Below are 72,089 nucleotides of genomic sequence, written 5' to 3' on the forward strand. Positions count from 1 at the left end.
TTTTAGCTGATTTTTTTACTCCAGATGTAACTCGACCTAAGGTCGAAAATTTAACCCTCTATCTCCATTAGATAAAAAGTTACAAGCGAATTAAATGAAGTTCAAAAATCTGTTCTCTATTCAAGTTTTTAAATATTTTATTTTGCGTTTCCACGGTAACGCTTTTTGAATCCATAGTTTATTTCCGTCTTTCTCATTTTCAATTCTTAAACTTATTTTATTTTGTGTTTCCATGGTTACGCCTTTTAAATCCATCTTTCTCATTATATTTTACTTTCTTAAAAGTATTTTAGTATCTGTCGTCATTGTTTGGAGAGAAAATTTTGCATGATGGTTTTTTTTCTTTCATTTAATCCTGGTAATTGAAGATACTTCACTTGACGCAATGGTTTTTATCAAAATAGACCGAGCAAAGCTGGGCAACGCAGCTAATCTTGTAAAAGCATATCTAACTGCATACCATTTCAAAAATCATCGCCGCATACGAAGGAAATAAACTCTGCTTAGCGCACACGTGAATAAATTGGATAGCTGAGGAAAGACAGCTATCGACGATTGAAGTCAAAATGAGTGAAGAATGTTATCATGCCCTCTCACATTTATTACAGGGTCCCTTTGCTAGATATGCCGCGGTCCCCCTTCCAGTTTTGTGAAGCTTAGAAATATACATATATAAAATAAATCAATCACGGGCCACACTTTATCTGCCTGTGCCCTATTGCTAAAGTACCTGTAGGTTTCTAGATTCTAAACTTTGGGTAGATTGTGCAATGTTTTCAGAATTCATTTTCGAACTTTTTGATAAATGAAAGTAAAAATGACTCATACGTATAATAAACACAAAAATTTATCGTCTTATGTACAATATTGTATACAATAACACCGGCTGTTTTGAACAAAAGTCTCTTGTTTTGCTAGAGATCACTTATCGTCCATGGATTTGTTGTCGTCTAGGTCTGTTGGTGTGTTGCCGTTTTCACCGACAGAACCCCTAGTAATGTCCAAGTTGTCGCCTAGGGCTGCCGATGTGAACTGGCAGTATGAGGTACTTAGGAAAGGGCCGAATGCGTGTCCCGATGGCAAATAGTGTGCGGGCCACAAGCCTTGTCTCTGAGCAATTTTCATTCGAGCTGTTAACTGTTTTTTCCATTTCGTCCTGAAAAACAATTAACCACTAAATCATCAAACACATACAAAAAATACGCACACAGACATATAGTGTAACATGAAATAAAAGCACTCATGAACGAAATAAAAAAGCATTTTGCTGTGTTTTATACATAAAATCAAAAAGAGTAGACTATGTGTATTTTTTTAACTTTATTCTATAAAACCCATAAACCTAATGAATTTTGGTGGAAGTGCTCTCAAAAGGAAGAAAAGTCAAAATTAACGTAGAAAAGGGATTCAATGTCATCCCTTTTGTGCGCATAGGAATGATTCCTAGACATTTTAAAGAGAAAAGCTCAAAGAAAAAACCTGTAACGAAGTTTTAGATGTTAAAAAGAGTTTTTACTGATGAAGATTCTATTTCTATTTGAGTGTGGAAGGTCAGACTGATCGATGTAAAATGTGTGTTGAGATGGTGAAGACAGTATGGTTTCATAAAGAATATTCCAAGCCTTAATTCTATTTTAAAAAGGTATGGTCTATGGTGGTGTGAAAATTCTCAAAAGTGAGCTACAAAATTTACAGATATATGTTAATGCTGTATGTTTTTTTTTTTTTTTTTTTTTGCATGCCAAACTTGCTTTAGCATTACAATTATTTCAAAGTGCTCTGACATTACTAGAGATTAATTGGGATTGAAGTTTTACCTATAAACACGCTTCAAAATTATTTCGAATTCAGAAATAACCATTGTCAGATAAGAAAAATAAAAGTATTGGAACATGGGGCAAAGTGAAATAGCGGGGAAAAGTGAAATGTTGAAATATTTACTCTGTTTTTAACTCTACCAATCTGGTATTATTTTAACTATATGCCATACTATTATAGTACCATATGTAGTCTATTCCAGTCAGGAAAAAAATATCACCGAAGATTAAAGCATTTGGCAATACAGGCAATTTTTAAAAGTTGATACTCACATTGTAATATTTTGTTGTAAGTCAAAAATTATTTTTGTTACTATAAAATGATAAAGTTCTTGCTATTAACATTTTAAATATTAATTGAGACCTCCTAATATCCAATGCAGAATTAATTTAGTTTGTATTAAGCTTATTAGTTTTTCAAATAAATTGTACGGTCAAGTACATGCGGGGCAAAGTGGATGGGGCAAAGTGAAATAGCTTGTTCCATTTACTCACTCAATCATTTCATATAAATAACTTACGTTTTCATTTATTAATCAACTCATTTACATTCCTTCTTTTATTAATTCCCTTATTCATTCATTTATTCACTTATTTTCGTATTCATTCATTCTTTTCCTCGTTCATTTATTTTTCTTCGTATATTAATTGGTGTATTCATTTAATTATTCGTTTATTGTTTCATTATCTTTTCATTTATTCATTCAACCATTTACTTGCTGATTCTTTTGACCAAAAATGTTTTATAATCGAATAGAAAATATTTCATTAGAAAAATATTTTATTTTTCACTTAACCTATTTTTATTTTTCACCTTTTTTCTCCATGAAAAAAAAAAGTTAAAACTTTTCACTTTTTTTTTTTTTTTGAAGATTCAAATTTGTTGCCAAAAATGAAAAATACTGTTTCAACGCAAATTTTATTATAAAATGCGATATTCTTTCCTTATGTATTGTAATTTTCAAAACAAATTTCCGATTTATTCGTTTTCAAAAAACTCAGTCATATCAATCAAAACTCAGTCACTTTACCCCAAATTCCCCTACTTTAAGTTGTTATTCCAACCGCTATAAAAATAACACCAATTTGAAACTTAAATAAAGTTCAGCGGTAGTGAGCATACGTCTGTACCCTATTTCAATCACATGTTGAGCACTATTTAAGTATACACTCTATTAAAAAAAATAAAAAAGAAAAGAAGAGATGCACCGGGAAGGAGATGGTCGATTGCCATAAAAATTGGTAAATACAAAGAACACCATGCAAGGCATGAGAAAGGGAAAAAAAGCGATTTAAGCGAAGTTGAGGAGAAAAAAAGCGATGAACTGAGAAGTAGCTTTCCGATTAAAAGTTGGTGGATGTAAAGACACAGATATTGAAGGGGAAAATAACGATTAATGTTTCACAACAATTGCATTCTTCGTTTCACTTGTCCCTCTTTTTTTAAGCACTTTTATTATACTTGACCTGATTGTCACAGAGAAATTTGAGGCCTAGTTTTGCTTATATCTCAGAAACTAGACCACTTAGAGACTTCGGGATTTCACTAAATGATTTGCTTTATCTAAAGGTACAACTTAGCGCTGAAAAATTAAAGTTCTAAAATAAAATAATATCTTTGGTTAGGATGGAAAACAGCAAATTTCATGTAATTTCCCCATTAAATATTTAAGTATAAAACCCATTGTTACAATTTTTGTTGCCTTGCAACAGTAATGTTAATAGTAATCATAATGAAAAGTTTGAATCAAGGCTTCTCTGAAGCAATGATGAAATGTATTGCTCTGCACTGTTATTGCTCTCGTAGGTTTTTATCCTCACCTACGCCAATGATCGATAACAGGGCTAAGTAAAGAGATACATGAGAAACTTTATCTAACTTATATGTTGTGAAACATAAATTAGTTTGGGAAACCTTTAATATTTAAATGAATTAGTACACAAATAAATAAATCGTAGAGAGGAACATGGATTAGTTTTTTGTGCCAATTGTTTGAAGTTTTAGGCACGCATATAGATTTTACATTTACACTAAAAATAATTAAATAACAGAATTTTTAAAAAAATATTAAGCAATTTTCATAATGCACTCAAAAGGACAAAATAACTTTTCTGTGTCAGAACGAACAATTCAAGTATTCCTGTAGTTTTCAATGATTGCAAGAAAATGACACTACGAACGAAGAAAAGTGCGCCTCAAGTCATTTCAAACCAAACTTTCCCATTAAGAAAAATATGCATGTTTCAACACTCAAATTTATGATTGAAAGCTAGATAATGATAAGGAATTCCCTACATGACATGAGGCGCACTTTTCTTCGTTTGTAGTGTCATTTTCTTGCAACCATTGAAAACTACAGGAATACTTGAATTGTTCTATCTGACCCAGAACAGTTATTTTGTCCTTTTGGGTGAATTATGAAAAGTGCTTAGTATTTTTTAAAAAATTCTTTTACTAAGCATTTTTATTACTTGCCATGTTTGTCACGGAAAAATCTGAGACCTGCTTTTGCTTCTATCTCAGCAACTAGATCACTTAGAGACTTCAGGATTTCACAAAATAATTGCTTAATCTTAAGGTACAACTTAACGCTGAAAAATTAAAATTCTAAAACAAAATTATTATTTCGGTTAGGATGGGAAAGAACAAATTTAAAGTAATTTCGCCATTAAATGGTTAAATATAAAACGCATGGTTACAAATTTTGCTGCCTTACAACAGTAATATTAATAGTAATCATAATGAAAATTTTGAATGTTGGCTTATCTGGAGCAAGCATAAAATGTATTCCCTATCATTGACCTCATCTATGCCACTAATCGGTAACGGGGCTATGTAAAGAGACATATTAGGATCTTTATCACGAGTAACTTGTATGTATGTTTTGAAACATAAATTAGTTTAGGAAAACTTTAATATTTAAATGGTTTCAATTAAAGTAGCAAACAAATAAATCTTAGAGAGGAAAAAGGATTAATTTTTAGTGCCAACTGCTTAAAGTTTTAGACACGTATATGTTTTTTTTTTTTTTCTCTCTCTCTCTCCTTTTTGTACGAAGCAATTATATGAAAAAATAAGGTGAAGTTTCGTGATGGTAACATATTCTATTTATGAAATACATTTACACAAAAAAGAATGAAATGACAGATTTAAAAAAAAATAATAATAAAAATTCCAAGAAAATGAGACCACAATTGAAGAAAAGTGCGGTTCTAGCCATTTCAAACCAATCTTTCCCAATAAGAAAAATATGCATTTTATGATTGAAAGCTAGTAAATACTCAAAGTTATGATTGAAAGCTAAATAATGATAAGAAATTCTCTTCATGACTTGAACCGCACTTTTCTTCGTTTGTGGTGTCATTTTCTTGGAATTTTTGAAAGAACAGGGATTCTTAAATTTTCTTTTCGGACCCAGAAAAGTTATTTTTTCCTTTTGAGTGCATTATGAAAAGTGCTTAGTACTTTTTTTTTTTTAATTCTGTTATTTATTAATAGAAAAAATAATCTCCTTGGCCTTATTCTTTTTATAATTGACAGAATTTTCTAAAGCTTTTCGCTTTTAGGAGTGAGATTAGGAGTCTCTATATCTTCTCTCTCCTTCAGTAGTGGAAGAAGTCTCTATTCTCCATTTTTAGGAGTAAGAAAAATAATCTCTCTAGTTCCTCTCTTTGTAAAATAGCGAGGAAGAATCACCATCTCTTTTACCCTTTAGGAGTGGTGTTATGAGCTTCTACTTCTCATATCAACTTCAGAAGAGGGAGATTTCTCCATTTAGGATTAATGGAAGAAGTCAATTTCAATCTTCTCATTTTAGAATTGAAAGAATTTTCATCAGATTAAGTCTTTATTCCTTAATCACTTTTTAGGATAAAGGGAAGAATTCAATCTCAATCCTCTCATTTTAGAATCGAAAGAATTTCCATCCCTTCTCGCCTTTAAGAGTGAGGTTAAAAACCCTTTTTTCTCGCCGCTCCTTAATTTAGAAGTGGAAAAAGCTCTTTGACTTATGTTAATATTCTAGGAGCTTTTTTCGGAGTTCGTTTGAACCTCTCTACTAATTACAAAGAGTTTATCAAGTATTTTAACTTGCTGGAGTTAAAATTTGGAGAGCACTTTTAGATTTTGAACTGCAATTGTTTTGAAACGACATGATTATTTTCCTAATTCTTTTGAAAGATATTTTTCTTGAATAGAAAATCATACAAATTCATTACCTTCTGTTTTGAAACCACGTTTTTATTTGCACTTCTGTTAAGTTTAGTGCGGCTGACAACTCCATTCGCTTGCTAACACTCAGATATTTATCAACCTGCCAAGAAAAGAAATAAAACAAATGAGTGAAGTTCTTGGTTTTATTTAGATGCCATTTTAAAAGTTTCTTCAAAAAATCCTTCAATCATGCATATTTTGTGTCTCAATATTTTTATTGGAACATTATGATATGGGAAGAAATTTCCTGATTACCCAAACAAAATTATAATATTATGTGAAAATTTTACGACTGCACACTAGTGGATCGATAAAGACAACTAGTCTAGATTTACAGCAATGGGGCGTTTGTACCTTGGGACACTGCTAATTTCTAAGAATCTATTTTTAGCAGCCATGTTTTTGTAATCTCTAATAGTAACCAATATCACTAAATGGTGTCATAGAAAAAATCAGCATCAAATGAGTAAAATTGACAATTTTGTGGGAGAAAGAAAATTTCATGACTCCAAAGTAAATATTTTCTTCATTTTTATTTCATTGTCTGTCTTTGTATTTGTAAATTTAATCAACTGAATTTTATTTTGTTATGAAGGAGAAGTACTTTAAATATTTTGCTTACGAGAAAATAATGATAGTGCATCTAGGTTGACCGTTATTTTGGTTTTTCTGAAAACGCGTGGTGATTGTACCTTGGGACAGCCAAGCATTTTGTACCTTAGAGCACATTCTAAGGTACAACATATGCATGATTCTTAATATTTAAGATATGTTTAGGAACATGGAACAATGTTCTAATCTTATGTAGTCTTTTAAACAAATTTAATGTTAGATAATAATTCATAATTCATTATTCATAATTAATAATTAATTATTCATGATTTAATTCACTACCATGAAAAAAAAATTTTTTTTTTGTTCTCTCGTGTAAAATTGGTTTAACTATATGGGTATTTCCTGAAACATGAAGACTTTCCCATTGTACAACAGCATGTGTCCCAAGGTACTATAGGATGTTGTATCTTGGGACAGCTTGGAACTTTTACTTCAAATGGCTGGCAATATTTTATTTTCAAAATGTCTGAATTTTAAAAAATATATTGCATAAAGGTATGTTGGGGTATTTTAATGGGAATTTTAAATTTTAAATTTGATTCAAATAACTGACGTTAAAAATTAAAATGTAAAAAGTGTCCCAAGGTACAACACTCTCACCTACTGCTGTGGGATAATCAGTAACAGTATCAGCAAAAAATGAGTTTTTGAGATGTTTGAAGAAACGTGCCTACAAACAGCTATGAAACATTGAAGTTAGATTTTAAGCTACTAGTTAAAAAAAGGCTCTATTTTCAGCGGAAATCAACTGAACATGTTTGTACAGTAAAAACGAAGTAAAAAATGAGCAAAATGCAATCATATAAAAATCAAAAATTTGTATTCTGCTCTTATCTTGCCTATGGCAATATAACAAGAAGACTATAGACATACATGAAATACACCGCCAGCTGTCATGTTTCTGGTTATCATTGAGAAAGAGAAATCAGAGTAGTAAAAGGGGACTCGAAGTTGTGAGAGGGCTCGAAGTGGTGAGAGGATTCTTATAAAAAGTGTTGCCAATCAGCACACACAAATAATGTCTTGGAAACGTGGAAAAAAACCAATATGCCATTCCTGAATTAAAGCATAAAAATATTGCAATTGGTATACATACAAAATATTTGCCATTGAGTACAACGTACTTTTGCAATTCTTGCATTTGTCCTTCTTATCGTCGCTTCAAAGCGAACGACGTCAGTAAGACATCTAATGAAACTATAAGACCAAAAACAACAGTAAGATATCCTTCTGTTGTTCTGAGGCGACGTTATATTGAGGAACCCTGCAGTAAAAATCCACTGTACCAATTAACGTTAAAAGTATGATGCTTCAATTTGGTTAAGAATCTAGAAAGTTTGGATTTAAATATTTTACATTAAAAATAGTAAATTCTCAAATTAATTTCGTCCTGTCTTATGGAATGGATTTATTGGGGTCCTCACCTTGAACTCGGCTTCCAGCCTTTCTAACTGCTTGGCACTATATGCTTGCCGAGGTTTCCGTTCCACACCAGGCTTCCTCGGTCTTCTACCAGAAGGTTTAGGGGCTGGAATGAAATGAATATATTTATATATATGTGAAGAGATACACCAGGTCGAGCTCTTCTAAACAATTTTCCGTTTAAAAATATCTGTCTCTGTTTCGCGCAGCTGGAGTATGACATTGGTATATTTTTAGGAATAAATAACCGTTTAAAGTTAAAAACAACCGTCTGACTTAAGACATTGATTCTTGGACAGTTTGCGCATTTAGGCCAGTTAGACAGAACTGTAAAGATGTGAGCTTTTGAAGTTTTCAGTTCTCATTTTAAGATTATTTCAAAAGTTCAATTTTTGAATTTTCATTTCATCTCTCATTTTTGAACAGCTGTAAGTTATGATCACTACAATCATTTTCCATTTGCTGGTTTTTCAATACCTTTGATTCCTTTGAAGTTGTTGTCGAAGACCGATTAACCCAGAGGTCCTCCAACTGGATTCCGTGACAGCCTTGGTGCCTGGTGCCTAAGGAGGAGACGAGGATGCCACGAGGTGTCCATGGCATCGATGTACGGTGTATGTAACAGAGATAGAGTAGCATGGCGTGAGAAAATCCTGATTCTTCAAAGGGTGCCACGAATCGGAAAAGTTTGAGAAACCCTGGATTAACCGATTCTCCCGATAAAACACGCTCCCCATCTACAAGTGCAAAAAACTAACGACTTCCTTTTTTCCTCGCAAAAAATTTTATTCTAGGTGTGTTGATGATGATAGGGGACCGAAATAATTTTGCAAGGTCTAATTCTGAAACCACGACACTAATTTATATACTACTAGCTGACCCAGCCACGCGTTGCTGTGGCGAAGTAGTTGGATTAAAATAATCTTTTACCCATTATTTTGATAGACTCAAATTAACATTTTTGATAGGCCTTAAAACAGTATAGCCGATTTTAAAGCATACGACCAATAATTAAAATTTACGACATGCATTGTGATATGTATTAAACACTCGACAATTAACAATCCGCAAATATTCCTGTCGATTCGGGATTTTTTACCAAAAACAAATGAAAAAAAAAAAGTTTTGGATTTACATTTTTTTTTTTTTTTTGGATGCAGTTTTGGACCTAATGTCTTGACTTTAATTATGCTCGAGATTGTTGAATGTTGTATTCTTTGTTTACGTGACTTCCATGATTTTCTGATTTTATTCAACACTGTAAAAACAATCAAGAAACGTTCTAAAAAATAATGGGCAGCGAATAGGCCTACTTTCTGCCAATAACATATCTGCCAAAAAATAGGAACGTTTTCTACTAAAATTCAGAAACCTTTCTAAAATTATCCTGAAATCTTTCTGAAGAATTCCTAAACCTCTCCGATTCGAAACAATCATTTCACTGAAACCTTAAGGGAGAACCTAAGTTAGTTTAAAAGTAATAGCTTGGCACATTTTTCGACGCACCAAGAAAGTACCAAAATTATTATCGCAACCAAGTCTAAGAAGGACTTGCAAGCATGCACAAAGACTTCTACGTGCTTGTTACTCTTGGAAAGTTACGGAATCCAGGGACTTGCTCCATTAGGAGCTACATCAATCTGGACGGGCAATGACGAAGATATTGAAGTCAATTCATCACTAAAATTCATTACCTTTCCTGAAATTATCCTGGAATCTTTTTGAAGAATTCAGTAATCTTCCTGGCTAAAAGCCAGTCGTAACGCTGCACCTTTAGAAAAACTTAGGTAAGTTGCATACAAAGCTCCAAAAGCATTACTGCAAGCATGGCGAAATGTAAAACAGACATGCAAGCAAGTACCATGAGACTGACTCGCATGCGACTCCTGCAAAGCTACGGAATCCAAAGGCTCATTCACGCTCTCTGGAAGCTTTTAGGCAATGCAAACGGAACGTAATTGATTAGAAGCCGATATACATAATAAATGCGTTCGGTTAATCTTTAAACTGGGCGCTAAAATATTTTTCGCAACAGGGAGAAATTTTCATTTATGACGCTTCTAGCAATTCAGGAAACTTTTTGACGCAGATACTTGACTTACAAATAAAATTGCTGATGACCTGTAAAATCCCAACATGTTCCACGGAAATAATCAGTGACATTTCGGGTTTTTTTACAATGCATGCAAAATAGCGTGGAACATTGCTAAATAATTTTATTTCTGAGAATCGGGCCAAACACATTAAGTTTTAAACAATGTAAAAAAAAATATATTTTTGTGGTTCAAGTGCTTTTCGTAGAAATTATACTCTGTAAAATATACTCGTTGACCGTTTCAAGATGTACTGCTACATGCTGTACAGAAGGGTCTCTTTCGTAAATGGTGAAACTAAAGTATGCCAGATAGCTTCGTTGCTGATTATATATCTACCCATCGCGTTTATTCGTCAATTTTGTCCATATCTCCTACCTCAAAGGCAATCTAATAAGGATATTGTATACCGTATTTGGCAAAGTATTTAGTGGATTTCTCGGATCTGCGAAACTCGACATTTATATGAGCCTCATACGTTTTTAAAAGCAGTGGTGAGTATGGAACGACCCACTGCTTATCAATTTCAACTTGATTTGTAGAATTTGACATTTACATTGAAAAGTGTGGCCACTATTCTCATCGTTTCTACGGCGATACAATTGCCATCGATATCCGTAACATAGTATCATTTGTAAATTTTGATTAACTTAAGAATAAAAAATTTTGAGGAAGAATTAATTTACAGCGCCATCTATTAAGAATGTGTGGAACTAAATAGTTAAAAAACACTATTCATGTGTAATGAACAATTTATTTGCAATTAAAAATTATAAAAACCATCCTATCTTTTAAGTTGAACCAAATTACAGATAGGTATGAAATTTGATAAAAATCGGTTCAGTAGTTTCGAAGTTTACCCCGAACAAACATCGTGACACGAGATTTTTATATATATAGATTGTGAATTCATGCATTTGATTATGATATTCGTATCGAACCAACTAGGCAATTTAAAAAAGTTTCAACTTTCCGAACATGCAACGGTATTTATACGTGAATGGAAAAATAAATATTTTTGTCTCTCAAGTGATCTTTAAAATAAAGTTAAGAAACGTTCAATCTGTCAAAATTAATAAATGTAATACTTCTATGTTCCTTCTCTTCCCCCTTTATTTTTTTTTTAAATTTGAATTCGAATTTTAAAATTTTGGAACACTCTAACTTCTTTTGAACTGTTTTGAATTACTCTACTTGCCAGTGGCCAATGTTGCTTAAAAGAATCTAATAAAGCATACAACATTTTAAAACTACAATACTATTGTAATTCTTTGCAGCCAACTTTATGGGAGGGCGTCATAAGGGGTAAAGGCGTGTCTATCTAAGTAATATCAGGACCGACGAGGGACCATGTCAGCCTAGTTAGAAATTAGGGGCTCAGTCTTTGAGCAAGGAGGGGAAGGGGGACTCGAAACAGGGGTAGAATAAGTTTTAGAATTTTTACAGAGGGGGGACCCAGCAGCAAAACTGGCAAGTGGCCCGCCAGCCACTAATTGACTCTCATCGGCAATCTGTGATATTGAATGTAGAATTTAGAATTAGCACCTGTGTGAAGCAATTTATTTAAAAAAAATATTCTAAAGAAATCTAATTGTGTGCATTTCAGGACAGTCTTATAGTTCTTGAGAATTCAAAGATGAAAAAGCAATTATCACGTTCTTGATTAATTTTTTTCCCTTCGAATTGCAATTGCTTCGCATGATCTATCTTAGATGGCGCCACTAAAGCATAACATTGCATTTCCTGAAATACTAAACTTTTATAAAAGAAGTTGATGAAATAAACCGTATCATTTTCTCAGTGGAATAGGTAAGAAATCAAATTTAATGTTGCTCGCAGTATCGTTGTTACTATTATGTACAAAAAATAAAAAAGAAAGAAAGAAATAATCATCGACATAGGCGGCTCGTATGGGGGGCGCCTGCCCCTTCACTTTTTAGAGTTAAAAATTATTAATCAGAGTTATTAATACAGAGTTAAAAACAAAACAGCTTCAGGGAACACTCCTCCTAACCCCACACACTTTTTTCTGACCCCCCCCCCCCCCCCCCCACTTTTTTTGGTGCACCGGCCACCTATGATCATTGACATGAACTCCGGTCTAGGAAAGATAAGGAGGAGTAGAGGAACACACAAGGACAGCTCCTAAATCATTAATGAATGGTTACCAAAATTCAGAAATTATAAAACGATTTAAAATAAAATTTCAACCTGATTGAAAGTTATCCTGCTGTTACTTAGATCAACTTTGAACCACGTGAAAAATGAGGTGTGAAATAAGTTATTTTATTATATAATTTTGAATCAGGAAAAAAAGTTTTTTAGATATTCAGAACTCCACATTTTTGTTGCTAAACATCCCAAGATTTCTCTCATTTGTTATATTACATAGAATATTACAATACGAGGCGACAGCATTTCAATAACGTCAAATCAGCATTAAAGAGTTGCTTCCAAACAGTAATTTAAAAATGATTGGCGTACATTCTTATTTAGATGTGTTCGGTACTGTCAAATTATTTTGAAAAATAAAATATAGACAACTGATATTTTAACATGCCCAGAAGTGCAGCAAAGAGCTTTCAATAGCAACGAAATACTAAAAAATATGAAGTGGAGCAGTTCACTCGCATGGTTTTGAATTAATCTAAATGACTGTGACCATTTTTGATTTTTATAATTTTTTTATATGTCAAAGTAGGTCATGAGAAGTGAACATTCTGAAATTTTTAGCCTTCCAAAAAATTTTTTTCGCTCGTTAAAAATTCCCAAAGTTTGACGTTTTGCAGCGCTTTTTAGAAAAATTCTAAAAGTCGCGTTTCAGTGCGCTTTAGCTCTTTACAGAAACACCACCCCACGGTTACGTTTATATTTATTGGTTGTACTGTATCTAGTGATGATGACTTCATAGTTATTTTGGTTGGGGGTTATTGCTTTCTTCAGATAAGGGGTCGCAAAGTATGGATTTTATCCGTTTTCGCGCAAGTTGAACCTGCGTTATTTCCCCCAAAAAGCCACCCCCCGAAAAAAAGTAACATATACTGAAAGTTTATACTATGAAGAGAGTAAATGGCACAAAATTTGTTTGAGGTTTATTTTTTTTAAGAGAAAAATACCCTGATATTTTTCAAATTATCAAAAATTGTGCTTTTTTGATCGCAATTAACTCAAAACAGCATCACTTAGAAAAAAAACCTTTTATATATTATGGTACCTGGCTATGTGTAAAACATCATGAAAAAGAAAGAAGCATGGGATCTCTTCTTGTTTTCCAGAAAATAATTTTTTTTGTAGCTCATTTTATGCGTTTTCTCGTACGTAAAACATGTGTCCAGTATGCAGATTAGATCTTCTAAAACTTTAAGGATGTAGTAAGAATGTATATATGTGTGTATAGAGAAAGAAAAAGACTAGTAATACTTTATTTTTCTGATTTTTACAAATTGATGTTATTTTAATTGCAGGTAATTCAGAAAACGATAAATCAATATCATATGCGACTTTTAGAATTTTTCTAAAAAGCGCTGCAAAACGTCAAACTTTGGGAATTTTTAACGAGCGAAAAAATTTTTTTGGAAAGCTAAAAATTTCAGAATGTTTACTTCTTATGGCCTACTTTGAGATATAAAAAAATTAGGAAAATCAAAAATGGTCACTGCCAAAATTTCCGTTTTTTGTCTGAATTTCAAAATAATGGCTCTTAATCTTTAGTGCGAGTATTGCGACGTTGCAAATAGTTTAAATAAATAAGTGCTGCCACACCAGTTGTAGTCATAATATATATCCTCCACATACATTTCAGTTATCTGCTGAAATAAGATAGCCTGTTCATAGATTTAGTCCGGTTTCTTGATAATTGTCATTCCAACAGTAGTTGACTTACCGCTAAGCTAAATAATTTTGCAAGTAAATTTCCATCGTGCTAGCTAATATAAGTTACGTTTCAAAAATAGGCATTTGTTTGAAATTTGGAAAATCTTTAAACGGTGGACAGCAGAAATATGTGCAAGATATACAGCCCATTCCTCGTGCCGACAAATATTTCAATCACGGAGCATCTTAATTAAAGGTCAGTGAAGATATCGAAAAACATTGCATGAACTCTATACTGATGTAACAGCACTGAGTTGCCATTACTCCAGGAATTTCCGTCCCATTTATTTAAAACTTGTGTGTCCATTCTACTTTGACTACCAGACTATTTCTCATTATAACTTAAAATCCGCCACCCCAGCACGCACTTTAAAAGCAACTTTGTCCAAAAGCCCGATATCCGTTTCCTTTAAGTGGTTCAAGTTACACATGCTGTCCACACTCGGCGCGAAAGTTTGCTTGGACAACTTACCTTTCGCTTGTGTCCAACAACATTTAATTTTGGTCTTCGTAAAGTTTCGAAAAATTGGTCACGCAAGACCAACCCACGGCATGCGACATACTATTGCCTGTGTGGTGATGTGTTCAGGCAAATTAGCTAAACCTTCCAAGTGCAGTTCCAACAATTATTCTCATTTGTAAGCGTTATTAAATGCACTTTTTGGCATTTGAATTTGTTATTTTATTACCAGAAGAGGAAAATATTGGGTTTTTGAACAGCTGTGCAGTTAAAACTGCCTTTTAAAGTCATTTTGAGAGTTTTTAAGTAAATTTCATTATTATGCTAAAGCTAACTACGCTTTAATGAAGCTTCGAAGCATGGAAGGAATATTATATTGTTACTGTATGAACTTATTAGCAAAATTGAACTTTGAACGTCGTGAAATTTATTAAAAAGTCAGCTCAATTAAATCGACATTATAAAAATTTTGGTTTTTCAAATCTAAGAATCTTAATGTGTTTAATATGAGTTTTTAAGCAAAGTTCTTCATAAAAACGTTTCTAAAGGTTCAATGACATAAATTCAACACTCGAGAGTGCCAGTTGAATGCAAGAAAAACATCTTTGTCATCACCTTTGTCATTTTCTTGCCCTGTTAAATTAATAGCGTTGGCTGCTGAACACTTCATTTAGAGAAAAGAAAAGCTTCAGTTTCCCTCAACAGTTAGTCCCCCCCCCCCCACTCTCTCAGAAAATAAATCTTTTTATATAAAACAGGTAATGTATAGATGTGTGTATGTATACTCCCTGTACAAATCCAGTTTACGTCGGATTTCGACTAAATTTGACAGGGAGGTACTTGGGCACCTGAGAAGGAACGTAGTGTAGGGGGGGGGGGGAGTAGAACGTTAAAAAGAAACCGAACTGTTCGAATTTTGATTTTTGAACCCGAAAAAGGTATTTTTCTAATTTGAGGGTGAAAAAATGCTCACAAAAGTTAGAATAAAATATCCATGGAAACTCATGATTTTTCTGCATCAGATAAAATTTGTTCCAATGTTCCAAGGTAATTAGAATGTGAGTTATAACTGATTTTAACCAATTTCATGCTAAAATGTTGGTAAGCCTTTAATTAGAAATTCATTGATGATCGATGCTTTTATTAAAACTTGTAGCGTGGAGAAAATCACTGAGAAGAGAGAAAGATCTATTGCCATTTTTTTCTTGAACATGAACAAATAATGATCAGTCTTTTGTTTCGGGCTTTTCTCGGGAAATTTTACAGATTTTTTTTTTTTTTTTGTTCGAGCCTGACTGTTGCACACGTCACTTGACGTAACTTTTATTTTTGAGGTAGACCATGCAAAGCCGGGCAATGTAGCTAGTAACGATATAAGATAAAAATCATCACAATTTTTAAAATTGTGTTGGACTTCAAAAAAGATATTTTCAAGCTATTTTAATGTTTAACGTTAATAATCATATAGTATCATTTTCAAGAAGTGATTTTGTGAGGAAATAGGATGAGGCAGATATAGTCTAACTCTGATAAATTGACTTCCGATCCACTGTGACTTAAGCGATTCCATTTGTTAGAATATGATTGAGGAAATCAGATTTGCGTTGAGATAACGATTATTGGCATTGCGCTTATATGAGAATTTCTCTTCTTTCAACCTAAACATAAATGAGCTCCTTCAAGATCAGGCATATAGTTACCAGAGGCGCACTATAAGAAGTTCTTGTCATTATTTATGAGTTTGCGGTAAAATGCCTAAGAGAAATTTAACGTTTCAACATTTGCTTGAAAGTAAAACTTGAAGCTTGAAGTTAATAATATCTGCGTAAGAAATAAAGTGTGATATAATTTGATCTGTTTAAATTTTGCTAAGAGATTGAAGTTCTGGTGGCAGAACTAAAAGTCATAGAAAATTAATTGTGTGTTCCATAGAACTGAACACACACAAAAAATGATCTCGAAAATATGACAAAATTTAAACTTCTGATAATGCAGTGGTCAGAACTTCAGGATTAATCTCACTGTCAAGACAATTAATAAATAAGACGGAAACATCTAGCAGGACATTTTCGAGAAAGTGATTTAAATTAAATTAACTAGCAAGCACTCCTCAATTGTTTTTAAACGGATGACATTTTACTTCACTCACCTGATAGTGTGAAAAAAGGAGGTCTGCCAAGCCACGTTCCGTAATTGCCGAGCGCAGAAGCTGCCGACGTCACTGCGTAATTGGAAAACGATGATCCGGCATGCTGGCCAACCTCTCCCGGATTCGTGTGGTGCGGTGGTGCTATGGAGCCGGACTCCAACCCCAGTGCTGGTGCTAGGTAACCCAGTGTCAGGGCGTCTGTTCTCGCTGCTGCAGGATACAAGGGGCTGGAGTGGAAGGCCACAGGGGTAGGCCGGACACAGAGGGGAGGCCTTGGAAAGCCGAAAGGTCCACCTTCTTCTTTAAGGCGATTCGCGCGGGCTGCTGCTCTCAAGAGGATGGCTGAAGTTGGCAAGTTGGCGATGTTGTTGCTGGAACGGTTTGTGGTGCCGGTGCTGCCGGATAGGATGTCATCGATGGAAAATTTGTTTGATAAGTGCGAGGGTTGAGGGGAGATGGATTCGAGTTGCTTTTCTGTTGTCATGTCGTCGTCTTGCAGTTTGATGTCCATAGTTGATTCTCTGTTTAAGAAGAAGAAAAAAAAATGCAATGATATTTATTTTCTACAGCACTGTGAGTGTTTTCTGTATTCTATGATTATAAAAAGTGCTTTAATAAAAGTATTACTTAATAAGCTTAAAAATGCGCATAAGATTTTAACAAAGTTAATAACTTTAATGAATTGAATTTGTGTAACAAATGCTTTATGAAATAAAATTTTCCATGTGCCTAATAAACGTCAAAATTTGATTGAAGTAATAAAACCATTTTGCAAACGTTCCCTTTGATTCCTTGCTATTGCAAAAGATAATATACCAGCGGTTCTCACCCTAATGTAATAAACAGTAAAACAAACAATAATTTATTTAACTTTGGTCACGTGTGAATATAAAATCAGAGTCAGCCTTCTCATTTTTTTTTTTTTTGTCGTGAAAGGTGTTTATGTAAACATCAACCTCACCTAGATAGTAAATAAACCCAAAAAAGTATTTATTTCTATGATTCTTGGATTTCATATGTTCAAATAATATTTTTAAAATACAGTTTTGTGAATTTGTATGTGAAAGTATTGAGATTTTTGCTAATTAATTAGTTTCAGCTATCCTAATCAGCTTCAGTTTTCTATTGTACTTCTTGTATAAACCACATATGGGAGATTGGAGTGATCTCTTATCGGTATTTAAAGGGAGCACAGAGCCTGAAAGGTTGAAGACTAATCTAATATACAATGCACAAATGAAACGTTTTCCCATATAGTATTTTCTCTCAGTTTTTCACTTCTTTTTTACAAATTTACAGAAATGGATTGGTTATTTTCTTAATTATGTAATTTACTATTTTTGAATCAAAACTTTATGCTTTAATTTCCTATCTTAAGAAAGATTAAAATAGTTTAAAATTTGAAAAAATCCAATTTTAATTAATGGAAACAAGGAAGGAAAACTACAATCTAGAAAAGGAGTCTCAATTCAAGTTTAGTGCGTGTGTGTAAAAATTGAGTTTCATTTCTTAAAATTTTATAATTAAGTACCTTAGTACTCAAATTTCTCTCACTTCAAAAAAAAATAGTTTTCCATATTTTCTTTGGGCTGTTTACTGATTCAGTTTACGAAATCAATTTTCCTACAAAGTGAGTTCAAGATAAAAGATATTATATTTAAAAATTTGCAACGCTTCAAGAAATAAAAGTGAAATTGAACTCAAAGTCACGGCATAAAAATGTTTTATTTTTTAGTTCCACAAAATATAAAACTATGTCGATATTTTGTGGGATCGTTTAGTGACTATCCTTAGATAAACTTAAATATGGTTGCACACATGTATTCATTCAAACTTTTGATTTTGAAAATCTTTTCAACAGTATTTCTATTGATTCGCTCTATAACAACATCAAAGATATTTTTGATTTATTTTCTTTTGAAACTGAACTTAGCATTAATAGAAGTTTATTTCAAAACCTCTTTAAATTTTGTTTTAGCAATAATATTATTTATTTTCAGAATGCAATTTGCAGACAAACGCATGGCATAGGCATGAGTACAAATTATTCTTGTACAGCAGCAATAGTGTCAGCAACTCTAATTAGCCTGAAATTATTTCGTTATATCGACGACATACTGGTTTTGAATTCTGACTTCCTGATGAACATAAAATAGTTTTTTCTGATTGTTTAAATATAAACCATGCAAATGAAGATCACAAACTTAATGTTTTGGATATTGCTATAAATAACAAAAACAATGATTTAAATCTGGATCTTTATGACAAAAGTTAATGATTTTAATTAAAAAACTTTTTTTGTACCTTACTGGCATAGTATTTCGCATTAAACGTGTTTTCATCAACATCATCATGGGATAACTAAATAGGTTCCATAAGATTTGTAACATTAATAATAGTTTCAACAAACAGATGTCCCGCTTTTTTGCTAATCTATTCTAGAACAACAATGGGGTCGTTTCCAAAAGTTTAAAGTATTTTTTTTTCTGAAAGAGCATGCTTAAAAATATAGGATCAGACCATTTTTTAAATAATTTGTTCAAGTTTAATATTTAAAAAAAAATACTTAAATCGGTGCGCTTTCATTGTGTACGTTTCTGTCGTGTGACATCACAAATGATGAAATGCCATTCACGGAGAAAAATGTTTAATTCGCATCTTTACTCACGTGTATTGGCAACAATATGGTTGATAGCAAGAGTAGAGTGCAATATTTAATTCGCTGCTTCATTATCATAACGAGGAAACGTGATGGAATGATGCGCCAAATTGTATCATTTGTGACGTCATAAAGACCACGCCTTGTTTTCAAAATCGGACATTTCAAAAAAATAATTAAAAAATAACTGTTGGGAAAATGAAAGTATTTTCTGGATCCATGTTATTACTTCCTTTAACAAAAAAGGAAGTATTGTATTCGCGAAAAAATTTTCACTCAAAAATCGCCCTTAATTTCCATTTTGCTCACCCCCAAATGAATGTTGAGTTTTTTTTTCGATTCGACCACATGCGGAAAAGTGCCTAAGAATGTATAGACACGCGAAATATCCATTTTGACCATCACCGAGGTAATTACAACGACTTTTCTCGTGACGTCTGTATGTATGTGCGTATGTGTGTATGTGCGTATGTGCGTATGTGCGTATGTGCGTATGTGCGTATGTATCTCGCATAACTCAAAAATGGTATGTCCTAGAAAAATGAAATTTGGTACATAGACTCGTAGTGGGGTCTAGTTGTGCACCTCCCCTTTTGGTTGCTTTCGGATGTTCCTAAGGGGGTCTTTTGCACCTTTTTGGGGGGAAATCATTGTTAATATCAATGCAAACTTAAGTGGTGTTATAATTTGGTAAACACTTGGTGACGTATCGCCAAGCTTTTGGTCGCCAAGTTTTTTCGCCAACTTGGCGACGATTTTTTTTGTTATAATATTCTAAGATATTATTGGAATTTTTTGTGATGCATGTAAATTAAATATTTGATAATGACTTTAAATGATAGTTTTAAAATATATTGTCACTTTGAATTGTTGTAAAATAATTTCTTGAAATTAAGTAGTTTATTATTATTTTTACTTCCTTTTACAAAAAAGGAAGTATTGTATTCGCGAAAAAATTTTCACTCAAAAATCGCCCTTAATTTCCATTTTGCTCACCCCCAAATGAATGTTGAGTTTTTTTTTCGATTCGACCACATGCGGAAAAGTGCCTAAGAATGTATAGACACGCGAAATATCCATTTTGACCATCACCGAGGTAATTACAACGACTTTTCTCGTGACGTCTGTATGTATGTGCGTATGTGTGTATGTGCGTATGTGCGTATGTGCGTATGTATCTCGCATAACTCAAAAATGGTATGTCCTAGAAAGTTGAAATTTGGTACATAGACTCGTAGTGGGGTCTAGTTGTGCACCTCCCCTTTTGGTTGCTTTCGGATGTTCCTAAGGGGGTCTTTTGCACCTTTTTGGGGGGAAATCATTGTTAATATCAATGCAAACTTAAGTGGTGTTATAATTTGGTAAACACTTGGTGACGTATCGCCAAGCTTTTGGTCGCCAAGTTTTTTCGCCAACTTGGCGACGATTTTTTTTGTTATAATATTCTAAGATATTATTGGAATTTTTTGTGATGCATGTAAATTAAATATTTGATAATGACTTTAAATGATAGTTTTAAAATATATTGTCACTTTGAATTGTTGTAAAATAATTTCTTGAAATTAAGTAGTTTATTATTATTTTTTTTGTTTTGTTTTTACAAGTATTTTATGTGCAATAGATAAATATATTTATCAAAATGAAATTGAGTAAAGAGTACCTAGAATAATTTTTCAAAAAATAAGCAAATTTATGCTATAAGTAAAACCAGCAGTGTCCCTTCGAAGAAAGATAATCCTATTCATTTTTTAAGAAAACAAAATTACTTAAATCAAACGGATGGTCAAAACGATTTTTACTTCCTTTTACAAAAAAGGAAGTATTGTATTTGCGAAAAATTTTTCACTCAAAAATCGGCCTTAATTTCCATTTTTCTCACCCCCGAATTAATGTTGAGTTTTTTTTTCGATCCGATCACACGTGGATATATGCCAAGGAACGTACAGACACCCAAAATATCCATTTTGACGACCCCCGAGTTAATTACAACGAATTTTCTCGTGACGTCCGTATGTACGTATGCATGTGCGTACGTGCGTGTGTGTGTGTGTGTGTGTGTATGCATCTCGCATAACTCAAAAACGGTACGTCCTAGAAAATTGAAATTTAATACGTAGACTCCTAGTGGGGTGTAGTTGTGCACCTTCCCTTTTGGTTGCATTCGGATGTTCCAAAGGGGGTGTTTTGCCCCTTTTTTGGGGGAAATCATTGTTAATTTCGATGTAAACTCAAGTGGTGTTATAATTTGTCGCACACTTGGCGATATATCACCAGTCTTTTGATCGCCAAATTTTATCACCAACTTGGCGACAAATTTGGCAATTTTTTTAAATTTTAAATTTGGTCTCAATTTGGCTAATGTTGGTGATATTTAGAGAGTAAACAATTGAATCACATTGAATTTGCCAATAATGGGGAAATGACATTAAATTGAAGTAAAAGGAAGTCATGTGATGCACACATCAGCTCGTTTTTTTTACTCATTCTGACAATTTCAGTGACTAAAATTAGTACTTTTGACTGAAGGAAACAATTGTCTTTTAAAATTACAATGTTATTTAATATCACAATGGTTTATTTCAGAAGAAGTAGCACAGTTGTCACTCCTAATCACTCGAAAGCACAGTTATGCGAATTCCAAGTGTATAAAGCTTCCAGTTAGGTGTTATGAATTTGAATGATCGTGCACTGGCCTGATCGGTAATGTCACTAATGATATGGAATGACTGCTGTTCTTTTTTTTTTTTTTTTTTGAAACAGTTATACGTTATACATGCTTAAAAATACAGATGAATATGACTTTAAACACGTCATGGGAGCACTGATATTTTTAAATGTACTTTTTACCCTCCTTTTGTTTTGCCGTTATGGGAGGGGGACGTTGCAGAACTGGCAGCTTAATTGTGCTGATAATTTTATGCTTATTTGTGTTTTTACTCCCCTTTACGTTGTAAAGGAAGTATCGCAATCCCAAAAATGTTTTGATTAAATATTAGCCTCAATTTCCATTGTGGTTGCCCGGAAATGAATGTTGAAGTATTTTTTCGTTTTGTATGCACTTATGTATGAGCCTAGGAACGTTTGGACCTCTGAAACATCCATTTTGACGACCCATAAGTTAATTATAACGAGTTTTCTCGTGACATCGGCACGTACGTATGTGCGTGCGCATGTATTTCGCATAACTCTAAAACGGTATACCTTATAAGGTTGAAATTTCGTATGTAGACTCTCGATGGGGTCTAGTTTTGCATTTCTTCCTTTGATTGCATTCAAATGTTCCAAAAAGGGTCTTTTTACACGTTTTTGGTGACAAATCAGCGTAAATATCATTGCCAACTGAAGTGAAATTACAATTCGGCGACCATTTGCCGATATATCGTTAAGGTTTTGGTCGTCTAGTTTTCGTCTCAAACTGTGTAATATATCGCCAAGTTGGAGACAAATTTGGCAAAAAAAAAAAAAGACTTTTCAAGTCTGACTCTATTGGCGGTATTTCGTGAGAAATCCATTGAATCATGTCAAAATGGTCGATATTTGGAAAATGAATCTCTGCAAAACTTCTTTTGCATCGGTCCGCAACAAACAAGTTTAAGTATTTTCTTGCTCACTCTGAAATACGCAAACAAAATCATCCCCTCTATTTATATTAGAACTAGCTGCGTTGCACGGCTTTGCCCGGTCTATTTTGAAAACAAAAGTTGTGTCAAGTGACGTATATTCAACAATCAGGCATAAATAAAAGAAAAAAAAATCATCATGCAAAATTTCCCCTCCAAACAATGACGATAGGTATTCGCAACTCCAGAGCTCGAATACGCTACCTTGCGGTGATTTACAAAACTGACGAAAAAACTAAAACATTGCGTTCCACGTGTTCATTTTGGGCAAAACAAACTGTTATGTGTATTTTTTTTTATTTGCGTAATTCATCATTTGGAATCGTCATCCGCAACAGCGTAACATCAAAAATATGATATAAACTGTGAGTACACATTTTATTTATCTCGTTCTGAGTGAATTTGAAAAAATATCGGTTTTTCAATTCGATGAAAAAAAGCGGACTTAACAACATTGACTGTACACTATAGGGCCATACTGAAAAATTACTGCTTTTCCTAAACCTAATTCCACATAAATGATTTAAATAACCTTGTTACTATGGCATCCAACTGAAATGGACAGTATGCAAATAAATTTTCTTGAAAATATTTATCGCAAAACAGATTGAAAAATCCAGAAAGAACGTTAAGAATTTGAACAATAAAAAATAAAAGCTTGGAATTTTTATCGCTAAAATATCGCGCCAAATTTACTTTATTGCTCTGCAAAGGCTGACATTATCGGTGGAAGAATTTCGCCAAAAATGTGTTTATAGGGTTATGGTTTTAGTATTGTGTGAAAGAATAATGTATCTTGAAAATATTTCGCATATCAGTTAAATCATTTCCGTGACGAATGAATTAAATGCATGATGATTTCTTTTGATATCTAATCATATAGTCATAGAAATAAATTATCTAGTGTTAAATGTTACTCTTAACATTCTGTCACGTATGTGTACTATGTGACAAAAATGCGCAAAGAACAAATATATATTTTAATTTTAATCTACAAGTTTACAATCATTTTCCAAAGTTCAAAAGGTAAAAACCTCCCTAAAACACCGAAAAATTGCCCTAAGTCCGAATTTCAGCTCGAGATCCTACCATTGTTCGTGGGAATACATCTGTGCAATAGCGGCAAACAGCTTATTTTACATTTATATGTATACATTTTGAGAATAAATCATCTGCGTTCGAATAAAGAGCTTTACATTTAAAACTTCCGAATGCTTTTGATATTTTTAAGAAAATTTAATGTATTAAAGTAACAGTTGAGCAAATGTGTAGACGCAAAATTAGTATGTTTGTCTGTTTCCTCGGAATAATCGTAATATTTAAATTGTAACAGGTATGTTCACTCTTTTACGTAAGTGTTTTTATTGGAATTCTAGCTTAAAATGTAAAAACACATGTTAAAATTTTAATGTGTTTTAAACAAAACAATTAATGCTCAAATGAACCCTTTCAGCCCCAGTTTTGTTCCCAACAACATCATTTTTAGGTTATAATACAGCTAAATTTAAGGTAGGGATGAAAGGATGAATAAAATTATGTGATTTTACTTCACTCTATTTAATTTAAAAAACAAATATTTACAAATATATGTCCATTAGCTTTCACTTTAGAAGTATGAAAAATAGTAAATACATGTTATTTTAACTTTATTATAACGTTTTATTGAATTTATATTAAAATTTATGTTGTTTTGTTGGTCTTACGCGCAGAAACTAATTTTTAAAAAAATGTAATTTACATAATTTGTTTAAATAATTGTTTTTGTAACAGAGGACAAAGTTTTCCATTTTTTATACTTATGTAAAAGAGTGAACATACCTGTTACAGTTCAAATATTACTATTAATCCAGGGAAACAGACAAACATACTAATTTTGCGTCTACACATTTACTCAACTGTTATTTAATACATTAAAATTTCTTAAAACATCATAAGCATTCGGAAATTTTAAATGTAAAGCTCTTTATTCGAACGCAGACGATTTATTCGCAAAATGTATACATATAAATGTAAAATAAGCTGTTTGCCGCTATTGCACAGATGATTCCCACGAACAATGGTAGGATCTCGAGCTGAAATTCGGACTTCGGGCAATTTTTCGGTGTTTTAGGGAGGTTCTTACCTTTTGAACTTTGGAAAATGATTGTAAACTTGTAGATTAGAATTAAAATATATATTTGTTCTTGCGCGGGAGATGTGTGAAGACCGTTAAAACCCATTTTTTCAACGGAAAAACCTGAAAAATCATGTTTTAATGACTTATACGGTGGAAAAAAGCATTTCTAAATACCCGGCACTGATCAAAAGTTGTGTTTTATCATCCAATTTCTCGATTTATACTAAGCATTGAGCCACACATCAGGGAAAAAATATGGTCATACTTTTTAGTTTTCAAAATCGCGACTTGGGTCCAGTCTGAGCTCTGCGGGGCTTAGGGGGTTAAGAAATTCAAAAGCGTAGCACCACTACGAAATAGTCGAAAAATTTTGCCGCATTTTGAGCCATAATTAAAGATCCTAGCTCAAAACCCGCGAGTTCGGTGGATTTTTGCCCACTATGCCACATTGTGCGTCGGATTAAACATTATTAGTTAAAATAGGGGTCACGAAAACCGGCCTGATTAACCAAAAACGAACTAGGATGGTTATCGACCTTGTGCCAAAAAGCGAGTTCTTTCTCCTTTCTCCTCAAGAAGAAATAAGACGTTGCGCGAAAAAAGTCTTTTGAAATGTTTCCCAGAAGAGCGAACAGCAAGCCTGGTATCATTCTCTACGTATCCTAAGAGTAAAAGATAGGCAAATTTCGCATGAAAAATATTCCCCTAGATTTTTTAAAGGATCTTAATTCGGATTTTAAAACATTTTTGGCAACTGCATATGTTTAAAAAAATAAATGAGTAAATAAAGTTAAATAAAAAATCGCACTTTTTTTTTTACAGTTTGTGCTAATAACAGACAAAAACAGAAAGAACACTTAAAGAATAATTAATGTACTAATACATTTTTAATGCACATATTTGCTTCAGTACATTTGATACTGATTTGAAACAGAAATGGAATTCTACCCTGGGTTTTATGCTTTTTTCTTTTACAATCAGCATTATTTTAAAACTGCCATTTACAACTGTATTTTTTAGCTAGTTCGTGAATTATTCATAGCAAAATATCTTTTACACCGATGCATTAAGCCCGGAAAACCGTAAAACCATTCAATAAATATGCGAAGTTCGATTCATACAAATTATTCGTATGAAAATGATTAAACAGTTCCATCCAAAAACTTTCGGTAAAAAATTTCTAGTGATCCATTTTGTGACTCCAGAAAACGGGACATTTCGGCGTCCCGCAACTTAGGTGCGGGGACAACAGGGCCTGAAAACGGGGTAAAACGGGACGAATGGTCATTGCGCCATTCCCTTTTTTCACATTGATGACCGTTTTATAACAGCTATTAGCTGCGAGTTCCGAAATATGTGTTATCTTCTGACACGAAGCCTCGGATGGTTTCTGAAATGCTGTTTCCTCTTTCGGATGAGGGTGCTATAGATATCTCAAGTTTTTGGATCTCTATATCTATAGCATGGCTACAGTCCTGACCGACAAACTTTACAGTCGTCGATATGAAGAATTGTTGTTTCACCCTGTCTACAATTAAAATGAAGTCCTTTCCTCAATTCAACACGGTTGTGGAATTTTTAAGAAATGATGCTCTACCCTCTGCGTATAAACACAAATAGGTATTCACTAAAAAGTATCTTCAAGAAATATTTATGCAGAGAGAAATAATTAAAAAAAATTAATTGTATCTTTTGCAAAAACTTTTCTTACCTAAATCAAAGCACGGAAATGCGAAGTTCGCTGCCATATTTTTGGCAATATGGTTTAAATTTGGTCCTCAGCAAAAGCTAAATATATGCAATCAATGTTCACAGTCATTATTTTTCAAATGACTTGCACCTCTCCAAAAATGCAAAATATTACCATTACAAAAAAATAAACACATGTTTTTGCTTTTCACCAAAATTTGTTTTTTTTTTTTTTTCTATTTTATGTCTATTTTGAATAAATCTTCATTCAATACTCCTAACATTTTTCCCAATAGCTGGCAAATACAAGCGTATAAAATACACACATGAAGATCGAAAAAAAAAAAAGCAAATTAAAAAAAAAAAAAAAGCATTTGCCCATAAGTTATCTCGCTTGCCAATATCGTCTTCATGCACCTCCAGAAGAAATGGCTGGGGAAAATGATAGATGCGGAGCATCTATTTGATCGTTGGGAGCCACAGACAAGAGCAGTTGCTAAGATTCCGAAGCAACAGCTTCACCTCTGGAAGCACCCGGTACGTTCTGCTGCTTATGAAATCAAGGTTTGTGAATATTTCGCTAGGTCAGCTCTTGGTAACGCAGAAGCATGAAAAGGGAAAATATTACTGTTAACACCTTGGTTACGGCTTTTGGTTAATTTATCGTCTGCTGTGTTAATGTTTAAAATTCTTCTCAACATCTTTTTTTATTTATCGTCTGCACTTTACATTGTTTTTTGTAATAGCAACAGTTAAAGAAATGTTACGGAACATTTTGGTTTGTAATGGAATTAGGAATGTGGCTTTTTTCTAGCCCTATGTTAACGGAGAATATAATTTATACTGTCAACGTAAATATACAATTTTTTTTTTAAATCTCTTTATAGTAAAGTAGTGGTACCCGCACGGCTTTGCCCGTAATAGAACATTAAAAGGTCTTTTGGTTCGCCTGCATATTTACAAATAATGTATGGTGAATTTTCTCGCCAATTGGCTTGTGCCCATGTTACGGTTCCACGTTATGATAATTTCGTAATTTACTCGTCCATCTTATGATAATTTTGTTCTTAAAATTGGAATAGAAAAAGAACCACATCGAATTTTCGAAAACTCGCTTCGAGGTGCACACCCTCATGCTACAAACTAACGTCGTGCCAAATTTCATGAAAATCGGCCGAACGATCTAGGCGCTATGCGCGTCACAGAGATCCTGACCCTCAGAGATCCGGACGAAGAGACTTTCAGTTTTATTATTAGTAAAGATAAAAGTAAGGTTTCAAAGAAATTCTGGAAGGAAGTCTATGGCGGACGTGCGTCCAGGAGACCCCATAGCACCTACATCCTTGAAATTTTGCACAAAATTACTTCGAGCCCCGGGAGTGTGTACCTGGGGTTTTATTTTTTTTTTTTTAATTCGAATTAGTTTATTTGTAATTTACTTTTTAAGCTCAAATTTCGCGTAAATTGCCTATTATTGCCTTTTAAAGGGGTGAAAAAGTACTTGCACATATTGATATTATAATTCTTTAGAAAGGGTAGAATTTTCCGCGTTCTACGGAATTTGTTTCAATTCTCTAACTTAAATACGGCGGGAGTTATTTGCGTTTTTAGCTCGAACTTTTTTAGGCTTAGCTAAAATTTAGGTACTGCTTTCTTCATTAAATCTATCAGTAAAAAACCAAGAAATTGTCCCACAGTTTTCTTTTTGACAACACTGGAAAGAGCGGCTTTTTTTGCCTCAGATCTAACTCGACCTATGGTAGAAAAACTGAGCTTCTTTCTCTAAAGGAAAAAAAGTTACAAGCCGTAAAGAATCAAGTTCGAATAATCTCATCTTTATTAAAGCTATTTATGTTTTATTTGGCGTCGCCACAGTTACGTCTTTTCGATTCGCATGTTTCTTCTTTCTTATTCACAAACTTTAATGGTTTCGATTTTAACGAAAATCTTAGGCTGAAATAAATACAAGCCCCGAGCTAAAGAGCAAAATATGTTACTAGAGACCACGAATATGAAAACGACTTTTCAAACGTACAAAACTGCTGTTTTTCAATGCTCATGAGCCCCTTGGCCCTTAAGGCTCTGCAAGTCGGTACACGTTATTTTAAAACCCGGGGAAGGGGGTGCTTTTTGTTGCAAAAGGGAGCTCATAATGCGTTTTTAATCCGTTTCTTTTTAATTGACGATTTAAATCTTTGTGAATCAAATAAGTTTGCGACGAAATCTTCGGGGGTTGGTGAGCGTTAACGAGCAGGGGGCAGAGCCCCCTAGTACATTGAAAGAAAAAAAAAAAGATATTAATAAGAATTTTAAACATTGCAGACGATAATAAAATAGCAAATTAATTTAAAAGCACAGCAGACGATAAATTAACACACCTGCTCCAGTATTAATACCGCAGTCCATCTTTGACTCATCCGTGTACACCTAAAACCACTCGCTCAGTGTACATTGTGAAAATAGTCTCTAGAACAAGAGATCACACAATTGCACAGTTAGTAGTAGTCTTGACAACAGGCTGCAAAAACATGTTACTAAATTCTTAGCACAATAATTGTTGTTAATTTTACTGATGTATGGCAAGCAATTATTTTAAGAATAAGATTCATATTTAATCATGGATCAGATGAATCCCTCTACCAATCACAAAGTACACGAAATCCACTTTTACAAGACATCTAACAATAAAAAATTCAGGCAGTGAAAAAGCTACCTGCATTTGTCGCTCGCTATGTCGCACGCAGGTAGCATGCGACACGATCCCGAAGTGACAAAAAGGCGACTGATTGTTGATATGGTGAATTTTGATTACTATCATGCGTTTAGTGACACTCCGAAAGTTAAGACAAATCGATTGACGTAAGAATCATCAAAATTGGCCAAGGCGTTAAGCCTCTACAACGCCACATAGGAACGAACATGCATACATAGACTGATAAACACATCCTCCTTTGCGTCGCGCACACGCAGTCAGGAAAAAAGAATGTACTAAGGCTCCTAATTTTTGGTAGAATATGCAAAACTGCATTTGCGTTGTTCTATTAGTTTTATTTTTTATTGTTGCCATAAAACATGGAAATACTTTAAAAATTTACTATGAAAATTAAACATTTACATCTTTGTAATCATTTGCATTTAGGAAATCGTTAGCACAATGTGTGTGTGTGAGCGTGTGAAAAATGAAACGTTTTTTACCTGTTGACTCAAAACCATCCAAAAACATAAATCTTGTATCTCTTCAACGTTAAGTCGGTTAAATGTGAAGGAAAAATTTACTTCAATTATGTTTTTTTTTATATTATATATATTTTTTTGTGTGTATGTGTGTGTGTAAGTGTGTTAATTAACTTAAAAGAAAAACTTTTTATGAAAATAAGAAAAATTCTTCTCGACAATCATCTATATAAAACATGAAACCTTGTTCAGTTATTTCTGCGGTCTCCATAAAAAAGCACTGCGGCATTGATGTTTCAAAACATCGATGTACAAAATTAAAACATTGATTCCATCGACCAAAAAAAAAAAAACATCTGTTTTGAAACATCGATGCTCTAAAACGTTGGATTTTTTGTTATGTTCATATATTCATACCTATTAAACTGAAACAAATGATTATAAGAGAGGACTGAATTCAGAGCCTAAAATTACGAATTTATAACGAAATTTTTGAACCGGTTCAAGCAAAATAAATAACATTAAAAATAATGAATAATTGATACTTCAAATTAATTAAATCAAAGGAATAAGTAACTCAAGCATGTATTTAAAATACAAAATATTGAAACATCAAATTGACAGGAACAGCGTCACTATATTTTTTAATAAACAAAAGTGAAAACTGAGTTAATTATTGACTAAAGCAAATCATATATATATATATATATATATATATATATATATATATATATATATATATATATATATATATATATATATATATATATATATATATATATATATATATATATATATATATATATATATATATATATATATATATATATATATATATATATATATATATATATATATATATATATATATATATATATATATATATATATATATATATATATATATATATATATATATATATATATATATATATATTTCATTTTTCAAACTAGAAGACACGGAAAAATTAGTCATAAGACTAAATACTTGTTTTGGCATTTTAATCTCCAACATAATTGCAAGTAGTAATTGGAAAACTTACACTTAAATTCAAAATATGTTCAATAGTTGTAAAATATTTGTAGCGATTTGAAATATGGAGGTACTACTAACGATATGAAAATGATCATTAAAAATGACATTTTAAATTTCAGTATTAAGGTCAATGACTCTTTCGGGAGAAACTCATATTGTCTGAAAGCTATTGTAAGCTCGCAAATTGAGAAAAGCTCAATATTCTAATTAACAATGTGCTGGGGAAAAATTTGTTATTTTTCTCCAATACAAATCTAGTTCTATAGGCAACTAACCATAGAAAACTCTCTCTTATGGATGTATCAAACACTTATTAATGAAGTAGTTTCTACAATAACGGAATTTTCAATCAGTTTTCTTACGCTGATTCAATTATAAAACGTCTACATCGAACGTGAAATATCGATGTTAGTAAAGCATTGACCTTAATACGTTGATGGTAAGAACATCGATGTTTCGAAAACTTCGATATCAAAGTCCTTTCCTTAGTTATTTTTATTGCATAAAAGGTGAAACGGTTTGAATTCGCTTCACTTTGATTCAATTAGTCAATCGCTAACTTTTGGAAACGGAGAAATGCACTTCGATTTTTATCAACAGTTTTTTTTTACTTATTATTATTATTATTATTATTATTATTATTATTATTATTATTATTATTATTATTATTATTATTATTATTATTATTATTATTATTATTATTATTATTATCATTATTATTATTATTATTATCATTATTATTATTATTATTATCATTATTATTATTATTATTAATTTTTTATTTATTTATTTCGGTATTATTGGTGTTTTAGTCAAAAAGGATTCGAAATTTTTCCGTAGACATGATGTTTAAAAGTTTTGAGTTTAAAATCTCTGCAGCAGATCTATTTCTTTAAATATTTATTCCAAGGGAATATTTTTCAAAAGTAAACAGTTATTTATTTCAAAAGAAACAAGTTGCTCAGTTTTTCATGCCATCAATATTCTGCCCTCCTGAGCCTAATGGGCGTATCTTAACTTTTTTTGCACTTGCATTTTTTCGTTGCTAAGGAATGTTTGAGAGGTAACCCATCTTTTTCTTTTCCCTAAAGTTCGCATTTCAATTATAAACTGTCAGAAATGACCAGCACAATTTGACGTATCTCAAAAATATTATTATTTCCTAAGCTAAAAAGCAGTATCTTAATTTTTTAGTGTAAAGTTCCTTAGTTAAAGTTTTACGTTAAAAGTGTGTGCGAAATTCAATTTTGTTAATTGTGGATTTGCCGAAAATTACACTCTCTTAAGATACAATCATTAGGCTTAGGACGGCAGTATTATCATCATCACATTTATTTATTTATTTTTACTACTTATTTCTAGTCAAAAGAAATTTGAACCTTTTCCGTATGCATCACGTTCAAAATTTTCAGCAGCACTATTTTTCAATATTTTTCAACTATACTTTTATGAAATAGCAGATTAAAAAGAAACCGATTTCAAAATAACATATTTATTCCAAGAGAACATATTTTCAGAAGGAAGCAATAACTTATATCAAAAGAAATATTTTCACAAAACTTTCAAAGAATAAAATCTAATCTACTGACAGTATTTCTGCTCAGCTAACGGAATACCACTAGGAATTTCTATAAGATGGCTTTAATATATAATGCTTTTGAACTTATTTATCTTAGTTTTGGAAAAATGCCTTATGTCTTTGATTGAAACAATAGTTTAAAGATTAATAGCCAGATATATCTTTCCAACTATTTTAGGCAACAGGTTAAGCTGTTTTTATTTTAATATTACATACGTATCATTTATTATACTCATATTCTTGTCTAATAAACATCTACCAATAAGAGTTCATTCCTACTAAGAGAGTGCAAGAGCCCTATGTCGCAATTGATCAAGATTAGCCTTGAACTTTTATTTTTAAACTTTTTCTTTCGCCCACCGCTTTATAAAAATAAATAGAATTGATGGAACACGAAAAAAATGATTTTTATGGAGTCCGATTTGTAAATTTGTTATTTGAAGCTGCAAATAATTTTGTTAATACATTGAGTTTTCTTTTAAATAGTACTGTGCATTTTCTTTAGTCAATTTCAATAACTCTCTCAGCAATTAAAGATGCAAACGCCCGAAAAGAAACGGCAAAGGGTAAGATTTTTACCTACAATTTCAATTTAAAATACCGATCAATACACTCTATATTACTCAGAATATACTACATGTCTGAAAAGATCTTGATACACTTTAAAAATTCAGAGAAAATCAACAAATTGTCTCATAAATATGCGATTTGCGCCTTAATACTTCACAGGTTCAAGAATTATGTATTATGTATAACAAAGTTTTAAAAAAAATGAAAAAGGAGAAAAAATAAAAAGAGAAAAAAGGAAAAAGTGTAATTATAAGTAATAGCTGTATCGTCACAATAGGAGAAACAAACACCATGTGAGACGTTTAATCATTTTATTAAACAGAAAGCAAAACTTTTTATTACTAGAATTCAATGAGTGCACTGTATATTGCTCGAAACACATCCAACCGATGCGGTACTGAAGTTTACCGTATGTCCCCAAACGGTACACACATTGAACTCTGGTTATGAAAAGCATTGCATTATGTGTAATAAAATAATTAAGCACCTCACATTACGTTTGTTTTACTGTGATGATACAGCCATTAATGTAAGTTACTTACATTGATGGCTGTATCGTCCAAGGCGTCGTTACTTATAATTACGCCTTTTTTTTCTTTCCTTTTTTTTTACCATATCATAAAAAGAACTTGAACCCTTGAAGTATTATGGCACAAACCATATACCATATATTCATAAGGCAATTTATTGCTTATTTAATTAATTTTTAAAATGCGTCAAGGATTTTTCGGACACCCTGTATATTCATACGTAGTTAGTATTTAGATTGATTTTTGACTTGAAAAAGAAAAAATTGGTAACGAAATACAGGACTTAAGTTCCACTGGAGAGCTATACTAAGACAATACAAAGCTTATCATTATATCTATTAAACTTGCCTTTCATTTGGCAGCAAAAATGCTGCCAACGCTTACCTAAATTTGAGTTTTAATTGAAATCGTAAAATTGACAGCGGAAAAGTGGGAAAGTTGATGATATGCAACATAATTGGGAATATCTAAAATGCTGATACGTAGGAACATTGTTCTAAAAAGATTTTAAAAAATAAAGATTCTTTCGGAAAATTTTGAATTGAATTTAAGTTTTAAAAGTTGTATCTTATCTTCTGCAGCTTTTTCTATTTAACGAACCTTTGTATTCACAATTCAAATAAACTATAGGGGGCACTGCAGTCATTGGCTAATGGCTGCTGAAAGAGGTAAAGCAGCTGGCGCACTTCCGAAGGATATGACTTGTCCAATGGGACATTTGCCTTCGTGCAACATTCAATGTTTTACCTCTTGGGTTGATTTTCTAAATTACCGCAAGGTGGCTTATTCGAGTTTCTGAAATGCTAGTTATGTGAAAATAATGTCCATGCCTTCTAATTTTGCAAGAGTGGAATGTTCTTGACAAAGTTTCTTGGTAGGAGAAAAATTAAGATAAAGTCTTTTTTTTTAGTCTTGTTGGATCAGTTCGGAATGCTCCTCCTTTTCCGATTGACAAATTGCATTTAAAAGCCAAGTGGAAACATTAAGTGCATTCGTCAGAATGCAAATAAAAAAAGTAAGATTGATGGCAATGGATTTTTTAAATAGGAATGCTTAGCATTAAAATAATTCATATCAATACTTTAGGCTACACTTTTTTAACCAAATGATGCGAGCAAAACCCCTCCCATATAAAGCTATCAAAATCTTTTGCTACATCAAAATGCTCAATTTCTGATGCACTTCATCCGTAACAGAATGATCAAAATATTTTTAAACCCTTCAGAAATTGCTTATTCACAAACTATTGATACTTGATTTTACGCAAATAAATGGAGAATCAGTTTTTTAAAAAATGATTAATTGGTAGTAACTATTACAATTACATATGGCAGTTATACATATGGCAGTGGGAATGACCATACATGTATTAATCTCTGATTGTAATCTATGTTATTTAATGAAATTATTTGTCAATTTTATAATTATATGCTGTTATGGCTTCTATATCTTAATATAGTGGATTTATAAGTTTCAAATCAGCACAATTAATCTTTTATGTAAAACCAGTTTATTTTTTCCTTGAATTTCAGAAATCGGATAACTTCTTTTTATACATATTTCAAGGAACAGTTTGGTTGTAGTTAGAACTTAAAAAGTATGAAAAGAGAATGCCATCCGAGAGGTGTAATGCAAGTTTACGAATTAATAATAGACTTGTTTTCTCAGTAAATATAGAGTCAAACTCTCGGTATAGCCAAGAAACATTTCGTCCAATGGCTTGATTTATTTAGAAGTTTGTAGTATTTCTAAGCAAAGTTGGTAAATATGATGCATTCCAAGCTTATTGTATAATGTTTTCAATAAAGAGATGCGCTATCGAGAATGATTTGTAAAAAAATGAGTTTTTTTTTTCCTATTTAAACGACTACAGAACGTAGGAAAAAAAACTTATGCTGAAAGCCTTCATTTTATTCTGACAAGATGTTCAGTAAATTTATAAAATAAAGAATCAATGGAAGCTATTAATTTTTGCAATAAATAGCTTAAGTTAATTTATGCACAATTAAGGGCTATGTAATTTTATGGTTACAAGGTTTTTGTCAAATCAACTGTTTTGAAGGATTGAAATACAGAAAGACGAGATTTTAATCAAGTGATGGAATAATCTCTGTGCATTTTGTGCAACCCATTTTGCTTCGCATTAAAAATGCTAGATTGTTCTTGGCTTAGTAATAATGACTGTTTAGGAACAAAACGCTGGAAACAAACGCTTCTTTTTAAAAGTGAACGTTATGAAATAAATTTCGCAACAAGAAAACGTTTTCGCGCACATTTCAGTAGGGTCTACTAACTCTTGGCGGACGTTTTGCGTTTATTAACTTTTCATAAAGTGATATAACTAATGAACCTGATATCAAATGTTTTAAAAATAACTATTTTTCTCCAACAGTTTTGACACAATAGAAAACGATCTTAATTACTTTTAATAATACAAAATGATTATGATACATACAATGAATATGATACTTTTTATATGAAAAAAATGATACGTATTTTTCATATCTATAATTGCTTAAATGTACATTAAAATTTGCATCTATTGATAATAGGTCTCCTTTTACCTTTTGACTGTATTTAAAAAATGCAGCTTTATGGATAACTGCTTAAAATAATCTATGTTTAAAATTCGCTGAAACACGTAAAAAATCTTAAATTAAAAGATGGAAACCACGTTTATAAATTCGGCATCTCTCCAGAAAGTTTCTGGAATTTTTCAACTTCTCAATGTCTTTGTAAGTAGTTTCACCGCAAATGAATAGTTCAGTACCAGGAATATATTGACCAGTATTTATATGAGTAAAGTTTTCAATTCTGAAACTTATCTCGAATCTTTCAGATTTTTCTAAAAATCTTTATCGTAAAAGGAAAATGAATTTAATAAAATTATTTTTTATGAAAAATAATTTTAATGTGGTAAAATGCATTTGTCTATTTTTTCGCTAATGAAATTTTTTATCCACGTAAACATATTTTGTTGCAGCTAACAATTTTTAACGCATCGAAAATGTTAACGCACATGTGAAGTGTGCGGACGTATGATGAAGTATACGTGTGAATCTATAGGTCATGTAGTAATTATCGTAGACTTGTTGCACAAAGTTCATTACAGTCAAACTCGCTTAAAACGAGCCCTGATTTAACGAGAACCCGTTTTTAACGGAGAAATTAGAAATACTTGTTTGGCACAATGATAAGTCAATAAGAGCATAACTCGCTTTTAACGAGCAAACCCTGTTTAAAGCGAGCAATGTTTTTGCGATTCATAAAAATTCTATTCTTTTTCAGCTCAGCTTTTTTTCTTTTTTTCTTTTTTTTTTTTTTTGGTAACATTTCTTTAACATTCCAAAGGCAACGAAAGTTAGTGATAAATTATAAATTCTGAGAACAAGCGATGACAGCAGTTTTTTTTAGTTCCTTTTACAAAAAATTAAGTATTGTATTCGTAAAAAAAATTTACTCAAAAATCGACCTTAATTTCCATTTTGCTCACCCCTGAATGAATATTGAGTTTTTGCTTTTTTTTCAACCCGACCACACGCGTATAAGTGCCTAAGAACGTACAGACACGCGAAATATCCATTTTGACGATTCCCGAGTTAATTACAACGTATGTGCGGATGTGCGTATGTATGTCGCATAACTCAAGAACGGTATGTCCTAGAAAGTTGAAATTTGGTACGTAGACTCCTAGTGGGGTCTAGTTGTGCACCTCTTCTTTTGGTTGCATTCGGGTATTTCTAAAGGGGTCTTTTGCCGTTTTTTGGGAGGAAATCATTCTTAATTTCGATGTAAACTTAAGTGGCTGTATAATTTGTCGGACACTTGGCCATATATCGCCAGTCTTTTGGTCGCCAAATTCGAAGTCACCAACTTAGAGACAAATATGGCGATTTTTTTTAAAAATCTGTTTCAATTTGGCCACTGTTGGTGAAATTTGGAGAGTAAACTATTGAATCACAATAAAATTGCCAGTAATTGGGAAATGTCATTAAATTGGAGTAAAAGGAAGTCATGTGATGCACACATCTGCTCGTTTTAATTTGTGAAGTAAAGAAACATTTAAGAATTATATGTGTGTGTGTACATATGTATTCCAGCAAAACAATGACACGAGACGCATGCAGACAGCTCAAAGCAAAGAAACCACTTTCTTTGGTAATGTACAGTGATTAAAAAGAAGAAGAAAAGCAACTATGATGAATTTTTATGAGTTTTTTTACGGACTCGTTTTATACGAGCATCCGGTTATAACGAGCAAATATCGCTATCCCTTTACGATCGTTATAAGTGAGTTCGACTGTACTTCCAAATTTCTTACTTTATGTTAATGCATATTATTTCACCATCAAGCACATGATTTAAAAGTTTTAAGAACATACATTATCGTTAAAAAATTTGAAATGACATTCTTATGTTCTTTCTATCAGTCTTTGACACTCATAGAAACTTATTATTTACAGAAATTAAGAATAACAAAATTAATCGTAATGACGCAATCCTTATTAAGTGCAAATAAAAATGTAAATATTTTTACCAAGTGTAAATATTATTATATTATCATTAACAAACAGTCACTAGTTTCTCAGATTCTCAGCTGTTTTATTGAAAAAATGGTTGTTCCGTCTACTTTTGATTTTTACTTTTTGAGTATGTATTCAATGTTAAGTGAGAAAAGGGTATATCGTATAAACACATAAAATACAGAAGCATTAAACTAAAAGAAATTTAAGTGAAAAAAAAGAAAGCTAATTTTAAATTCAGAACAAAAAGCCTTTCAAAATGAGTTATTTGATGTTTATAAATAGATAGCAGAACTAAATTACCCAGATGATGTTTTTACGAGATAATACAAGAAAAAAAAAAGAAGAAGAAGAAGAAGAAGAATAAAAGATAACAACTAAAATAAATTTGGCAAAACTAAAAAACATGTATTTATGTAAAATGGTACGAAATAACGATTAACAACTTAACAAGCGTGGCGAGAAGATTTCATACAAAAGAGGATTTTATAGCCTTTAATACTACTTTTGCTTTAAGAATAGGAAACTTGATTTAAACGTTAGTGTAATGGTGAAAAAAAAATAAAAAAAAGTTCCTAAATAGCAAATAAAAAATCAATAAATGATTTTTAAAACATCGTTTGAACGACTTCGTGTAACTTATATGATTATTTTTATTATTTTTTTTAACGAAAAAGTTAAAGTAGTTTAGGAAAACAGAACTACTTATTGCTGTTCAATATGAAATTTTATTTAAAAGTAAATTGCAGAAAAAATACCTTCGTTTACAAAAGAACAGTCGGCTGATAAAACTAGGAATTGTTAAACTAACATTCAAAGACTTAAGCTTTACGAAATATAATTTTTAAAAAATACATAAATGTAAAAATATTCGATCGTTTATCAAAAAGCAATCACAGATAAGAAAAACTTATAATTTTTTTAGTTTGAAGTCATTTTGTTTAGAAGTCTTTTATATCAATAACACCAATCAAAGATTGGGAGACCTACCTGTTACGGTAGCTTCATTCTCCTATTACGCAGAGCAAGAAAAGGACGAATAAAAGAACGCGTTTTATCCTCCTCTCGGCCAACAATCTCCAAACGATCCCGCTCCCGCCGGCGACCCTTTGAACTCCTTTTCGCAACTATCGTCTGCGTGAGGCTCGCCACCTAATTTACTGCTAATACCTAATCTTTCGCCGTTTACGAGGGGTGGAAAGTGTCAATGGATCGATGGAACGCACTTTCGACCCCCATATTTTTGTCATCCCCCGCGCGAGAAAGCGCGCGCTTTTGGCGGGCTAATTGCCCGGAAGCTCGCCATCGGAGACGGGTCCACGCCCACTGAAGCGCCAAAACGCCATTTTGCAGCCCCGCCCACAAGTGGCACGCCGTGCTCTTTCTCTCTTCTCGTATTTACCTTTTAGAAGCGTGAATTTAGAGCCTTTTGAGAGCAATTTTCCTATTGGCTAGCTGTGGAGGAGCTGCTGTTCCAACCATTGCTCATCTTCCCCAGAGAAGCTGGAGAGCAGAAGGAAAGACCGGAACAGGTTGACGGATGATGTATTGGGTTTTAACTGAATTGGTTTACAAGAATATTTGCCGCTTCAGTAGAGCTACGTGGTTTTCTTGGTATCGGCTGAAATATCAGATGTCTACGATTATACTCAAAATCGTTGCTGGTTTTGCATGGTGGTGTAGGCTTTTATGATGATGACTTTCAGTCATTGATGTTATATTCAACAAGAGGGCTTAACGGTTTAGTAATTACGCGTAGGTTTTATTTATCCACAAAACTAAATATTTCCCTTAATTGTTGGAAATAATTCTCTCTTTCTCTGAGTTGCTTTTGAAAATTTACATTTATCTTTAATGAACAAACTTTTTTACAAGAATATTTGTCGCTGCAACAGAGCTTTGCAGTTTTCTTTGTATGAGCTGAAATATTTAATTTCTACGATTATACTCAAAAGCATTGCCGTCAGAAGCATACTGTTTCGCACGATGCTGTAGTCTTTTATAGAAAAACATTTTCATTATTGGTCTGATATTCAACAAGAGTATTTAACTTTTAATAATTACGCGCGGATTTTTTTTTTAATTGCATGAAATAATTTTCTTGATGTCTGGAAATGACTTTAATCTCTCTATGGGTTTCTGTTGCTTTAAAAAACTTGCATTTATCTTTAATGAACAAACTCTGTTGCGTTATGTAGAAAATTCTTTAGATAATATAATTTGGCAAGGCCCAACGCTAAGTTTGGTGTTGTTCAACCAAAATATTTTGTGTTTTATTACCGTCTTTATTTCCTTTATTGGATTCAGTAAGATATTACTAAGATTCTTCAGAATTATTTCTGATGTCTTTAGAGACCATAGTGGTGAAGAAGAAATTTGCGAGCTAATAATTTACACAGTCATTGCTATAGCTTTTAGAAAAAATGCTTAGACTTTCCCAGTAGTTCTATGATTTCTATCACGGCTAAAACGATTCTCTAGAAATCGTTGCACCTGCCTTTAGAGACTTTGATTTTCATGTTCAATAATTATTGTATTAATTTATTGCTGTGACTTTTTTTTATTTAGTAATGGTGTTTTTGTGACAAGTTTTCGGGTTCAGTAAAAAAAGTACTAATCTACTCCCGTTAATCGTTATTTTTAGTTTCAGGTAATATGCTGACACGTACAGTCACCGCGGGGCTTTGCAAAGATCTTAATTTACGTGATGATGCAATATTTTTTTCAGACATTTTAATAGAAATACTGAGTGATTTTCTTCTGATTCAAGTATTCCTTTTCAAACACTTGATGCTATCTTCAATAAATGAGTTGTTCTGAAAGGGTATGGAAAATTTTTAAATGATGCTTATTAATGGTTTACGCCCAGTTTCGTTGGCATTTAACATTCCTCCCCCTTAAATGTATCAAAAGGTATGATTGAAACTGACAGAACGGGGGGGGGGGGCGAGAAATCTCGTGTCGGCGAAACTGGGAGGGGGGGGACATCTATTATAATGGTCATTGATAGCCTTCGAACGAATGTTCTCAGTTTTAATTAAAAGATCTCTTGCATTCATTCTAACGTAGGATTTCTGAAAGAAGTGTGAACTCATTGCAGTCCTTTTTTTTATTTTTTAACTCGCTTTGAACAGTCAAATTTTCCTTATTCCATTCAGAAGAAAATGATCAACATTATTTCTTTTTCAATATGTTGGCTCTCTTGTATCGACGTACATTAAATTCCTGATGATTTTTGATTTTGCACTCAAATACGACGCCATTTCCCATTTCATGTGGGAGTTGGGCGACGTTATAGTTGACAAGGTTATTGAAAAATGTCTTCTCAAATATGCATGTTTTTTTTTGTTTTTTGTTTTTTTGAATCGGTTAAACAGAAAGACAGTGCCAACTTCAAGAAAGCATTTCAACGATTTTCAAGATGAAGCTACTTATGTCGTCATTAAAATATTTTGTCCGGTCTTTAATATTTGGAACAAAAGTATAAAAAAAAAAATTTTCCTTCGGTGTTTTGGAGTCATTCTCTCGGTAAACTTATCAGAAAATAAATATCAAAGATATCTCTTATTTATTTTTGATCTTTATTTTCATTCACGAATAAATTTGAATGACTTTTTGTTTAGCGAAACATACTTTATTTTAAACAAAGTGCTTTTACCTCATTGTACTTACTTTGAAAAATGAACAGTTTAAGAAAAGAGCCTACGCTGAAATTAATAATTAGTACTTACTAATACTATTCATTAATTTTGTCTAAAATATGTGAAGCGCAGTATATAACTTTTAATAGATTCAGAAAGAAACACTTTGCCAAGACATTAATAAGGAAAAGTAATTAAAACCGCATGTACCATATTATTCTACCATCATAAAATTAACATAAAAATTAAATTATAAAAAAGTCACAAAAAATTTACCCATTTGCTTAATTTTCGGAATTTAATGAGAGAAATAAGAAATATAGGTTTCCATGCCTGTGATAGCTTTACGGCGGCAACCATAGGAATGTAACAAAACCCAATTTACAGATAAGAAATTTCCTTCTCGCCCGTCTGTAAAAGTCGGAGTTAAAGTAAACAACTTTAGCTCACATATTTCTGCATTGGAACGCCGATGGTGTCACTTCGCAACTTTGAAACAAATGCGTGCCTCTATATATGGCTACTTAATTATTTTTTACATTTCACACAGTATTCATTAGCTTCCGTTCTAAAAAGAAGGCGGAAATTAACAACAATAAAAATGAATACAGGTTTAACACAAAATAACAAGTTAAATAAAATAATAAAATTATTTTCTTGCGCAGTAAAGTATATCATTGCACATTCTTTACCATATTCTATAACCAACTTTTAATTCATTCATTAAAAAGTTGGAAGGAAGTTTTGTTTAACTAGTTTTTCTTTGTTTTGAATAACTTGCGTTCGCTTAATTATGTTTCTCTTGAGTAACGACCAATCTCAGAAAAAAGGGCTTAAGTCACAATTAATAAGTAGTACTTAGAAATATAAGAAAAATCATTAATTTTGCATTGAACCATGCGAAACATATGTAACACATTAAGCAGATGCATTTAAGAAAATACTTTGCTAAGCGATAAATAAAAATCAGTAATTAAAAGCGTGTGAATTTATTCTATCAGTTTAAAATATATTGCTAAACGCTCTCTCTCTCTCTTTCGCGCACACACACACACAGTGACTGAAAATTTATCTATTCGTTTAACGTTCTGACTTTGAGAACAGAAATAACAGTTAGAAGCTTTCGTCTGTTAGCTTTATGGCAGCGTTCATAACAATGTAACAAAAGCCAATTTACAGATTAGACTTCATACCTGAGTGCTCTTCAGTCCAATGTCTGAAGTCTGAAGCAACGTTACAGAAAGCATATATTTGACAAAAAAAAGACCTGTGACCTACTTTCCCCAGTCAACTCTAATTTGAATTCTGGAACTCTGACTTCAAATTATGTTTTTCGCAATCACGAGTTGCGACAAGACCCTACTCATTGGAGTTATTGTTTCTAGAAACGGCTCCCCCCCCCCCCTCAAGCATATCCCTCCTCTTGGGTGGTTACGTGTGTATAGTTGAGTGTGTGTGCGTTGGCTTACGTGTGTGCACGTAGGCGTGTGTATGTGTGTAGAGGCGCGCACGTGTGCGAGTGTGTATGTGTATGAGCATGCGTGTGTAGGACACACACATGGACGGCACCGCCCAGCAGAGGTGGAGTCCGGGGGACAGTGCTCAGGACCAGAGGAGCTGCGCCGGTGGGCGGTAGTGCTGCAGAGGCCCCTGGTCCAAGCTGAAAAAGGAACCACAACATCAAGGACGGTCAAGTGAAAAAACAATAAGCAATCGTGATTGCTCAAATAAGCGACGCGTGTTTTAAAGAGACAAAGAATCCTTTTCAATGCACTAAAATGTGATTATATCCATTGTTCTGCAATGTAACCCAATTGCTGTCTTCTTGTAACCTCGAAACAAATTTGTGCTTTATAATGTTGTTTAATTCACTTATACTATTTACAGTTGTTCAAAAGTAGCTTCCATTAAAAAAATGGGGGGCGTGGGATTAAAAATAATAGAAATGATGACAAATTTTAATTGAAAAGGTGTAATAATATTAAAATAATAAAATTGTTTCATTATGCAGTAAAGTGTTTCATTGCACTTTCTATATCATATTCTATAATCAACTTTAAATTCAATCATGAATAACTTTTCATGACATTTTGTTTAACAAACTATATTTTGTTTTGCAGTAAATGTTTTCACCTTATTATAATTTTTTTTTGTTAGGGAAGGGGGGGGGGGGTAAATTCCAGTCTAAGGAAGTTGTCTACGCAGCAGTTGATATGTAGTATTTTGAAATATGCGTAAAACCATTAATTTTGAATTGAAACATGCGAATTTAACACGATCAGATACATTGAAAAAATGATTTTTTAAGACATCAATAAGAATAATTAATCAAAATGATATGTACTTATTCCATCATCAAAACAGCTTGCTGATTCTAACGGGAGAAATAGCAGAATGTATGAGGCTTTCCTGCGTGTATGGCTTTGTGACAGCATTAATAGTAATGTAACAAAAGCCGATTTACAGACACTCTGCAGAGCTTCAGTCGATAAAAAAGGAAATCGAAAATACAGGGACAAGATGAAAATGAATGCTAATTTTAAAAAAAGTAAATTTTTTTGAATTATTTCAGGAATAAAATTATTTTTTTTTCAAAAGTAAATGATATCATTTTCCATTTTATACTGTGTTTATATTACTCTGTAAAAATTCATCTTGTATATACGTATTCTGAAGTGTCTAATAATCTGCTAAAAATTACAGGAAGTGAACTGATATTCTCCACATTCAAATTTACGGAAGTATCCTGAAGTATCGAATGAAAACAAATTTCAGTTAAAATGTTTACTGGGTGGGTGTTAAATTGGGGATGTGGAATAAAAATTACTTTAAAGAGGTCCACGTTCAAAACATTATTTAAACTCGAAACAAATTATTTGTGTAACAATTTATCTCGATTCAATTCACTTCAGTGCAGAATCATAGCAATACTTCATTTTATAGATCACATTTAATAAAATATTTTTCATACTTTATGAGACATTAAAATATTTGAAATAGGGAGGGTTGGGGTAAGTGGTTTACCCCCTCAAACTGAAACATAGGTATGGCTTTTATAATTATTTACACTTATGTCACATTTCATCAGAGTGATTGATTTTACATATATTTGGGCTTCATAGAACTTTCTTATAACTCTTAGAACTTAAAATAATTTCCGTCAAAATAATTTCCGAAAAATATTTTTTTGCGAGTTCAAGCAACATTTTTCAAAAAAGTGTTTCTAGGTTACTTTTTATAATTTTTATGCTCATGAAACTTTTACGTATATAGTTTAACCTAAAGTAAATACAGCAGTTGGAAATTTTGCATTAAATATTTTTAATAAGTCACTAAGAGGAGAGGTCCCACTTATTCCGAAAATTTTCGCTGTAAGGTGTAAGTCCCGTCACAATGGAATAAATGGGTTCCCCCCTTATAGTGACAATTTTAAACTCAAAAGCAACTCTGATGAAATATGTTTGAGAATGAAACAATTGGTAACTATGAAGATTTAGTAGGAATTGATAGTTCCGCTACAGAACTGCTTAAGGTGGTATTTATTTGTGAAACTTGCATCAAAGAAAATTGAAAAGTATTATGCATCTCTAATGTTGGAAGTTGATGATGCAAATAAAAAATACTGATGAATTTTCAAGAATGGATCGAAACAGCGATACTTTTTATTGACCTCATTCAGATGATGTTGGAATTTTTCCGAGGATGAAGCGATAATGGTGCACCCTTATCCAACTTTAGATAGACGTCGCCATTTGGTGTTTCCAATTTCGTTTTCAACTTATAATTTTGGCTAATTCACCAAAATTAATCTCAATCAACTGTATTACTTTTAGTCAACACGCTTTTATATGTAAAAGTAAATTAAATACCCGTAGGCTTTCAATAAATTTCATAGATGTAATTGTTTTGTCTTTTGTTTTATAATTATCCGTCATGCAAATTTAAATGATAGTAAATCTTTACTAATAATAAAGCTGAAAGTCTGGATCTCTGTCTGTTTGCATGTCTGGATCTCCGTGACGCGCATAGCGCCTAGACCTTCGGCTGATTTTCATGAAATTTGGCAAAGTTAGTTTGTAGCATGGGGGTGTGTACATCTAAGCGATTTTTCAAAAATTCGATTTTGTTCTTTTCTTATTCCAATTTAAAAACATTTTACCTAGAAAATTATCACAACGTGGTATACGGTTCCACGTTATGATAAATTACGAAATTATCATAACGTGGAACCGTAACATGCGCAAGCGAATGAATATAGCAAATTGGTGAGAAAATCATCATCCAATATTTGTAAATATAGAGGTGAACCAAATAACCTTTTAATTTTCTACTACGGGCGAAGCCGTGCCGTACCACTAGTATCTCATAAACGAATACATTTTCAAAAAACTGTTCCATACTAAAAGTTTACATACTTTATCAGGTAAGACTCCCTTTTTACCAGTATTTTTTTTTTAGATATGGTTGATTTAAATTTAAATAAAGGTGGGGTGACGCACTTACCCCATCTTATGGGGTTAGTTTGGAAATTAATGATGAACTTTTGTTTATTAATAATGTCCAAGTTAAAATATTTCAGTACTTTTTTTTTTTTTTTTTTGCTTCAAAATATTTGTATAAGGCTTCAAAAATTAACTGTTCTGAAAAGGGGTTCCACTTACCACAGCCAATCCTATATCATTGTTTAATCAAGTACACACATGTTTATAAAAACATTTTTTATTATTTTTGTTGGACAATTAGGAATACTTATTGCCTTCTTATAGATTAATGAGGTTTGCTCTTTTTGTACACTTTCTAATTGGTATATAGCGAATCACATGAGCCATTATCATTCTTGGACGACTTTACTGCAGCTTCTGCGAACGATTTTTATCATTAACAAGCGAAGGAAATTCATGAACGTTCAATTATTGAATTGGGAAAATTGCATTTCTGTTAATAAATAAGTAGCCTGTCGTCTGCTTTTTTTTATTTTTGCCTTTAAGAGTACGTTGTATTATTTATATTTTTTTCTTTTCTTATTTTTTTGAAAATTCTCAAATTAGTTTTGGACTGGATAATCTTCGCACTTATTTCAAGATACTTTTGAATATTTTTTAACTTCAAACACGTTTATATGAGAATTATTCGTTAAGTCACGCCTGGCTTTTAATTTCTTATACCAAATTATTTAAATTAGTTAATTCACAATATGTTTTTAATTTTCATTTTGTTTGCTTTAAAAAAATCAACATCATATTTCTAATAATAGTGGACAGCTAGGAAGAATAACATAGCAGCGCTTATGCTGAAATAAAATGTGGGGGAAAAAATGTGCGTGTTTCCTGGCTTGTCAATTATATTCGGAAAATCAGAATCAGGTAAAATTCTAAATCTTCTACAGCTACTTTAAAAGCTAGGAAGAATTATTCAGATTTTATTTTCGCATAGATACAGCTTCCCCATTTCCCTCATCATCTTTTTCTTTCATATTCTTCCAAATTTTATGTAATGTTACAATAGCAGAATTTTCTTACCGTATAAATTGTAAATTTTTTGACTAGCGCTTCATGTATTATGGTTCAGCTCTAAAAGTAGTATGATTTATCAGTTATGTTTGCACAACATTTAGTCTGAATAATATCTAAAAAGATAGATTAAAATTTATGCAAAATTGTGATTTTTATGTACCAGACAAATCAAGTACCGAGCACAAAAAGTCGAAAAGAAATAAAAAAAAGAATGCATTGAAAAAATTAAAAAAAAAAAAAAGTCTTATCAATAATGCAGTATTGGATTTAGAAATTTAATATTTATTCGTTTATTTATAGACGAAGAATAGATCCCCTTTTCGACATTTATTCTTCCTCCTCCCTTAACTGTGACTGTGGTGCTTTAATACAGTCTTTTCTCTTCTGCTTTATGTGAGAAAATGGCTTTAAAATACAGTTTTTCTCATTTTTCAGTTTTCCTGAACTATTATTCTGATCAAAGAAATGCTAAGTTCACAACAATTCCAGAATTTGTTGATTGAAATTTCCCAACACACGTCAGTGTATTAATCATATTGCATTTACGAAAGTTTTGCAAGTTCTTTGCAAAATATATATATTTTTTTAAAGTAAACTATTTGAAAAAGAAATGCTACACACGCATGAAACAAAGATAGAAATGACAATTATTTAAGTCGTTTTGAAAAAAAGAAAAAAAAAAACGATCAATGAAGAAGATAACTTTTGAAAATTCATAATACTTTTTAAACTTCAATCGCAAAAATCAAAGATGGTTCAGAAAACTTGAAAAAATTCTAAATAAAAGTTTTTAAAAATATTATCTTTAAATTATATCAATACTTTTTTTTTCAATACCGCAAGTATTGCATGACGTTTAAAATACGCATTTTGAATAATTTTGTTTAGTTATTATGAAAAAAAATATATTTAAAAAATAATCTAAAATATTTTATTACAATGAAGGAAATTATAGAAAAAAATAATGCAAAGTACTTTTTATATCAATATTTAGTCACCAAAAACGAAGATTATTAATAAAATTTAAAATTTTTTTAACAAATGCTTTTAAAATATCGTCTTGGAATAGCACCAATATTGCAAACACCGAAAAACACTCGTCGTTTAAAATGTACATATTTGTATACATGCATTGCATTGAAAATAAAGTAACAAAACTACTGTAACATGCAAGCATTTTATCAGATGCCCTGTTTGTTTCTTCCCAGAGAAACAGAAGTTTGGCGTGGATATTTTTTTCCGATTTATAACTGTGATTGCCATATAAGTCATCTATCGAACTTCCTTATTCTCCCGAAAGTTAAACACCATGATTTTTCCCAATCGAATCACGCAAACGGCAAAAAGACGACGACGGAGGGGGTGTCAGCGCCGGGCAGAACAGCCGCTTACGCAACTAGCTGCGCGCGCAACCCTTCCATTAACCTACGTCCAATCACGGCTCACACCTGTCAATAACGGCTTTTAAATTCCCAAGCGCAAGGGGTTGGACCAAATGTCAAAAAAGAAACCAGAATAAGGGGAAAAAATGTGGAAATAAACGCCGAGAGAGGGAAAAAAGAAGAATAAAATTACTCGGAATAAAAATTAGTTGTTCCTAATTCGATAGGAGCTCTCCACTTTCCCCAAGCTTTATTTATTTAGGAAGGGGAGTATTTCCGAAAAGAGTGTTTATACTAGTGAGTTGTTATTTTGTTTAGCAGCTAATTTAGCAGAGGCGTTGGGTTTAATTGGATGGGTTTTAATGGAAAGCAAGGAGCAAAATGAGAAAGAGAGCTTTATTAATAAGCTGGAAAGAACGAAAGTAGAAAAGGCTATTAATCATGGCAGAAAAGATTGCACTGGCTATTTGTTAAAAGCTTCCTTGTGATTGCTTTTTATGTTTCTCGTGTGGCAATGGGATTTAATGTGATTTAAGAAGTTTTGCGTTAATGGACTCTTAAGAAAATACAAGCGAAAAAGTTTATATAGGCTTTTTGGTTTTTTTTTTTTCTCTTAAGATGATAAGTTAACAGATGAAAATATGGCAATAGTTAAGGCGAATAGTTTTTAGATTATTGTTTTGAAATGAATAGGATTTAATGTCATGTACGAAAATACATATATGGCAGTTAAATGGGTGAAAAAAAGATAATGAGCTTTGACTGTAGATTCAAGGCTAACTAAGGCAATCTAAGTTTGAAGGGGAAAAAAATTAACTAAATTTTTTATACGTGCGTTGATTTTTCCTTTGTATATGAGTGTTTTAAAGTTTTTGCTTATATTTGTAATGGCAGCCTTTTCAAACATGTCATTGCAAAATATCACAAAGCAAAATATCATCTGCAGTTTTATAGAATAAAAATGAGTTTATCGTTTTACGTGAAAACGATAAATTAAAGAGAATTATTTAGTTGAATAAAATTGCGCAATGCTCCTAGAGGGTGAATAACAAGATACTTCGAAAGCAAATATGGCCGAAGTTAAGACAGAACTGCGAGCAAATACCTTATCGCTTAATCGCCCTGTTTTGGACTCATTCAATCAGGAGGAGCTTTAACTGAACTGAGGATACAATAGCTAATATGGAAGCTGAGTATACCGTTGCACTGGCTCCTAAAAATGTTTTTTACAACGGTGAGAAAGTCTGCACTCATGCAACTTGGAGCAATTAAGGAAACTTCACAAGGAACTAATGTATTTTGCTTTGAATACAATGGATAAAAACTTTATAATTTTTATCATACAATCCGTCTTTGTTTAGTACAAGGTAAATCCGGATGTTAAGTGTTTATTATTATTTTTTTAACCCATGAAATTCCGAAACGTTGCCCAGAAACAATCTGTGACATTTAGAAATTTTCTCCTAGTGTAATATGTAGCTTTGTACCATAGACAGATGTTTGAGAAGCCATGAAGATATATAAAATGCCCTTCATCAGTTTGAAAATATATTTACTTTCGCTTTTTCATTCGTACTTCAAAAGAAAATTCATTTAAATGACTCGTAATAGGTGTCAGCCATTTCCATTATTTCAGAAAAACCATTTCTTTTAATATCTTTTTCTCAGTAATACATGAAATAAAAAACGTGAAGGTTGGACAAGAAAACAACTGCGTTGAGCTAAATTTTACCTAAATAATTGCTTCTGTATCATCCTCATACCGAAACAAACCATATTAGAGTCACACTCGGTGCGACAATGTTTTGCATTTGCATTTCCACACAACCTTCACCTTAAATCAATTGTTACAGCTTAACCCTAATAGATGAAGCCCCGTAATAATTCATAACGATATTTCGCCAATGGGCATTAAGCATATTGGACAATATCACCTATCACCACTTGAGTATTGATTCCCGCTGACAATATTCACGCTGGCGCTGTAATACCTATTATATGTCAAGCGTAGGATCGTTTCGGGTTCAAATAATTCACTAGGGTCCAGTATTGCTTTAAAATAATCGATACTGATTGATTTCTCAATGCTTCGTTTTACATTCGAAAAACATATATTTCAAATTATACTGATGTATTTTCCTTTGAATATAATGGGTAAGAACATCATAAGTAATTGTTTATAATACAATTCGTTTATAGTTACCATGAATCAGTTACTGCAACTGGTGACTTCGTTAAAAGAAAAATTGTAAGTTTTTTAGTTCAAATAAACTTTTATATTATCAAAATGCAATAAAAGACATCATTTTAGTAACTATAGTAAGTGTTTTTGCTATTTTACTAATTATAACGCTAGTTAACTTTCCTAAAAAACCGTTTAACGTTTTTAGTTATGACTTTTCAGATTAAATTTTTAGTTGTTGGAAGATTTGAGTAGTAAAGAATATTTAAAGAAATTGGGAAATGTTTTTGAATATAAAATTGCATTTTCAGGACTTCTGAGACATCAGATATTTCAGGTGCCGATCTTAAATGAAATTTGGGACGAATATTGTAGTTTTTAAAGTTTTAGACAGTTCAAATAATGCAACGTTTTTTTATACGTTACGGTTAAAGATTTAAAAAAAAAAAGAAAAAATCTGCATTTTTTAAAAATGACTCGTTCACCAAACGCAGCTTTCACGAATTTTACAGTCTTTGGTTTTTCAAAGACAAGTTCAGCTAGAGTTAACATGTCTCACATTTTGGCCAATGCTTGAGTTACACTAAGTATACTTTTTAGCCTTTTATTGATAGAAATGCTCGTTCATGCTTTTCACTTATTTACAAATGCTCACTATGGTCACGAATCACAATGGTTCGCAACTGGCTGCTCTGTTACAGTTCATTTCGCATATCACACAAAAAAGAACTTCTTTTTAACGTACGTCCCTCTAAAAGGTAAATAGCAACCATAAAAAGTTTCAAAAGTAACGATAATATTGAAAGAAGGCTTTATTTGTCGTAAGATTATTGCTAAAAAATAATAGAGAGAGAAAGAGAAAGGATTAGTGGGAGTCAGAAACAAGTAATTTCAATGTGTACTGAGAAATAAAAATTTGAAAATTTTTCTTTTCTTTTTTATTTCCTTTTCTTTCTCCTTCTTTTTTTCTAAATTTTTTAACTACTCAAAATTGAAAGTAAAGTTGTTCAAATAAGAAAATGAAGCACGGTAATAAAGTTTCTTGAGAAACTTGTGTTTGAAACAGTTAACTTTTGAATTAATCAGAAATAGATAAGCAGTACAATTTTTAGTATGTAAATACTGAATTGAGATTTCAGTGTTCTATCATCGTATTAAGAGTTCTTTTTTCTTATTCACCGTCTATGATCATTATACCTCCCATTTTCTCTATAGTTTTAAAAGATAAAACACACGGTTTTGAACATGGCAAGGTAAATTTTTTGATATTTTTAAACGAATATTCTTAAAAGTATTACGCTCCAACTATTTTACATTAAATTATTAAAAATTTCTATCAGAAGAAATAATGGCTTTTTTTTCTTAAATTTTTCAGGAGTGTGTTCATAAAATTATTTTACAGCTGGATACTTTATTAATATTTATGTGATGCATCGCCCCATAAGTTTTTTTTTTGTTTATTCACCGCAATTATTTTAACACAATATATTATGACTATCGTTTAATTTATTAAACATCAATGTAAGCAGGGCTACGAAGTTGGGGGAAATATAACCAACCCCCCGACTCCAGAAATTTTAGAGCCTTTGACACCGATTCCCTGCCAGCTCCTACTCTTTTACTCCAAAATCAGTCAGACTCCAACTCCACAAGTACTGACAGAGTTAAAGACTTGGCAGGGGGGGGGAAGGAATGATCGATTCCGACTTTTGAAATTTTAAATCTTCGACTCCCAACTTTGACTCCAATTCATGTTCCCTATAATCAGTCTGACCCCAACTCCGAACCCTTTTCCTAAAATCAGTTCGACTTCGACTCCGAATACACTGCACTGAATGTAAGGCAAATTAAAAGTTTTTAGTTTTAGAAAACTCTCGTTGTATCTTTCTCACACTTTTGTGAAACTCTTGCCTCGTTCCATGATGAAAGGGATGCACGAACTTTTAAAATGTTCATTAAGGGTGAAATAATTACTGTTTTTCAAATTTACAACAGCAGAGACATTTGTGCGCTGTACGGCATTATAAGACATGCTAATAATACTCGTTTATTTTATTAACAACTCCGAATAATTAAACGTCTGTTTCATGGGTAAAGCATTTAAAATTTCGACGCATTGCCGAACTTTTCGAATTTCACGCACGGAGTTTTCTCTCTCTCTCTCTCTAGCTTTTGCTAACCGCAATTGAATTAAATCGTTAAACGCCATCCACCATGATGACATTTTCATTAGGCAAGCAATCACTTTTTCTTCCTCCTTATGAATTTAAAGGGAGGAGGCTAACGAGCCTTCTAAGCGTGTCTTTAGGGAATCAGGAGAAAAATTTGGAATTCACGACAGAGTCATTCCAAACGACGGACAGACAGCACGTGCTCGCTCTCCCAAGCCCTCCGAGGATGGCACGAGTAAAATCCGAAATTACGCATCACACCGGCGGACGACCTCCCAATCGTTTGGGGTGGAAGGTGTTAATGGGTAAATGAGGCGGTGGTCGAGAATTAATCTGTTGGGAGGGGATCGGAGCTGACCCTTTCACGCTTGCAACCCTCCCCCGCTTTACGTAGATCGTGAGATGCGACGGCACATTCCTACGCGAAGCCCTTCCTGTCATTAAGAGGCCTCATTAGGGTTGCTGCCTGAAATGATGCCTATTGCCCGAGGAGCCAAGCAAGGCGATTGCGCCAAATTGGAGCCAGTCTCTGCCATGTTGTCTGAATTTCTGTAAGAAAATGATTTATCATTTTTACTATAAGAACTCATTCTTCATTAAGCTGAATATTAAAAGACTTCTGAAAAAATGCTTTTTCCGCAAAACTGTTTTCCATTTTTAGCATTACTATTTGCTAAAATCAGTGATGTTACTACGAGGAATTGAGAGGTTGTTTTACCTCCTTAGGTGATACCCTTCTGGGGAGTGATACCAAAGTGGATTTAAGATCAGTAAGAAAATGATATTTCTTCTTTACTATAAGAAATCATTATTCATTTTGTTGAAATAGGAAAAAACTTCCAATAAAATGCTTTTTCTGCATAACTATTTTATTTTTTCAACATTAATAACTGCCAAAATCAGAACAGCCACTACGTAGGTTCGAGAAGTTATTTTTGGTGCTTCTACCCAAAGTGAATATAAGAGTGTATGAAAAGTATACTTCGAAATCCACTCTTAATATATCTACTCTTAAATATACTCTTAAATCCTTAAAGACAGTCTGTGCCATGTTGTCTGAATTCTAATAGGAAAACGATTTCTCTTTTTTTTACTGTAAGAATTAATTTTTCTCTTCGCTGAATATTGGAAAACTTCCAATAAAATGCTTCTTCTTCATAACTATTTTCTATTTTCAACATTAATAATTGCGAAAAATCTAAAGAGTCCCTACGGGGGATTGAGAAGTTGTTTTACCTTCGGCGACACCCTTTTGGGGGGTGATGATACCCAAAGTGGGTTTAAGAGTTTATGAAAAATATACTCTTAAATCAATTCTTAATGTATCCATTCTTAAATATACTCTTAAACCCTTAAAGCCAGTCTCTGCCATATTGTTTGAATTTCAGTAGGAAAATATTTTTTTTTTTTTAGCCATAAGAATTTATTTTTCATTTAGTGAAAAATTAAAAAACTTACAATTTAATGCTTTTTTTCGTAACTATTTTCTATTTTTAACATTAAATTGCTAAATTCAGTGGTGTCACTGTGGAGGATTCGGAGTTTGTTTTACCTTGGATGACACCCTTATGGAGAGTGATTCCTAAAGTGTATTTAAGAGTTTATAAAAAAAAAATTATAAGTTCAGAAATTTTTCCCAAACATATTTTAAATCATATTGAAACTATCAAGCATTAAACATAATGTATTCTTTACTACTAGCCGTTTTAAAATATCAATTCCATCTGCATGTAAATCCTTTTATCTGTGCTTTGTGATCTAATTTTATGTGTCTTAAAGTCATGAAAAGATTTTTCTTTCTGTATTTTTTCTACTGGTGATCTGAGAGAAGAGAATAAACTATAAATATAAAAAAGACCATGCAAAAATTGCATCGTCGAATATTTTTTGGATACTGTAGTACTTGTTTGATCTAGACAGTTTTTTAGACTTTTGTAAAGGCGTCAATAATATTTAATATCTGCAAAAAATATAGTATATGTATAACTGTAATAATCTTATGTTATCCATAAAATATTTGTTATAATTAATTTTTCGAACGAACCGCCTTTGAGACTTCAATCTTTGCTAAAAAATATAATTTAACTAAAAATTTGACTATTTGAATAGGCAAATAGCGGAGCTCCTGTCAAAGCACCAGAGAACTCTAAGGTTTCGTGAAACCCTTTGTTTAAAACCTGTGGTGTGATGTACGCAAATGTTTTGTTCGTGTTTTACATGCTAAATTTTCTCTTTATTTCTTACGCACTTAAAATTATTGTCTTTGAATTATTCTTACACTTAAAGAAATAATTGCATAAGTGCGGTGTTTGACTTTAGGTCAAATAGTCTTTATTTATTTAGTTGCATTTTTAAAATGTTTTATTTCATCTGATTGTTAATTTTTAGATATTCCTCATTTAAAATTTCAAGAATGAATTGTTACTTGTTTATTTAAAGGTTGCGTTGGCTGGCGTGTTGTGAGAGCTATATCGAGCATTGCGTTATTCTTGGTGGTGAAAAAAAAGGGAGACATGTATCTTTAAAGCAACCAAAGCCACATAAACGCTTTGTTTCTTGTTGATATGTAATGTAAATGTTATTTCTTTCAAAGTAAAAATATTAAAAATTCATGAACTATCTTTTGCTTTTAAATAACATGACAAATGTATAAAACAGAAATTCCAAGATATGGGGCTTTTCAAGTGACGCTAGCTTCCAAAATAGGGCACATGCACAATAGAATGTTTAAAAGAACTTATATTTCCTTCCGTAGTTATAAATTTACATACTGGCACATGCAAGCACGCTATTTTTCTTTCTCCTACATTAGAGTTTACAGAAGACATAACGAACCTACGTCAAAAATATTTTCTTTTGATACGTTTTCCTGAAAGTCTTAAAATGTCTTTGTTACAAGTGATTTTCGTCCGTTAAAGAATGTATGTTGAAAAAAAAAATGTCAGAGAAGAATATGAAAATATCTAAATAAAAATGTGTAATTAACGTTTAAGAATATCATCATGTTTTAATTCTTTTACAATATATTAGTCTTTTATGTATCTAAAAATTAATTAGAATTTATATACGAGAATATCGATAGTAGCAACGTTCTTTTATATTTGGAAGCGCACTTTTTTTTTTTTTTAAATTCTTTTAAACCTGCATTCGACATCCACGGAAAATCTCAGAAATAGATGTGCAAGAGTTGATGTTTTGTATTGCGACTTGCTTGTTTCAGTTCCGAAATTTTTTTAGTGATACAGTATCAGATTACACATTCTTACAGGTTGAAAATTATAACTTTATAATTTCCCCTATGTTAACGTTAAGTACATGTTTTTCGTTTATTCGATTTCAAGTATTATTAATGATTAAGAATTAAAATCACGTTGGAGAAGCGTGCAATATGGGGCGCTAATATCAAGAAAAATATGGGGTGAATCAAGTTCTTCTTCAGAAGAGGGAAAACGGAGAAATGAAAGAGAGGAAAAAGTGGTGCTGCATGTGTTCATTACGCAAGGGCATCAAGGACATCTTCAAGTGATCGAAAGGTGAACAGCTGATTTAAATTGCATGGTAATTGAAAAAAGTTGTATTGTTTGTATGTAGTGCACATAGTTTATTCATGAAGTGCAAACACATGTTTCCTAATGTTATTTTTGTGGTAGGAATAATTTTGTAATATGAAGCATCCCGCCGAAGCAAACCTTTTCCGGATCTTTGTTTAAAAAAAAAGTAGTGTAAAAGTATTCTATTCTTCTACTAAAAAAAGTATTCTTAAAAGTATTACGCTCCAACTATTTTACATTAAATTATTAAAAATTTCTATCAGAAGAAATAATGGCTTTTTTTTCTTAAATTTTTCAGGAGTGTGTTCATAAAATTATTTTACAGCTGGATACTTTATTAATATTTATGTGATGCATCGCCCCATAAGTTTTTTTTTTGTTTATTCACCGCAATTATTTTAACACAATATATTATGACTATCGTTTAATTTATTAAACATCAATGTAAGCAGGGCTACGAAGTTGGGGGAAATATAACCAACCCCCCGACTCCAGAAATTTTAGAGCCTTTGACACCGATTCCCTGCCAGCTCCTACTCTTTACTCCAAAATCAGTCAGACTCCAACTCCACAAGTACTGACAGAGTTAAAGACTTGGCAGGGGGGGGGAAGGAATGATCGATTCCGACTTTTGAAATTTTAAATCTTCGACTCCCAACTTTGACTCCAATTCATGTTCCCTATAATCAGTCTGACCCCAACTCCGAACCCTTTTCCTAAAATCAGTTCGACTTCGACTCCGAATACACTGCACTGAATGTAAGGCAAATTAAAAGTTTTTAGTTTTAGAAAACTCTCGTTGTATCTTTCTCACACTTTTGTGAAACTCTTGCCTCGTTCCATGATGAAAGGGATGCACGAACTTTTAAAATGTTCATTAAGGGTGAAATAATTACTGTTTTTCAAATTTACAACAGCAGAGACATTTGTGCGCTGTACGGCATTATAAGACATGCTAATAATACTCGTTTATTTTATTAACAACTCCGAATAATTAAACGTCTGTTTCATGGGTAAAGCATTTAAAATTTCGACGCATTGCCGAACTTTTCGAATTTCACGCACGGAGTTTTCTCTCTCTCTCTCTCTAGCTTTTGCTAACCGCAATTGAATTAAATCGTTAAACGCCATCCACCATGATGACATTTTCATTAGGCAAGCAATCACTTTTTCTTCCTCCTTATGAATTTAAAGGGAGGAGGCTAACGAGCCTTCTAAGCGTGTCTTTAGGGAATCAGGAGAAAAATTTGGAATTCACGACAGAGTCATTCCAAACGACGGACAGACAGCACGTGCTCGCTCTCCCAAGCCCTCCGAGGATGGCACGAGTAAAATCCGAAATTACGCATCACACCGGCGGACGACCTCCCAATCGTTTGGGGTGGAAGGTGTTAATGGGTAAATGAGGCGGTGGTCGAGAATTAATCTGTTGGGAGGGGATCGGAGCTGACCCTTTCACGCTTGCAACCCTCCCCCGCTTTACGTAGATCGTGAGATGCGACGGCACATTCCTACGCGAAGCCCTTCCTGTCATTAAGAGGCCTCATTAGGGTTGCTGCCTGAAATGATGCCTATTGCCCGAGGAGCCAAGCAAGGCGATTGCGCCAAATTGGAGCCAGTCTCTGCCATGTTGTCTGAATTTCTGTAAGAAAATGATTTATCATTTTTACTATAAGAACTCATTCTTCATTAAGCTGAATATTAAAAGACTTCTGAAAAAATGCTTTTTCCGCAAAACTGTTTTCCATTTTTAGCATTACTATTTGCTAAAATCAGTGATGTTACTACGAGGAATTGAGAGGTTGTTTTACCTCCTTAGGTGATACCCTTCTGGGGAGTGATACCAAAGTGGATTTAAGATCAGTAAGAAAATGATATTTCTTCTTTACTATAAGAAATCATTATTCATTTTGTTGAAATAGGAAAAAACTTCCAATAAAATGCTTTTTCTGCATAACTATTTTATTTTTTCAACATTAATAACTGCCAAAATCAGAACAGCCACTACGTAGGTTCGAGAAGTTATTTTTGGTGCTTCTACCCAAAGTGAATATAAGAGTGTATGAAAAGTATACTTCGAAATCCACTCTTAATATATCTACTCTTAAATATACTCTTAAATCCTTAAAGACAGTCTGTGCCATGTTGTCTGAATTCTAATAGGAAAACGATTTCTCTTTTTTTTACTGTAAGAATTAATTTTTCTCTTCGCTGAATATTGGAAAACTTCCAATAAAATGCTTCTTCTTCATAACTATTTTCTATTTTCAACATTAATAATTGCGAAAAATCTAAAGAGTCCCTACGGGGGATTGAGAAGTTGTTTTACCTTCGGCGACACCCTTTTGGGGGGTGATGATACCCAAAGTGGGTTTAAGAGTTTATGAAAAATATACTCTTAAATCAATTCTTAATGTATCCATTCTTAAATATACTCTTAAACCCTTAAAGCCAGTCTCTGCCATATTGTTTGAATTTCAGTAGGAAAATATTTTTTTTTTTTAGCCATAAGAATTTATTTTTCATTTAGTGAAAAATTAAAAAACTTACAATTTAATGCTTTTTTTCGTAACTATTTTCTATTTTTAACATTAAATTGCTAAATTCAGTGGTGTCACTGTGGAGGATTCGGAGTTTGTTTTACCTTGGATGACACCCTTATGGAGAGTGATTCCTAAAGTGTATTTAAGAGTTTATAAAAAAAAAATTATAAGTTCAGAAATTTTTCCCAAACATATTTTAAATCATATTGAAACTATCAAGCATTAAACATAATGTATTCTTTACTACTAGCCGTTTTAAAATATCAATTCCATCTGCATGTAAATCCTTTTATCTGTGCTTTGTGATCTAATTTTATGTGTCTTAAAGTCATGAAAAGATTTTTCTTTCTGTATTTTTTCTACTGGTGATCTGAGAGAAGAGAATAAACTATAAATATAAAAAAGACCATGCAAAAATTGCATCGTCGAATATTTTTTGGATACTGTAGTACTTGTTTGATCTAGACAGTTTTTTAGACTTTTGTAAAGGCGTCAATAATATTTAATATCTGCAAAAAATATAGTATATGTATAACTGTAATAATCTTATGTTATCCATAAAATATTTGTTATAATTAATTTTTCGAACGAACCGCCTTTGAGACTTCAATCTTTGCTAAAAAATATAATTTAACTAAAAATTTGACTATTTGAATAGGCAAATAGCGGAGCTCCTGTCAAAGCACCAGAGAACTCTAAGGTTTCGTGAAACCCTTTGTTTAAAACCTGTGGTGTGATGTACGCAAATGTTTTGTTCGTGTTTTACATGCTAAATTTTCTCTTTATTTCTTACGCACTTAAAATTATTGTCTTTGAATTATTCTTACACTTAAAGAAATAATTGCATAAGTGCGGTGTTTGACTTTAGGTCAAATAGTCTTTATTTATTTAGTTGCATTTTTAAAATGTTTTATTTCATCTGATTGTTAATTTTTAGATATTCCTCATTTAAAATTTCAAGAATGAATTGTTACTTGTTTATTTAAAGGTTGCGTTGGCTGGCGTGTTGTGAGAGCTATATCGAGCATTGCGTTATTCTTGGTGGTGAAAAAAAAGGGAGACATGTATCTTTAAAGCAACCAAAGCCACATAAACGCTTTGTTTCTTGTTGATATGTAATGTAAATGTTATTTCTTTCAAAGTAAAAATATTAAAAATTCATGAACTATCTTTTGCTTTTAAATAACATGACAAATGTATAAAACAGAAATTCCAAGATATGGGGCTTTTCAAGTGACGCTAGCTTCCAAAATAGGGCACATGCACAATAGAATGTTTAAAAGAACTTATATTTCCTTCCGTAGTTATAAATTTACATACTGGCACATGCAAGCACGCTATTTTTCTTTCTCCTACATTAGAGTTTACAGAAGACATAACGAACCTACGTCAAAAATATTTTCTTTTGATACGTTTTCCTGAAAGTCTTAAAATGTCTTTGTTACAAGTGATTTTCGTCCGTTAAAGAATGTATGTTGAAAAAAAAAATGTCAGAGAAGAATATGAAAATATCTAAATAAAAATGTGTAATTAACGTTTAAGAATATCATCATGTTTTAATTCTTTTACAATATATTAGTCTTTTATGTATCTAAAAATTAATTAGAATTTATATACGAGAATATCGATAGTAGCAACGTTCTTTTATATTTGGAAGCGCACTTTTTTTTTTTTTTAAATTCTTTTAAACCTGCATTCGACATCCACGGAAAATCTCAGAAATAGATGTGCAAGAGTTGATGTTTTGTATTGCGACTTGCTTGTTTCAGTTCCGAAATTTTTTTAGTGATACAGTATCAGATTACACATTCTTACAGGTTGAAAATTATAACTTTATAATTTCCCCTATGTTAACGTTAAGTACATGTTTTTCGTTTATTCGATTTCAAGTATTATTAATGATTAAGAATTAAAATCACGTTGGAGAAGCGTGCAATATGGGGCGCTAATATCAAGAAAAATATGGGGTGAATCAAGTTCTTCTTCAGAAGAGGGAAAACGGAGAAATGAAAGAGAGGAAAAAGTGGTGCTGCATGTGTTCATTACGCAAGGGCATCAAGGACATCTTCAAGTGATCGAAAGGTGAACAGCTGATTTAAATTGCATGGTAATTGAAAAAAGTTGTATTGTTTGTATGTAGTGCACATAGTTTATTCATGAAGTGCAAACACATGTTTCCTAATGTTATTTTTGTGGTAGGAATAATTTTGTAATATGAAGCATCCCGCCGAAGCAAACCTTTTCCGGATCTTTGTTTAAAAAAAATCATAGCTATTTTTAATTTTTTTAGGTTTTAAACTGTTCTGTATGTAATTTTATTTATTTTTTTTTTAATCATGTCAATTGTGTGCAGCAAAAACAAAAAGTACTTCATATTCAGTACTTTTAGTAGCCTACTGATAATCCGTATCTAAGACTTTTAAAATAAAAATGAAAGCATAGAGTTAAAGGTGATACTGAGTAATGCACATCAAGCCCAGTTTTTGTTGTATGCTTTCTTTCCTCTACCAGCTACAAAGTTCTGATACCTATGAAAAGGCAAATCGCGTTTTAGGTTTCCTTCTAAAACGAAAATAGAGTGTTTGTGTGAATGTACCAACATTTCATTTACCATGCTTGCAAACAAATTGAAAGCGTTGTTTAATTTTTACAAAATATTATTGAGTTTTATTTCTTGTTATGATTTCAAAAGTTTTCAGGTTAAATACTAAAATCCAGAAGAAAATACCATCACTTTGTTTTCACTAGATTACTTAGTTTTACAGCGCGAATGTGGCTTTGGTTGCTTTAAAGATATATGTATGTCTCCCTTTTTTTTCACCACCAAGAATAACGCAGTGCTCGATATAGCTCTTACAACACGCTAGCCAACGCAACCGTTAAATAAATAAGTAATAATTCATTCTTCAATTTTTAAATGAGGAATATCTAAAAGTTAGCAATCAGATGAAATTAAACATTTGAAAAATGCAACTAAATAAATAAAGACTATCTGACCTAAAGTCAAACACCGCTCTTATGCAATTATTTCTTTAAGTGTAAAAATAATTCAAAGACAATAATTTTAAGTGCGTAAGAAATAAAGAGAAAATTTAGCATGTAAAACACAAACAAAACATTTGCGTGCATCACACCAGAGGTTTTAAACAAAGGGTTTCACGAAACCTTAGAGTTCTCTGGTGCTTTGACAGGAGCTCCGCTATTTGCCTATTCAAATAGTCAAATTTTTAGTTAAATTGTATTTTTTAGCAAAGATTAAAGTCTCAAAGGCGGTTCGTTCGAAAAATTAATTATAACAAATATTTTATGGATAACATAAGATTATAACAATTATACATATACTTTTGCAATAAAAAATAATTACAGCCAACTCATTAAAAGTATTATCTTTTATTGATTTGTTATGATTTTAAATACTATTGCCTTTAATTCTCACTCATAGAAAACTAAAAAAGAAAGAGAGAGAGAGAAAACTCTTATTTTAACAAGACGGTTTGTATTAGATAAAATAAAGATGCAATAATAATTTTGTAAGTTTCGGTAGGATGAATCATTGATATCCTATATTTTTCTACTCTTTGATCAAAATGTCTCTTCAAGAACACATTAAACTCAAAGGATTCCTTTAAATATAAAAGGTTGAATTCCGCTGAATTAGCAGTTACATTGTATTTATGCTATTCGCTTAAACCAAACATCATAGCAACGCAAACGTCTTTTGCACTTTTCACTAAGAACATTTTCTGCACTTCGGAAGTGATAACAATGCCAAATGCATCAACCCTGCCACTTAAACTCCTCTCTCACCTAAAGCGAGCTGCTGATTGTTCTCTCTCCACCTTTTCCTTCAACCTCCTCCACCCCTTGCCATCTGTAACCAACAAATTATCCAGTTTATGTTATTGATCGAACAATGGCTTTTCCTTCATCAGTACCTTCATCTAAAGGTATAGCTCTCCGCAAATCAGTTGAAATCTTTCATTTTTTTAAAGTAGCCCATCAACCTTCCCTTTTCTTATTTACCCACCCAACATTCCCTCTCTTCACTTCAGTTGTTTTTAGCAAATTCGTCATTTTCCTCGTCGACGTATCTTAATCAAGTGGGAGACACTCAAATAATTAGGGGAGCTAATGAGGGTACTTTAGGAACCTTTTGGTTCGATGTTTTAAGAATTTAATGGCCCTCGAGTTCGTAGAATTTTTCTTTCTGCTCCCCCCCCCTCCCTGTTCGTTTCTTCAGTTGTTTTACGCAATGTAGCATTTAAAGAACCATTTTGTTTAAATACTGCAGCTTGTTAGGTGTAAAACTGCAATTACAGTAATTTGCTGTGTTTTGAGTTCTTTAAAGTGTAAAAGGTTTTTAAAAAGTAATCTGTGGGTCAAATTACTTGGGAGATATATTTAAATGTTGAGTGCATTCATATTAAATAAAACCTGTGTTTGTTTAAATTAAAATGTTAATGCTAAAAATGTAATACACTAATTAAGTTCCTTTTAAATAAAATGTCTAGAGGGTTAAAAGATAATTACATTTAAATTCTTGAAGCATTTTTATCCCAGAATAAGTTTTAGGTAGACATTTGATGCTTTTTAGGTAGACATTTAATGCTTTCCAGAAATTATTCCATTAAAAAAGTGGAGAAATTTGGCTTAGAATTTTTTGCTTCCCATTGTATTTATTATCACAAACAGAAGAAAAATGTTGTTAACTTTTAAATGATTAATATGATTTGTGACTTACTTTGCAATTGAAAAAATGCTTAACAGATTCAAGAAATTAAATAATGCAAAATGAAATAATTATGTGTACATAGTCTTTGCTTCGTGATAATGTTTCATAAGGATATCTACTGCAATAAATTGTTAAAAGAGTTAAATTAATTGCACTTATATGGACGAAGTCACAGTACTGAAAGAGACTTCAGACAAACGCTTACAAATGGAAAAAAGTGGAAGACAAACAACTTTCTCGTAAAATGAAAAAAAGAGAAGACCTTTAATCATTGTCAAACATTCAAAAAGAAAAAAAAAGAAAGAAAGAAATAGCACTGAAAATTATCAATGAGAAATTACAAACTTACGCCACAAAAGTCATTTGTAGCTATTTCTCTAAATATCTATTTGAAGTGCCATTAAAGCTCTCTATCATCTTTACTAAAGGTAGACAACCATACAAGAAATATTTTTTCTTAATATTCATTTTACCTTTCTAAAATGTAACATGATTTGTGGCTATAACATAAGTGACAGGGGAAGGTTGCCATCAATGAACCACATAGCACTTTTGACCTTTCTTAGGAAGTAGTTAAGACTCAAACTTTATATTGACGATAGGAATAATTACTCAGTATATTTCTCCTTTAAAAAAATATTCGCATTTATGTTGAATGCATTCAGTAAAGAATAAAAATTAAACGAAATATTTTAGCATGTGGTCCATTCATAGAAACCAGTTGCTATGGATGGATCATTGAGTTTCCATCGATGGACTACATTCTAAATAAGAAAATCAAACCGTAAAATATAAATAGTTATAACAGGAGATAAATAAACGCTACAAATAATAGTGAGTTATTCAAAAAGAGAAATTCGTTTTTTTTAATTATTTTTTATTACAGGAGAAACATAAAACTCCCTCAGGATTCACACAACACAGCTGCTTTCACCACACCTCGCTCACCACTTGATATTTTCTAACACGTGACTTACCCGTCTTAGCTAAATTTCCTGGGGCCTCTTTTGAACAAATAGGAGTCCTGTTTCATCTAAGTTCAAAAACTTTGATCCACAAATATTTCACTTGACGACAAGGATTTTGCTATAGCACGTTGCATGCCCTCAGTTATCCACTGGCTTTATTTTACCTATTTGGGTATTTTTCTCGAACAACAAACGTACTTAAAACGGTATTAAAATTTACTTTAACAAATACTGAATCGACTACACAAGTTTTTAAGTTGAAAATATGATAACTAAGGGAGTTTCCAAAACTTATTTAAAAATTTTTTTTAATCATTTTTGCACTTATTTAAAAAGCTTCATCAACTATTAAAGATAATTGCGATAAAACTTTAATAATGTTTGTAAAATTCATTGAATGAACCACTTTGTTAGCTGGTTCATTCATAGAAACACCTAGCGGTTCAATAACAGCAACTGCGTCATTTTGAATGTTCTCATAGTTGTCACTGCTGTGACGATTCATGATGGAACTTGAAATATGAGGAATTGTACTTGAAAATGCACTCTTTCAAGTCAATGAACCTGTTTAGTTGTTCAGTGATAGTCAAAGCATGTAAAAACAAAATCTAAATGTCAATCATTAGTAAGTGAACAATAGAAATCTTATTTGGATGTTTAACAATATGATGTATTGATTCATGCTCCTTGACGATTCTTAATTGGACAGTTTGAGACAAAAGAAGACACTAAAACCGATTTCGTGCCTGAGAAAACTCTGGTGGGGAAAATGCCTTCGAAGTCCAGTCATGGAATCGGTTCATCGTCGGCAGTTTTACCCTACTTTTTGGCTAACGATTTAAAGAGAGAAAAAAAAATCGCGATTAAAAAAAAATTTCCAAAGACTAACATTTTCTAAACTAACAGAATTATTTCTCTCATTGTCAAACAGTTTTTCTCTAATTTAACGTTAGATACTAGAGATTGCAATGAACCATGAAAAACTATAAATACACTCAGGAACATTGAAAATAGCGCCCCAAGAAGGAGCATTCGATTGAATTGAAATTTAGTTTTCGGAATAATACAGATGAGAGATACACTTGATCCCAAAATCTATACAATTAAACAAATACAGGCTGAGAAATGAAATAAATACAGTGCTACTTCAATAGCGCGTTGGACCCCTTTTTGCTGCAATACATGACGCAATTCGGTCCGACATTGAGCTAATTTAACGTCTGATGTTGTTCTGAGGCAGATGGGCCCCCAAATTTTGAACAGTCACTTCTAAATCTTGCACAGAAAAGCACGGCGGCATCTGGCGTTTCAGTTGATCCCATACATGCTCTATAGGGGACAAGTCGGTGGAGCGGGCTGGCGATGGAAGAGTCTCAAAAGGACGTAAGAAGTCTTGAGCAACTTTAGCTGTATGCGAACGAGCATTATCTTGCTGGAAAATTGCTCCAGGAGGGTCATTTAGGAACGGTCCTAGATGTAGTTGCAGAATGTCATTTACATAACGCTGGCTCGTTAAGGTACTACGTATCACAACTAGAGTGAACCGGCTATCATAGGCTATAGGCTTCCAAACCACTTTGTCCGCTGTGCGGGTAGTGTGTCGTGCGATAGAATAGGTGGACTGGTACCTTTCTACAGGGCACCTCCACATCCGTGCAAGGATACCATCTGACCCCAAATCGAATCAGGAATCATCAATGAGCACCTTTTGCCAATCAGTGATATCCTACATCGCTCTGACTTCGCACCATTGCAGACGGAGTTGCCATGTTTTGGTGTTAAAGGGAGTACACAAAAAGGGCGCTTGAATGGCAGATTTACTACCGCAAGACGTTTAGAAATGGTTCGGGGAACAACTGCCACCCCTACGTCTGCTTGTATGGTGAAAGGAGTCACTATGGGATCCACGAGCGCTTGCCGTACGATCCTCCCATCCTCTCTTCTCGTGGTCTTCCCGGTTGCTCCAAACCCATCTTTTTGCACGTGGGTACCATCTCTACTTCCTCCAACAGTTTGTAACGGAACACTCCGAACGATTCACCTAGGCAGCAACACGGCTCGTCGGCCAGCCTGCAATTTTTATGCCGATGATCAAATCTCTCTCAAACTCGCTGTTCTAACCTGGCATCCTTCACTCATTAAGGTTCTCCGACAATCCGGATGTAATCGTAACATTTACAAATCTTAAATTATGCACTGGTTTATATAGCACCTTTTCCCTGATGTCATCGATACTGTAGGGTTAACGGTCATGCTCATTGACACCAAACTTGGATCATTTGTATATCAGATGTCACTCTTCTAATATGCAAAATTTCACAATTGAACCTTTCTTTTTTCTTGCGGAGCTATTTTCAATGTTCCTGAGTGTAACTAGCTTCAAACATTAGCCAAATGTTAAAAAAATTTCTCCATAAACCATGTTTGTTTTGGTTCAACTTTCACGCATCATTATTTTAAGCAAGAAGTTCCGTCCAGAACTAAACAAGCCTACTTTCCCGTTTACCAACATCGACTTTCTAGTATCAAGTCAAGGACTCTGGAGTTCAAGTCAGATGTCCCAATTATATGGTCAACCAAATTGGGGATTTTTAAATCTTTCAGAAACAACATCATTTTGAAAATTAGAGTGTTCGCCTTTATCTGCATTCAATGGGGGAAAAGAGCAAATAAACTGTGTGCTACAAAGTGACCGTAGAAAAACAACGTTATAAATGCAAATATGTAACAAATTGCAGACAAGTGATTCGGGATATCAGAAACTTCTTTTCCAGTACAGAAAAGAGTAAGCTATGGATAGAAAGTCATCCGACCATTTTTGCTGGATGACTTTGTATCTATAGAAGACTCCAATATTAATCCTACTACAAAATACTGTTAGTAATATAGCTCAAGGAATTTTTCGGCATTTAAAGCACATTTTCAACTTTTGTATTTACTTTTCCTTTCTAAATTCTTTTTTCGTTTAAAGTCCTTCTCTTTCACTGTAAAAAGTTTTGTGTAACATTACTCCATAAAATTGGTGGCAGCTTAGCTGATGTAACTGGTGTAAAGTTACACATCGCTTGTGGAAGGTTACACCATGGTAATGTAACTATAGCATAACGTCTCACTCAGGTTCCACCAGTATTTTATGTATGAGGGAACCATGGCACACCAACGAGGTACGGGGAGACATACCGTATCTCATGGTGAGCAAGGTTCAAACATTAAGGGGTAAACTCCCAGCTGGGTTGACGCCCAGCGCGGGGACCTTCCCCGGCGCAATAAGCATCAAGCACGTCCGTAGCATGATACGACTATCGACCGCCGCACCCAGCCGTGCGGGGGGCCCGCTACGCGGACCCCCCGGGCGGTGGAACCTAAGGCCTACGGCTAAGAGGAGGGGTGTGTGCGGAGAAAAGTATTTTATGTATGTTTATTGAGCAATTACTTTAAAAGGTTACACATTAGTAAAAATCAAGCGTTCATCTGACTTCCTTGAACGATTTAGCATGTTCATACTTTTTAACAACTAGTGCACACCAATTATTTATTTTCAAACAGGACATTTGTATAGCACTAAGAGAGAAAATGACCTGAATGGGGTTCGAACACGCGCTACAAGCCTCACAGAAAAGGCCGCTTTTAGCGCTCAGCCACCAAGGACGGTTTTCGTTCAGCTAATAAGAGTTTACCTGTTCTGTGCCTAGTCTGATCTTTACGCGTGCGCTTTGAACTCTAATGAAACCACAGTGCAAGGTTCCTCCAACAATTTGCGTTTTTAAACTAATGATGCTACACACTTCAGAATTGGTGTAACATTACACCCATTATTACTGGTAACCTAACACATTTTTTTACAATGGCCCTTAAAAGAAGTGTCTTCAAATTAGTAAGGTTCGTCTTTATTAAGTACACTAAAGTCCAAAACTATTCGAAGTCTGAAAAATCCAACATTTCATCAAGAATAAGGCCCCTCAAAGAATGTTGTCTCAGTTCAACTTATATTTTTCAATGTTAATAAGTTAAACAAGTTTTAAAAAAAACGAAGATATGGTTAAGTTATTAAAAATAAGTACTACTTAATTTTATTTAAAAAATAAGTACAAAACATGTTCAGGTTATGAGAAATTGGAATGTATTTTCTTCACATTGTAATAAAAGCAAGAAAAGAAACAATTTCAAGTTATTCTGAGTAGAAAGGATAAAAATTAGTGCACATGAACCGAAAAGTATCCTTTTTTTTGGGGGGGGGGGTCTTTTTTAGAGTTTGACTGGCACAAGTTTCTACAACACATCTTTTGTTATTTCATGATGGCAAGCTTTATTTATTATTTCCTTAATCTTACTTATTATTTCCTCCGCCATATGTAAGCTTTACAAATATCAGTTTAACTGAAAAATGTTGTTTTTAACATTAATTTTGAAGAGAATATTATATTTCTCAAACTTGCAAAACTTTTGAAAGTAGTGTAATTAAATCAAATTAAGCTCCCGTTTTTATCAATATGAAATTTGAAATTCTAGTAAAAATGAAGTAAAGAACATTACGCTTAAACGACAAATGCCTACTAAGTATTAGGATAGACGTATTGGAACTTCTTCGGAATTTTCTTCCACTTTTTTTTAATTTCAACCTTAATTCATTTTTCATTAATAAGAGCGTAAAAAGAGACGCGATCATAAATACGTTCAATTAGGCAGACTTGTCAGTTTTCTTTTTCAACTTCATAATTGATAACATTTGCGTAATTGCTGACTACATGCTCACATAAAAATTTGAAAAAAGTCAAGTTCTTTTATTTTTAATAAATTCCCAGACCATCCTAATTAACATTTATTAAAATTCAACCCTACTTAAGGATCAGTTAACATCCTTAGCAACAAGAGATTAAAAAGATCGGCCTTCCCCCCATGTAATTTTTCTCAGATTGCGTTCTCAGTTTAACCCTTCTCATTGCTTTCTTCCACTCAACTTTGGCGAAATAAAAAATAATTCCACGGCTAAAGTATCGCCAACGCTTTGGCGAACTCTCGGTAATAGATGCTGGGTCAGGGGTGATCGACGAGATTCGATTCGTTCTCATCTCGAGCCTGCCACCTGGATCTGTTCTCACCGCATCTTCCGCTGCTGTGCTAATTATCCGTCGACCCCCCCTCGAGCAAAAGGGGGCAGGGCCCCCTCGCGAATGGGGAGGAGGGGCACTTCGCCGATGGGGTGATGTATCGTTCTGCAAAACCGTCCATATAGCGCCGTTTTGGAAAGTCTGTAGACATGCTTGGAAGCTGTATATAAAGGTGTCCTCGGGAATAAATAAATCCACCTCTTTCCTGCTTAGTCGTTCGATTTTCTCCCGGATAGGAAGTTTAACTCTTAAGCAATTACGAGAACGATTTCTAAAACGGTTTTAGATGCCTTGCTTAAGATAAGAGAATTGTATGACAATGACTGGAAATTATATAACTTTTCTTACAAATTTACTTACAAATTTATTTCTTACAAATTTATTTAATTTTCTTAACTTTTGAGGGGGGGGGGGGAAACGCAATACGTAGACTTTCGAAGTAAGCAGAGTAATGAAAATTAATGAATGATTGCTGACTTCCCTAAAATATAAATTGAAAAGCACTTTTTATTGGATGAAATTTTTGAGAGTTAAAACTGTGCTCTTATCTTTAAGAAGCTACGTGCTAATTGCTATTAGCAATAATTTGAGAAAAGCACTTTAAACTAATCATTTGTTTTTGAAAAACATTTATTGCCATAATTTTTATTTAGATTTTAAAAATGGCAGTAACAATGTAAACTTCAAATCTTGCTAGTTGAAAGCTATTAATAAAATCGAATAACTGAATTGAATTACTTCTATTGTTTTGAAAATTAATTCAATAGAAACGTCTCCAGAGCCTGTAGTTAACATTCCACTGCCAGAGGACAGTTGTTGCGAGGAAACAAATAAACAGTGATTGTTTCCTTTGTCAAACACTAGTTTCAACCGCAGTTAGTAAATTGTTAAATTACTTTTTATTTGACTACTTATTGCAAAAATCTAAATTTTGAAAATTAATTCAATAGAAACGTCTCTAGAACCTGTCGTTAACCTTCCACTGCCTAAAAGGGCTGTTGCGGGTAAATAAATCAACAGTGATTGTTTCCCTTGCTATATACTACGTTCTGCCGCAGTTAGTAAATTGTTAAATTACATTTTATTAAACCACTTGTCGCAAAAATCTAAATTTTGAAAATCAATTCAATAATCTCTAAAGCCTATAGTTAACATTCTATTGCCAGAAGACAGTTGTTGCAGGGTGACAACGGCAAGAGAAACAAATAACAGTGATTGTTTCGCTTGTCGTGCACTACGTTTAACTGTAGTTATATTTTTTAATTACTTTTGGTTTACCCAAAATCTGAGGCGAATGAGAACAAGTCCCCTATCCTTTCCAGATTATTAATCTTAGTGTAGGATGTTATACGCTTTAAAAAATGTGTAAATATTCAAAATTATTGTTCTTCTATAATCAATGTGTAGTTAATTATTTTTTAATATTATTATTTATTTATTTATTTATTACTTTGTTACTTTATGTGCCAACAATTAAGGGCCATTCCACCGTCATGTGATCATCCGACTCGATGATTTCACCAACATTTTGTTATAGATCTCAATATTTTAATCATACAGGAGTAAGCAGACTTTTTAATCTTTATATTTGATACAAAGATACTCCTGACACAGTAATAATTTTAGTAAATAACATCGTTATTTAAAATTTAAATTAATTTGAATGCGTTACGTGCGGGACACCAAAAATCAACCTCTTGTTGATTGCTGTACGCATTCCTTAATATTTTTGCTCTATTAATATTGAAATGGCGAAACAAATTGTACGTTTTGAAAGCTAAGGTTTCAACGCAAAGGAAACATATCTCATTTGTGGAAAAATAATAATTTAAACCGTTGGAAAAAATATTATGAAAATGATCTTTCCACTGAAAGTTTTCATTTTGTCCCACACGTGAGGTACTATACTTCTTAAAAAAAGAGATCGTTTTAAAAGGTAGTGACGAAATTTTTGCTCAAGAATCTCACATATTTCGTAAGCAACCAAATTTTGTTCTTTACCCTTTTAAGTTAATATTTTTAATAGAATGAATGAAGCGTCACGTGCGGGGCAAAATGGCCGTTTTCCGTGGAATTACCCTTAAGTGTTATAGAACAGTTACAGGAAATGAAAATACACAAAATATTGTAGTTCAATTAAAAATGTAAGTTTAAATTCATT

The 72,089-nt window shown here is 32.6% G+C and overlaps 1 protein-coding gene across 1 annotated transcript; it reads right to left on the reverse strand.

The window, feature by feature from the left end:
* Positions 1–921: 921 nt before the first annotated feature.
* LOC129216316 (homeobox protein MSX-2-like) lies at positions 922–52,776 on the reverse strand. Its single transcript, XM_054850527.1, has 5 exons — positions 52,748–52,776; positions 16,643–17,163; positions 8,070–8,173; positions 6,036–6,130; positions 922–1,156 (listed from the first exon to the last, which is right to left on the reverse strand). Exons 1-5 carry the CDS (start codon positions 52,774–52,776, stop codon positions 922–924), a joined length of 984 nt encoding a protein of 327 aa, XP_054706502.1.
* Positions 52,777–72,089: the final 19,313 nt, after the last annotated feature.

This window comes from Uloborus diversus, chromosome 2 (genome assembly GCF_026930045.1).
Source record: "Uloborus diversus isolate 005 chromosome 2, Udiv.v.3.1, whole genome shotgun sequence".
NCBI classification, from domain to species: domain Eukaryota; kingdom Metazoa; phylum Arthropoda; class Arachnida; order Araneae; family Uloboridae; genus Uloborus; species Uloborus diversus.

What these genes read in the sequence shown, in the direction of transcription:
- LOC129216316 (XM_054850527.1), bottom strand. Translation starts at nt 52,776, where the DNA reads ATGGAACGAGGCAAGAGTTTCACAAAAGT. An exon ending in TCCTTTTTTCACACTATCAG is followed by an intron (nt 8,174 to 16,642) that starts GTGAGTGAAGTA and finishes ATTTCATTCCAG; the next exon opens with CCCCTAAACCTTCTGGTAGA. An exon ending in GGCTGGAAGCCGAGTTCAAG is followed by an intron (nt 6,131 to 8,069) that starts GTGAGGACCCCA and finishes TTTTCTTGGCAG; the next exon opens with GTTGATAAATATCTGAGTGT.